Raw genomic sequence first — 72,089 nt, forward strand, 5'->3', positions numbered from 1 at the left:
AAATGTTGAAGAGGTTGGGCTGATGAGGAAGAGCTAAAATAAGGAGTTTGGCTTTAATCTTGAAATCGTGGGGTGACTTTAAGTGATTTTTAAGAATCTATGGGTAATTTTTAAAGATACTGATAGCAGGGAACAAAAGGCAGAGACATGGGATACATGTAGTAGTTCACGTAAGAAACTATGGTAGAAAAAATATCATGAGGTAATGAAGATCAATATAGAAACACATGTTCACCCCAACTAGTTACCTGGAAGACTTACTAAGTCGGTTTACACGTATAGTTAAGCTGTTGGCCTCCCAGAAAACTTTCACTGATAGTTGGCAACGCGAAACACATTGTTTTATGTAGCACATAATTCAGATTCCTGTTCACCCAAACATCCCAGTAAACAAACTTAATCCTTGTACTCTTCATGTAACCCAGGCAGCCGTTCTTGGCTTCTGTTCTTAAGGTCCACACTAGAACTCACCATGACATCTATGCTGGAGTAGTAAGTATTCTTCCACCATCATTGTTATTCTTCTTGTCCAATCGTTGGTTGGCACATTCCATCTCTCTGCTCCTCTTGAGCATGTGCACACCTCGCAACTGCCATCCCTGTAGCTACAGTCACTCTATCTATATTCCATTTCATCCTCTTTTAGCTGCCAATCCCCAGCCTCTAAAGTTCATTAGGGTGCATATCTTCCCTTCATTTGTCTAATTGACCTGCTAAGTTGACTAATGTTATCATTTTATAAGGTATTCATGTGGCAATATGCACATAAAATAAATTTTCTATTCTAGTTGAAATACCTTCTATACATCTACCTTCCAATGTTCAAAGGTTTATCTGATGGATCCATCCACAGAATTATAAATATTCCATGAGTTCATAGTGGCATAAGTCCTACTCAAGAGGACACTATTCGCACAAGCTAATTGCCTTCCCAGGGTCCTTATTGTCATCTCACCAGAGAATAGGAGTATTTGTGAATCTGGGACAAAAACATGCAAAATACAGTAAGAAACAATAGTGTCCTAGGTAGGCACATGCTTGTGTACATTCCAACTTATGACAACATAGATTTAGCAGTTTGAAATGTACATTTGGTTGTGACTTTGAATTTCCTGTTGTTGGTGATACATTATAAAAATAGATATGAGTTCTTTTTAACTAAAAGAGGCAGTTTCTTTCCTTGTGTTCTGTATAAATATTCCATCAGTGATTTATATTTGAAAAAAATCAAGTTGGCAAGAGTGATTTTATATCACCTGGGAATAGATAAAAGACACCTAGAAGTGAAAAATCAATCTATGTAAGACTTTGGTTGTTTTTCATATTTTATGTATATCTTCATATAGTTGAATATTTATGAGACTTGAGTTCTAAGAGATTAAGTTATTAGAATTAACAGCATCATGACTTAGAAAAAGATGAGACTCCACCTGGATCAGGGATATCTGTTAAGGAAATAAAGGAATGGGAGGAAGAGAGAGACATACCGAAGAAAGGATGATCATTGCACAGATCCGGAGCAACAGCAATAGAACTCAAGGGCCACAGAAGTTCCAGCCGATTTCATCTCCTGGTTTGAGAAAATGTCTGAACTTTTAACCAAGTGAAGAGCAAGGGACCTTACATCACTTGTGGGAGACCACCTGAGAGACTGGCTTCCACATTTTACCCCAGGGTACTCTTGGGGAGTGAGGAATGAGAGATTTAGATAGAAGGATAGAGGGGAGAAAAACAGATAGAAACACAGGATAGCCTTGGGAGGGTCTAGATCCTTATCCACCAGCCCCTCCTGTCTCTTCTAAAGGGCTATTTATAGGAATGCAAAGGGGTGGAGCAAAAGACCTCCCCCTAGCTCAGCCAAATGTAGACCCTTCCAATCACCTAGAAACCATGCACATGGTCAAACCATCCTCTAATGCAACTCTGCTGGGTAAAGCAAGCTCAGATCTCACCAGGAAATCTTTGTGGGCCTCCACAATCACAGTCTATACTGACATAACATCATGATAGTATTAAGCCTGCTATGGCTCATCCAAGCCTCTTGTCTTCTGAAGCTTGAGTTGTCCTGGTTAAGCTTTCATATTGCTGTGCTTACTCCATATAAAAGAATTCAACAGGTTCCAGGCTACTGAAGAAAGCTGCTTCAGAAGGGGTCTGACTCTGAATGATCTCATCACCACTGTCCTGCCTGCAGTAACTGGTTCAAAGGGCAAACATGTGACTCATGGACACTTTCTTTCTTAGCATTCAGCTTCCCTTCTGCCTGGGTTTATAGATAATCAAAAGTCATCATCCATACTATGTAAACATCCAAAACAAGAATAACAACCTTCCACCAAAATCCCAAAACAACAATTACAAAACTGTTACAGCAGAATAGAGCTTTTTATTTAGTGCTGAGCCACACCCCTAAATTTTGGTTTGTGGTTAATTCTTGAAATGTACAAGTTACTTGATTCATTTGCTAGTATCTAAACAAAAAATTAAATTATTCTCTTCCCAAGCTTAATGAGGTTTAGTTTTATGTTGTTTGCAGACTAATAGATTCTGGCTAATAAACACATGACTAGAAAAACAGGAAAATGTGGCTAAAAATAATGAGTCATAGCCAATTATTTGATGTGAGCATATAACTCTTTAAACGTTTCCCCTGCCCTATTTCCATGTATTCATTACGCTGAGAGAAATGCCCTACTGAGTTAAGTTGTAGCATTCTACACTCTATGTCTATTCATCTGTCAGTACTCTGCACGGATCTGGCAAGCCTGCTTGAGGATAAATGGTAATTGCCACATTTGGATAATAAAACCCAGCAGGTTTACGAGTTATCCCTGGCCTGTCTTTATAAGCGGGGCTGCTTTAGTGAAGTTAGCTACACAATGGGACACTCCTTTTGCCAAGCACAATTGTTCATTAGCAACATGCCCCAAAGAGCTAAATAACCCATTAGAATTGATGAAGTGGAGGGAAAGCCTGCAGATTTCTAGTCAACATTCTTGTAGGAGAGAAGGCCATGAGAATACTCAGAACCACACTTAGTCCAATGGGAGTCATTATGGCAGAAAGCAAAGTCTGCATTCTTTACCTTTCTGATCAATTTTTACAAAATAGCTGACAAACGCAATGGACCGGAGGAAGGACTCAGTCTGGCTACTCATTTGAGAGATTTGTGGCTGGTCATAGAGTCAAGGCAGGGCAGAGCAGCTCCATCCAAAATGGCGGCAAGCGTGGCTGTTGCTGTTACATCCTGGTGGAATCAGAGTCAGGCATAGCCTCAGAAGTCCCGTCTTTAGGAATCTGTCACCCGCTGGGTCACCTCCTAAAGGCTTCATGGCCTTTAAAATAGCAGCAGACCTGGGGTAGGGGTTTTTAAACTTCAGTCTATGGAAGACATTTGCTAACAGACCACAGCTGACCTCCTGTAGTCTGCATCTAATGATGGCTGGCCAACATGGAGCAACTTTGAAGGAGAGCTTCAGGGAAACTTGTGAGCTCTCAGGCATTTTCTTGTGACTAATAACCACCAACAGATGTGTACAGATGAACAGCCGCCTGGGAGGTTTCTCAAGCCGTCTTTCCCTCCAAATGTGTTGTTTACAGCCCCATTGTTCAGGAATGACCGTTGAAGATGGTGAGAAACATTACTGCCTGAGCAACTGGACACTGCTAATTTGATTCAGGAAAATAGTTCAAAGCATTTAATAAACTTTTTGGAGAAGCAAATGAACTTGTTTCAACCACCTTTTGTTAAATTCGATCTAGCTGAAATATATTTCATTGGGAAATATATTTCCCACAGAGACAAACAGAGATGAAAAACGCAGCATTTTGAAAACCTTTAACTGCATAGAAAAGGTGGTAGGAATGCGTAGTTTCGTGTTTACTCAAGTAGCAAATTCAGGAGCTCTGCATGGCTGGCTGCAATGTGTGGAAGAGGACTGCCTCCACACCCTTTGTCCGGTAAGAAGAGTGTGCAATAGAAACGGAGGCATGTGCGCGGACAGAGCATATGAGTGGGAAAGAAACATGGTCACTTGCCTTGAGACACATTCAAGAGATCAAGAGTGACTTAGGTCTGTGCAGAACACATCTCTGGAGACTTAACATGGAATTAGTTTAAAAATCACAAAGATGCAAAGCACCGTGATTAATGAGGGCAAAGGGCAGCCTCACAGAGAACCAAGGAAGGAGATTAGACAAGCTGGAGGTGTTAAGAACCTGACAGATCAATGGCTCTCTCAGGGGCCCTGATGAAAGGACAGAAGGAGCCTAGTGCTGTGTCCTTGCCCAGGAGCAGACTTTGGGGCCAGAGCCAGAGCTTCAAAGGAATTAAGCTTTCAGTTCCTGGGAACTTGGCCTTTCCCTGTGAAGAGGCTGGAGTCATCGTTCCCAAGGCTGCTGTGTACTTGATCTATAATGCTCTTGAGATAGCGTGTGTTGTCTTAGTTCAACACAGTTGGACAAGCCAACTGTGGACTGTCTCGTTGTATGGTAGCTGCTGCTGACTCTGTCCCGCCTCTCCCCTGGAAAGAGTACCTAAGATGCTGTACTTCTTAATGAATATGCTTGGCATAAGACAGCTTGTGCAAGGCCTCCTGATCTCAAGCATTTCTATCTTCTTACCTTTTGATCTGGTCTTCTCTCTCAGGACTTGTCACTGAAGAATGACCTGCTGGTCCAGGTCACAGAGATAAAAAGCCTTTGATGTTAATGGTACATAAGTGTACATTACTATCCCAGACTTTTCTACTAGGAAGAAGTAGAAATAGACAAAACACATTAAGTAGTAAAATCCAACATTTATCTACCAGAATAAGACAAATGAAAAATATACTTTTTTCTTTTATATCATCAGGTCAGTTGTTTCGCTGAAACAACTTTGTTTCAGTGTGTCCACATTGTCCACATGTGTCACGTGGACCCCGAAGATTCATGAAAATAGATGCATAGGGTGTCATAAAAATCACCAGTCGGGACTGGGGAGATGGCTCAGTGGTTCAGAGCACTGGCTGCTCCTCCAGAGGACTGGAGTTCAACTTCTAGCTTCCAACTTCCCCACGGCAGCTCACAACTGTCACATTCCAGGGGTTCTGACACCCTCATACAGATATACATGCAGGCAAAAACACCAATGCATATGAAATAAAAATAAATAAAATTTAAAAAATCACCAATCAAGGCATTCACTTTAAAATGTTATTTGTGTAAGATCAAACCAAACAGCTGTGCTCAATATGATGCAATTCTTGGAGACTGTAGCTGATTGAAGCTTTTGGTTTTGCTTAACTTGCCCACAGAAGTTGACTAACCTCTATATCCTCAGCAGCCGACCTTATTGGCTCAAAAAAGAGATGAGTTTGCATCTTACAAAACTGCTTCCTCCTTCAATCTTGATACCTCAAGACTGCTTCTCATTGGCAATTCTACACTGGTTCATAACCTCACATTTGCATGATACAAGTCTGTGATGCTTGTGGGGCACATCAATGCTGGAGCAAAGTCCTCCATGCTTCTGAAACAAAGTCATATAAATATGAAATGCTTCATAGTGTGTAATGGTTTTCAAAGTAGCACAAGAGTAAATGGATAACCCAGTAGAGAGTTTTTCCTGTTCAGATTCTACCCTTTTGACACAGCAGTGGCCTGTCCTGAGCCATGAGGATACCTCTTCCACCCACTGGATGACTTCTGTTGTCATAGTCTGGTCCTCTGTGCTCAAAGCATTACTTTTCAGTGCCACCATGTGACTAAAGAGCTCAAACTATGTGTATTCACATATAGCCATACTATATGTATTCAAATTTTGTTTCTTTTCTTTGCCAGTCTGGAAAAATGTCTCTGACAATTTCCTCTTCTCCAAACATAGAGAAAAATTGCACCTAACTTGAAGAATCTTCAGGGGGACTCATGCAAGGTGCTTGGCAAGTCCTGCACAATAAATGCCCAAAAGACATCGTCTCCTCAGTGTTGTGATGTTTGGGTTTCAGTGCAAATGTGAAATGGGCTGAGAGAAGACTGATGGATGGGGGTGGAGAGTCATACCAAATCTAGGTTTTGGGGCTCACTCACCCTAAAAAAGCAAAAACAACAACCAGACCCAAACCTTCAAGTGGTGTGTCAGGAGGCTGTAAATGCTGGGTGGCAGAAAATGAAGACCACATCGAGTGAATATCCAGAGAAGTCAGAGGAAATGAAATAGGATTTTTCTAGAACAAATGATGTAGGGACTTTGTAAAAAAAAAAAAAAAAAATCCAATAACTAGGCCCAGAATTGAAGATGTACCCTTTCTGAACTCACAGTGAGCAAAGGCATGTTAGCCTTTTTGGAAAACAAACAAACAAACAAACATTGAAATAGATTCTTTTCTCATATAATACAATCTGATGGCAGCCTTCCCTCCCTCCACTCTTCCCAGCTTCCCCCACCACCTCTTTTCTCCCCTAGATCCACTCTGAAGGGACACTAGCCTACAGAAGCATGGCTCTGGCAGGCCTTGCCCTTCTCCTCCATTCCCTCTGCCTTGCTAAAAACTGTTAGATTCCATTCCTGAAGCTGGCCACCAAAGTCTTTTCCCATACTTGGCCACTTCCTCCTCCTGAGGCTGACTACCAAGGTCCAGCTATCAAAGTGTTGAAGTCCAGCCATCAAAAGCCCCCTTTGGCTCACCTAATTAACATGCCCAATTAAGATTAAAGGTCTCATCCTAACACAGGGTTTCTCAATTTACCTTCACAAAGCATTTTCCTATGTGCCACATCTGTCTCCTCTCTATCCCTCTGGGACAAATAGCCCTTCCCCCTCTCTTGTTCCCTTCCTCCACTCTTTTGACTGGACAAGGCACCAATCGATGAACCTATGAATATATCAGGAATCATTTCATTGATTTATTTTTGTCAGTTGTGTTTGGTTCTACCCTACGTCTCTGGACTATCCATTCTCCAGTTCCTGGCCATTCAGGCAGTGTAGGGCATTGGGTTCCACTCATGATGTGGGTCTCAAAGTTAAATCAAACGTTGGTTGGCAACTCCCACAGGTTCTGCCCCACCATTGCCCCGGTATATCTTGCAGGCAGGACAAATTGTAGGTGGAGGGTTTTGTGGCTGGGTTGTTGTCCAGGTTTCTATTTCCATAGCCTGCAGAGTACCTCCTCACCCTAAAGAGACTAGAACATAGGGAATCCATGCCCACACCAGCCTGACTTCTCTATGTTCAATGAGCTGTGTAGATGTTGTCCTCAGCAATGGGGCCCCACTGTCAATTTTTGGAGAGTGACCTTCTGTCCTAGCATCAGCCTGTGTTGTTCGATGGTCTCCGTGGGACCTCCTCAGCCAAAAACTCAACCGAATGTAACCCATTCCCACCACTGGAAGCCTTGCCTGGCTATAAAAGATGACCAGGTCAGTCTCCATATCCTCCATTACTAGGAGTCCTTGCAAGGGTCACCCTCATAGATCCCAGGAAGTTTCTACTGCACTAGACTTCACACCACCTCTTCTTTGACACACAGTTGATGTCCTAGCTACTTTACGTTTTACTGAAGGGCATCTGTGACTCAAGCTCAGGAACAGTTAATTGATGCCATGTGTACCATGGCCCATTTCTTTCTACTCAGCCTATTGTACATTATGAGTAACTAGTTGGCTTTGTGCCTTTTGAGGAGAGTAACTTTCTAAATTTTAACAACTTAACACAGGTCCAGGGTTATAATAGTCTCACTACTGAAAATTCATGTTTATCCCATTGTGTAATGATCTTTCATATCACACAATAGTTTGAGAACTTTGAGCAACACTAATTTTATTCAATTTCCTTTATTGAGTACTTGTTAACAATAAAAAGATATAGAGTCCTATTCCAAATTCTAAACTCAATTTTTAACTTAAACCTTGAGTTTCCTAAATTACCCAGTCTGAAGTAATTCTCTTTATACCTGAAGAATGGTTTTATTGAAATGTTTGAGAGAAAACATGTGTATCACAAGAAGCATATGACAAACATCTCGAGAGTACAAATCAAATGTAAAAATACCAAAATTTAGCAGGAAATCCACATTGCATGAGAAATATGTAAAGCCACTGGTTGTAACATGGTTGGTTTGCTTGTTGTGTACTGAACACCCTTTGAGAGCCTAGCCTCCCATGGAGAGGTAATTGTATCTTTGGGTTTGTCCATGGACTACATTCAGCCCCCCTCTTCTCAAGGAGGTAAAGCTCACTGAGCAGAGACGTAGCTGTAATGGATCCGGCCACCAGGATGATCTTTGGTGGATTCCTAAGCTAATCAGAACTTTCCTCATTGAGATAATAAAAGCCCTGCATGGCCCTATATTTCTTTCAGTTCCTACCCCACAGGAGACTAACTACTGTTTTCCTTATGTTTCTCATTCAGAAACAAAAAAATCTGTGTTCAGACTTGCTTGAAGATTAGTTTCTGCTTGTTGGTATTTCAGATTCTGAAGTCAATGTGGCTCTTACAATTTCCCCTTAAAATCAGATTGTTGATTTAGGATTATAAAAAATACTCTGTTGTCTGGACTTTGGATTTTCACTGAGAACGGCCTTCCCTTGATCGTCTTCTAGATCCTGAGTAGAAGGAAATGACAGTGGTTAGATGTGAATATGACAAAACCTCATGGGTAAGAACGGGGTGCCCTGTGTACAAACCTATCTGTCAAAAGTGACCATTGCTCCTTGCAATAAGATTTATTTAGATCATGTTGGTCTGAGTACTATCTTCACTTTATGGTGAGAAAAACATTATGCCTTAATCAAAGGTGTATGAAAACATAAAACTCGATGATTTGAAGTCTCTGGAAAACTGAAGTATGCCCATAAAAATTCACGATAAATTTATAATTAAAAACATATGCAATTCAGAGGTGCAGGTGAGCCAGCCCTGAGGGTGTGAGAGCAGGAGAACTGACCCCTCTCCCCCATACTCCCTGCAGTGGTCAGAAGAGAGGGCACTGCACCTCACCTGAGCAAAACAGTAGAACTGGCCCTGGTAGTATGAGTGTGCATGGGTCAGATCTAGGGACCTGAGAAGAGGAGAACTGGCCCCACTCCTTTCTGCAGGCTGCATTGGGTGAGCTAGCTGAGGCAGTTCTGGAGAGCTCACTTAGGCAGTGATGATGAGGGAAATCTGGTGGGCTGACCAACCCAGCTACCACTCAGACCCAGAACCAGGGCTATGAGTTGGCCCATGCCAACATCCACCACATCTATGAACTGTTGCAGCATGTGAAAGGACTGGACCTGCGGATCCAAACCTGCAGGATCTCCATGACAATGGACAACAAGGGCATATCCAAGAGGAGCCCCAGTGAGCGCTCTTTAACAATAGTGTAGCAGAAGCCAGAGGCCTCCAACCAGACTCTTTTTTTTGTTGTTGTTGCTGTTGTTTGTTTGTTTGGTTTTGTTTTTTCTTTTAAATTTTTTTTTGTTTTGAGAAGGAGGTTGCATGGGCAGAGGGCAGAAGCCAGGGGAAGGGGAGATAAGTGGGATCCCAATGCATGATGTGAAATCCATAGAGAATCAATAAAAGTTGAGAAAAAATAGAAAACAAAAACATGAAATTATTTTGCAATTAATTACTTAGTGTCAACATTCTATATACTGAGTCAGCTTAAGGTCATATTTTCATATACTGTATTTATGAATCCTGTGAATTCATTTCATTATTAGTGTGTGATTATCATAATCATTAGAAACTTTCAATTCTATGTTTGTAAGCTCTACATAGGAAATCTTTGCTGTTTTAAAAATTGAAATGTTTACTAACATAGGAGAAGATATTAAAAAATAGACATAAATGGAAGAAATCATATTGTAAATGTTATATATATAAAATAGAAGATTAAATTATACAAGTACTTATATGAGCACTTATATCTCAACTACACCCACTCACACAAGTAATATTTACAAGAATTTGGGTCTACCTGTTCTCAGCTCTGATGGGAAAGGATTTTCTTTCTTTCTTTCTTTTTTTTTAAATATTCTTTGTTTAAATTTTATGTGTATGAGTGTTTGTGTATATGTCTGTGCACTGTGTGTGCAGTGCCCATAAAGGCCAGAAGAGGACACCAGATCCCCTTGAATTAGAGTTAACAGATGGTTGTGAGTCATCATATGGGTGATGGGAATCAAACCTAGGTCCTCTGCAAGAGCAGCCAGTGCTGTTACCTGCTGAGATGACATCACTCTAGTCCCAGCATTTCTTTCTGATTTAACTCAGCTGTTCAATACATTTAACTATTTACACAAGTCTATTTGCCATTCTTTTAAGATCTGTTTTACTTTCAAGTAAGAAAGAACATAGACAGTTATCATGACAAATTCATCAAAACTCACTAAATTTTCTGTTTGTTCAAAACCAAAATTCAATAAGCTACATTAAACACTTTCCTCTGTAAATTACATTGTAGCAAAATCTGTTAAACATGTGTTAGCATATTTGGTATACTTACCTTGAACCCTTTTGCTGCTTTGTATCTTTTTTGCAGGTGTGTCTAAAATGAAATATTTGTAGTTAGAAATGCTTTGAGATTTCAGGTAAAATCAGGAGGCCATTACCAAGGACAAAAGTATAAAGTGTAAGGAACCATTGCTTACATGTGTAGTTATTGTAGTAGTAAGCTTACTGGTCCTTAGGACTTCACGCTGATGGAGAAGTTACCTGCTTCCCCCATATCACAGTGAGTCTACACCAAAACACAGTGTTTTGTTGTGTCTTTTGGAGTCTCTTAATTTGTGCCATTTTTGCATGAAATAAATGGCTTTCATATTGCTGACTTCAAAAAAAAAATATAACACTATCTTCCAAGAAAGTTACTCATATTTTAGTTACTGTATGTCCTATGTACGACTCTGTAAAATTCTCACTAGAGACCAATAAGCAATTTAGAAGTGTGCCAAGCTGGGCACGATGGTGCACGCCTTTAATCCCAGCACCCAGGAGGCAGAGGTAGGCATATCTATGAGTTCAAGGCCAGCCTGATCTACAAGGTGAGTTCCAGGACAGCCAGGGCTACACAAAGAAACCCGGTCTCAAAAAAACAGAACAAAACGAACAAGAAAGAAAGAAAGAAAGAAAGAAAGAAAGAAAGAAAGAAAGAAAGAAAGAAAAGAAGGAAGGAAGAAAGGGAGAAAGAAAAAGTGCTAATGTTCATTTCCCATAATTCCACTGCCCATCCTTTGAAATCATTGACTGACAAATTAAAAAGCTATTGGTAAGAAAAAATTTCTTTTTTTCTTTAATTTTTCTTTTACTCTATGTATGGGGGTGTTTTACCCGCATGGATGTCTATGCACCACATGCATGCCTAGTGTCTGCTGAGCACAGCAGAGGGTGCAGAGCCTATTGAACTAGAGTTAGACTGTTGTGAGCTGCCATGTGGGTGCTTAAACTCAAGACCAGATCCTCTGGAAGAGCAGCCAGTGCTCTTAACCACTGAGCCATCTCTCTAGTCCTGACATTTTTCATATTTAAGAGTTACAAGTGTTCTTACGATTTGTGTTTCATAGTTAAAAAATAATTCTCTAATCATTTTAATATGTTAGTCCTGGTGTGACTATCTAGTAAGCCCAAGGTTACATTTTATCTTCCTTTTGAGGTTATTTGGGATTAAAGACTGATTGGTTCCTGTGGTGGTTTCATTTTTCTGATTGACTTCATTTTTTTTCTTTAAAAAATCTTATTCATTTTCTATGTATCATCAATATTCAGCAATAAAGCTGATTTTCTTTATTGGGATTTTTTAAAAATTTTTTACAAGCATCATGTAAGATGTATAACAACAAGCAAATGAAAAAAACCTACATTTTAAAGAATTTATGAGCTTTGTTGCAATCTTAGCACATTTCCAACACATCACTTGTCCATAAGGCATGTAACCATTTGCTGTATCATATTAGCACTGTAGTTAAACATAGAACCATAGAAAACCTTTTGAGATTGGATAGTAAGTGAGAAATGTCCTTGAATTATAAAGTCTAAGTAATTACATGTCAAATAGACATTTTCTTAACTACAGCTTTATTTGATAATGAAATAATGATTCACAAAGTATCATCACAATGAGATGGATGCAACCTTAAAAACTGAATAAAGATATGGTTTGTAGTGAGCTTATTAAGTTTTACCTAGTTGCAAAATTGATTTTGGGATCAAGAAGAATCTTCTAGGTTCCTCTCTTCAAGTGAACAACTGCTTTTAGGTTCCCTTACCCACATTTGGTAGCATCTGATGATGACATTTGTCAGTTACCATTATTCTACTATGACAGCATCCAAATTAGAAATGTTCAATGAGGCTCAGAAATATCTCAGAAGGAAATTATAGTAAAATTCAGAGCCTGGGTTTGCTCTCCAGGTTCTAAAAATGAAAGAGCTTTAGGAAGTGACTCTTGGAGAGGTGGATGTGAGAGAGGAAACAGACACCTGACATCTAGGGGATGTTTGTGACTCAGTGTCAACTTGATGTTTAGAGAGCTGGAAAAAGAACACTAACTTCTCCAGTTAAGGTCCATATACTAGTAATGATATTGCACATTATGAATCTTTAAAAAGATTAATGTATTTATTATTTATGTGTGTGTTCATGTGTGTGAGTTTATATGCATCACGTGTGTGCAGTGCCAGTGGAGACCAGAAGAGGGCATCAGAGCCCCTGGAACTGGAGTTACAGGCAGTTGAAGGCTGCTCTGTGGGTGCTGAGAACCAAATCCCAGTACTTTGAGGGAGCATTACATGTTCTTTACTTCGGAGTCACCTCCCCAGGTCCATGCCCTCCTTAAGAAAAGAGAAATCCCCAGAAATGTTTTGCTCAACCTTCTAAAGTGGCACTCTTGAAACTCATGCCTTATAGATCTATGGGCAGTTCACATCCAGAGAAACAAAAGGAACTCTGGGAGAAACAGAAATAGAAGTGGCTCTATCAGTTAAAGAGAAAACAACATTTTCTTGAAGTGTAGCACGTATATTCTGGGAGGAGGAACCAATTCTTTACTATTCAAGTGCCATCTCAAAGAAAACTTTCAGAGTCTTATTAATTAAAGGAGGAGGAACATACTTACCCACAGTTTCAGCCTATGGGAATGAAACAACATAAATCGGGGAAGGTTTTAAGTAATTCTCTAAAAAGCACTGCCATTCCACCAAGCTGCTGACTATGGCAAGGGTTAAGAAGAAAAACAAAGAATTCAATTTACACTTCACACTGTGTTCACTCTTGTTTCAGGGTCCTCTATGTTTTTATGGTGAAGAGTTATTTAGGGAGCCCTATACTGCATTGTTGAGGACTCATTGGGTTCATTTTGGCTTAAGAATATGCCATAGGCTCCCTGCCTTCTGGAAGGAAATCATGTGGTTTTCAGATATGTGTGAATACATACTGAAAAAAAAATACAGTGTTGGTTGAATAAAAAATTACTATTACAAATCCAGAGACATGATATAAGAGATGTTATCTATATTAAAATAAGCAAAAATGACTTCCAGAAATATACGAGATCTTAAGAGGAGTTATATTTTCTTAGACATAGTGATATAATTTTTAAAAAAATTATAAGCAGAAAGCCATCTGAGCTCGATTTTAAATTAACATCAAATTTTATGTGTCTATCTTGATTTGTAATATACTGTAAAAAGCATATTTGTTGTAAACTTCTATTTACTTGTACTCTGAATAATTTTAGTCTGATGTTTTATTGTTAGTAAATTGAACTAAAAATGCATTTATTTAGCTGTCAATGAGCCAAATGATTTTTAAAACATTTTCTAAAAAAAAAAAAAATTGTGAAAAAAAACATTTCCTATTTTTGTTTGTTTGAATAACGATCACTGAGAGTTTGCATATTTTGAATCCTTTCTTTTTCTTTTGAAAGTAAGTCCATCTAATGCCACAGACCAAGAACATTCCATACATCAAAGATTAATTTTATATGCTGAAAAATATATAATCCTGAGTACAGATTGTCACTCAAACAGTAAGCAGGAATGCATATTCATTTGTAAGAATGCAGTTTTGGAAATGCAAGTTGCTAAAAGCTATTTACGCTTAACTACGCACCTACGAACCCCCCAAACATGCCTGTCTTTGTCATGGGGACAGTGAATACGATTTTTGGAAATATGAAAAGCTTTTTCAAATTTTAGGCTTCTCTACCAGCTAGCAAAATCATTCCTCTTTTTCACATAGTCAAAATATCTGCCCAATTTTCTGTGTCAAGGCAAAAAAGTATTCATTGCTCCCCACTTTACACCATGAAACTTTTTAAAGACTGTTTAACCAGTGATCCCTTCGGGGAGCAACCACTTACACACGCCAGTCAATTTGCTGAAGACAGCTCACCACGCTGTCTTTTTAATCTAATTGAAGGAACAGCCTGCATGCCCAGTCTTTAAAAAGCTGAAGCCCTTCTCCACCGCCTGTTAAGGGGTTAGTTGTCAGTCTTTTACTAACCTCCCTGGAGCAGTCTTTTAATCTCCTCATCTTCAAATAAGTGACCATCGCCACCTTCAATGAACTTTGTGACCTTGGAGACCTCTGAGAGGACACATGTTCACAGCAGAAATTGGTTCACTCAATAGAAAGGAATTTGACATGATACATGCTGCCACCTGCTCAGTAAAGAGCTCCAGACCACCTCTCAGCTCCGTCTAAGTTTTGGTTGTTGACTTTTGGTACAGTGTTTCCATCAGCTGTTAAGCAGTAGACCAGGAAACAATCTGCGGGGCTACCACTACTGGCCTTGTCTCCAGTTTTAGAAGGACCCCATATGCTGGTGTGGAATCTGAACACTGGAACAAGGTGGCACAGATAGCATGTTCTAGGCCTTCAAGGGGACAGGTGGCTCAATGCCACACTCTTGCTTTTCTAGACGTACTGACCTTTTTGTAGAAATTTCTGCAGCGTCTCCCCTGTTCCTCCACCTCCTGTAGAAATCCTGGTGTATTTTATCTCAGGACCTAGGGAAAAACAAGGCTGCTCAAACTCTTCTTGTAAAGGCAGAAAAGAAAATGTTTTAGACTGTGTGGGCCACACGGTCTGTGCTGCAGCTGCTCAGCAACCTAGAGCAAGCATAGCCAGGGGTGCTATGTCAGTGATGGACATGGTTGTGCCCTAGTGAAGCTCATTGTAAAATATGAGGCGCGGACTATGTTTGCAGAATGTTTAAGTAAAATATATAAGATACTAAATTTAAAATTTTAGCTTAATTCATAGATGTGAGTCTCGTACAAAACTTATTGAATTTGTCAACTGGTTTAGATAGACTCATACATCTTGGTATGTAGATGTATAGATTTTAAAATTAATGGAACCCCAAAGCAAAGTCCTCTTAGTATTCAATAACTCAGTAACAAGCTATAAACTAAAGGCAGAATATCATAAAGCACATATATATACACAGAGTAACAATGCATGTTTACGGACATATCTACAAAAAAGTCTTTGAGTAAGAAATAGGTAACACAATTAGAATATTGTATTTTTTTTTTTGCAGAAAGAAAATGGGAAACAGAGTAACTTTACTAGTCTCTATTACAAAAACTAAATTTATGTAATACAATATTTTAGGGTTAGCATAACTTGTGTTTATAATGTGAGTAGCGCTCATGTATGGAATTAACAATTACCTGTAATGATCCGTTCTTCCCGGGTCTGTTTTTCAGTTATTTCAACAGGAACCCCATCTATGATTTTGGTGTACTTTTTAATGACTGGCTCTGAAGGCAGAGAAAGAAAACAACTTGTGATTTACCTACCCTCTTACAGTGTTTCTACCACCCAGAGCTGGAGATTTCAATCAAGGATGTGTTTCTTACAACACTCTTGTTTAAGAATCAATTGTAGCCATTGTTGGAACAGACTGTAAATATATTCTGACCAGCCTAGGCAACTCTTGGGTCTCAGGTGAGTGGGAGGGTTAGCTGGCAAGCTAAGTCTGCCATTGGAAAGGAAACCTTACAATAAAATCTAGTGCTGACTTGTTAGTGCAGGCCCTAAAACATTTATTACATTTTTGTTTTAGCATGTGCGTGTGTAAGCTATGGCGTGTCCATGTAGGTCAGAAGACAGTTGGATCCTTTCACCATGTGGGACTCAGGGATCGAGCTCAGATGTCAAAGTCAGGGGAAGCTGCCTTTCCCTACTCACCCATCTCACCAGCTGGTATCACCAGAGTCTCACACAACCACCAACCCCTTTCTGTTCTGAAAACAATGTGTCTTTTTGTGTATACATTATTGTAATCATTATACTTCATGGTTACTATTCACATATTCATAAGAAGTGGCCAGGGGGCTTAATTATTAAACTATGGCTGAGCCCACTTAAAAATAAGCTACACTCTATCCCTGACTAGCTAGCAAGAACTCAGACCTAGTAAAATGCCTGGGTAAAATGAAAATCAAGAGAAAATCAGCTGGTTGATCACTCTAAACCAACTCTACTTTAAAATGTCACGGGGACGCCATGTAGGCATAAGGAAAGGCACAAGGCGTACCTCCATGGATCACTTCTGTCACTGTTTCGCCTTCCTTAATCAGTCTGAAGTCAGGTTCACCTTCAATGTGGATCTTGGTCATGGCAGGTCCTGAGACATTAGTTTAGGAGACAGATTAGTGCTTTACCGCAGCCCCTTACATTGGCCCAAATAAGAAGTTTATTTCCACATTTCTTGTTGTTCAGATTTCAGTCTTTCTGGTTTTATGAAACCAGGTTTAACCATTTCCTGTTATCTTTAGGCTAGACATGATTTAAGACAACAAATGATTCGGCTGCATTTGTTTATGCTGCCGCCCCACCCACCCACCCACCCGCTTTAGCATTTACGGTGATGCACGAGCAAGCTGCACACACCAGCATCCCTGTTAGTGGGTGTAAGGTATGATCGCACCAAGTATTTTATGTGGCTTTCTCTGGGAAACAAAACAGCATTACGGATTGGAGTTGCTCAAGTGACAACTGGTTTAAATCACACTTTGCAGTAAGATAGCATCTGCCAATCCTTACTAAAAGATTTCCTTTAATTTTTTTTTTATCACTCATGACCTTATATTTTTACATAAGAACATATGACTGAACATTAAAAAATCTAATATACTTACCTTGAAGATGCTACATTTTAGGCTTTATAGAAAAGCTGACTTGAGCACTTACCTTGACTAAGAAAGGTATGCAAACAGCAGCACCAGCTCACTAACAGTTAGGCAGCCCTTCAAATGCACAGTGGGTTGCATTTGCCTTGCAAAATGATTTTGTTCCCAGAGAAAATCAGTTTGAATGTTAGAAAGCTTACTGCTACATTAGTCGATCAGGGATGTTTCATAGAGGAGTGAGAATGATTCAGTTCAGTACATTTAACTTGCACTTTTCAATAGCTGAATGGAGTTATAATTGATTATCTTTGAGAGGATTGATTTGTTTGTGGAGAAATCATCAAAGTACACCATTACCCAGAACTAAGTAACAAGTAATAAATAATGAGAGAGAGAGAACCATTCTTTCAAACCATAAGTATTTCAAGCCATAATATTTTATATGTGAGCCCAATATGATGGCTAACATAAAGGGTAGGAATAGTTTCTAACATGCAGTAATCCTCAAAAGGGAGTTTGCACAATGATTCAAGACAAGGAAATGAGTTAGTACTATGTCTAAGGATCTTTGTTCTTTAGAAAAGCCAAATTGAAATTCTGGAAGCACCTTTTGTTATTAGATATTACTACAAAAGAAGGAATTTTAGTAAACATTTCTTTTTTGTACATTTAAGATGATAACTTGGAAAAACATCTAGCACAGTGACTGTTCAATTTTAACTGACTTACTCTTAATTCCAAAGTTTGGTTTAGTGTCTTTTTGACAAAAAAATTCTAAAATTATGTCTTGGACTCTAATGCGTTTAGTAAAAACTCAAAAAGCATCAATGAATTCACAAACACTGAAAAGGGAATGAAGTAGTGAATCGAAACTGCGGATGTTTGCTGGGAGGGCTTTTGTTTCTTCTGCTGTGCTACACTGGAGTATCACTGTCCCATTTTACATTGAAGAATATTTACAGATGAGATGACCCCCAGCTCCACCCAGATCATAATGAGGAAGAACCCAGGTAGACTGGTGCTCAAGGCTGCTCCCAACTGAAGACAGAATGATGTATAGAACCCTGTTGACAAATGCTGGGAGGATGCACGAGTTAAACAAAGAAGCACGGAAGGAGAAGAGTCCTTGAAAACAGAAACACGGCACACGTGAATGACTTCAGTTTGGGAAGCTGTCTATCAGTTATAGTGACATTTTATTGACTATGATTTTTTTTTTTTTAAAAAACAATGTCTTTGGCTAAAATCGGTTGATCATTTTTCACTGGCATGATCAGTATATGATCAGCCAAACACTTTAAATTTAATTTCTACTTAAAATCTAAATTTCTCCTCATCAATGGGTAGAAAATAATGAGATGGTTGAAAATTATTTTTTTTTAAAAAAAGCTAAGCACAGATTTTGTTAAAGAATAACTCAACTGTAGGCCCAAGAATGAATGATATCCATAGCTAGCCAGGCAGAGAATTAACCTTGTGTTTTCAATGAGTTTAAGTTAGGGTTACTTTAAAGGGAAGAAACACATGTAATTTAAGTTACCATCTCATGCCACAGAATGAAAAACAAACCCAAACCCAAGAGTAATCAGAACAACAGTGTTCCGAAGATTCAATGAAAGGTGTAATCTGCCCCTCTTTTGAAAGACTGTTTTCATCTTTCTCATGGAAGAAAGACAACACAGGTGTGTTCTTTGTGGCAAATTACTGCCACAACATGCATAAACGTGGACACTGGTCCTTAGGTTTGGTCTAAGTGATAATAAAAACGTGTGAAGTCAAGGTAATATCCAAGAGGTTGACGTCAGCTAACATATGAAGTAGAGAGAGAAAAGTAACATTGGAAATATGAGAGGTATCTATTTACTATGTATGTATATAAATTATGTTCAGAGTTGAAATGTAGGTCCAGGGTTTAGCTCACTAAACAACACTGTTTCTTTTTCTGTTTTGGCAATCTAAATTTAAATGTATATCATGTCTGTTTGTAATTTTTAAGGTTTTCATTAATGTATACTTTCTATACCCTCTTAGGTTGCTCACTGGAAAAAATGCCTGTATAATTTTGAAAATTTTTTAATGGCATTAAAGAGATTGTGTGGTGGAAGTTGGAAATAAAGCTACACAAAGCATATATTTCCTGAAGGAATCTACAGCAAAACTGATTAAGATTAATTTGTTATGTGATTGTCTGGGTACTAGTGTTGACGCAACTTCAATTAAATGAAAATAAATACAAGCAAATGTACTGAAAATATTAGGAATGCACCATCTACTTTGATTTAAAAAATATTGCACTCCACAATCTGCAATTAAACAAGCATGCCATTGTAAAGAAATATTTAGCATGTTAGTTTCAAAAAGAATGTAGGTATATTCAGAGAAATGAGTTGATTACATGGTACTTTTTTTTTTTTCAGAGTGGAAGGAACCATGGAGAATATTGGTTTTTACCTTCAGTTTTGGTAATAGGCTGAAGACTGCCTTGAATGACTTTAATTTTTGGTTCCACGAGTTTGGTTATAATTTTAGTGGCTGAAAATATAGAAAGTGGAACATGAACGGAGTTTACATAGAAACAACTCAAAGTTGTCCCTTTTGGTCTTTCTATGGTGTTATCAGCTATGGTGCTAGGTTCAGGCAATCACAGGAAATATTCACAGCACATTAATGTCTTCTCGTGTCCAGATGCTGAATCCTGCAGGCCAGTGACTTGACTATGTTCCAGAGGGGGGAAGCGCTAACTGAATGACGCATCCTACCTAGAACTCTACCACTCTGAACCACATCACTAACGCTCTGACTTCCCTTTGTGCTTCTTGAAAAGACTGGCTGTGTGGCAACAGAAGACAAATAAACATGATTAATTCCATGCAATTCACAATCTCTCAAATTGCATCGTTGGATTCTTTCTCAGGTAAAAGACGGATATGGAAAGACAAAGACCCTTGGAATACTCCCATGCATTGGGTATAGAAAAGAAGATATGGAAAATAATTCACAAGTTTAGATGAGAATAAATTTCAGCCAGGAAGTAATGAGCTTTCTGCAACGAATATGATGTGGTCGCCATTTAATTTCTAGCCTCATTATGATAATTTTAAGGTAGTGTTCCACGTAAAGGTGAATGTACATCACCTCCTGAGTGAGATTACCATGGACTTCAGTTGTGCAGTTTTACTGGATGAGCCAGGTCATCAGAGCTACAGGCCTCTTGTCATTCCTTGTCAAGAATGAAGTTGTCAACTTCAATGCCAACACAAGTGTAACGAAAAGTCAGCAGCACAGCATGCGCTTCTGCTGGTCTCAGCCCTTGCTCACACATGCTAAGCTGTGTGGGACCCTTTGAATTGTGTGCTAGGCCTCTATGGGAACTATTTTCCAACCATAGGTCATCTCTTGAAAACTCAAATTATGAAACTCTAAAATGTATCAAATCTGTGTTTTTAATTCTTGATTCCACAAGTGGTTCTGTTGGCACAGGACTCTTCCCCTGGAGCACACAGCGATCTCTGTTGCTATTGCTCACATGGAATAATTAATCAATTTTAAAAGTGTAGTACGGTGCTGAGAAATTTGAATGTTAGGATCTTGAGTTGGTTGCTAGCTTTGCTTTTGCGAAGGCTTAAATCATTTGGACCACTGGTCTAAAGATTTCCTGATTTTTATTCTTCTCTACATAAAATATTTTGTGTTTAACAACTTAGAACAAAGTGTGCTCCCAGATAAAAATTTAAAATGTGTGGTATTTTGAGGGAACGAAAAAAATAAGCACCAAGAAAACCGAAGAAATATTAGAGACAAGAAAACAAATAAGCCTGATAGTGGAATCTTTGCTCTAATTGGCCTGCACCTCTGTTGCAACAGCCCACACAGGAATGTAAACCCCAGAGCTACTTATGGCTGCTGAGTGGGCTGGCAAGTTACTAGATTCACATAATTTTGCAAACATAATTCACGTAATACTATAACAGTATTCTGGTTCATTATAAGCAAAATACTGTTGCCAATAGTGGAACTGATATGGATAAAGTGGGAAAGAAAAACAATATTTTCATAAAGATTTATAGCATGGGGAGTCACATATCTGATGGATGGAGGCCATGGAGACTCCTCTCTTTGTTATAAGGTATGTTTTTCCGTGGCTGGAATTTAGAGCATGATAAATCATCATGATTCCAGTGGGATGGAATCCCTGAGACAATCTCTGGGGCCTGGCCCCGGGATTGCAGAAGTAACATCAGAGGGAGAAGCAGACATTTTGTTTTGCTCCAGAGATTGACGTTCTTCCTTTTTCATGTCTAGCATTAATTGTAAGGAAAATGTTCATAATTAGCTGAATGTCCATGATATAAAGTAGAATAAATTTCTAGTCGGAATAATGATGAGCAATGTTTTAGCATACTTGACTGCTTGGTGGAAGAGCCAAAACAAAATGAAAAGAACTTCAGCTTTAAAAGCTACAGTGAAAGAAAGGCGGAGGTGGCCCGGGGGGGAGGGTGTTCGGGGAGGGGGCCCGCAGGGTACCATTATGAAGAAGTTATTTGATGATTGACAGCAGCATTTATGATGAGCGCGAAATGCCTTTTGCCATTGTTAAGTAGTTAAACTTTGATCTTGATAATCTGGTAGTGTAGGGGATTAAAAACAATCACTTAGTAGGCTTGGGGTTCCTTTGTCCAGTTTGGGATGTGGTTGTTTTTGAACCAGCATTTTTCATAAGAATTAGGACTTGTCTGCACATCTTCCCATGCATAGCTTAGGCCCAGGGCAGGATGATTGACAGTCCTTTGCGAATGCTATCCTTGTGCCCACTCATTATCATCCCCAGATAGATAGCTCTGGAGTGTCTTCTAGCAGCCTGTCCTTTCGTATACCCTTTTCATTTATTTTCCTCATTCTAGTGCACACCACTCCTGTTTCCAATTAGAAGAGAAGTGATTCTACAGAATTGGAGGGTGTGACCAAGCCTGTGAGGCTTTGTCCAGATCTCAAGCCCTGTTTGAAGGACAATGAGTTTCATAGGATTTGGAATTCTAAATACCAGATTATCAGCAGTCTTTGTATCCACAAAGAGATGCTTTCCTTTTTTGTTTGCTCATCAGCCCCATTTGTAGCCCAAACTGTTCGTATACTTACTATAGACAGTCATGGGGATTTCTTTGAAGGTGCTGCCACGAACAAACTAAAAATAAATGTTTGTGTTTAGTAACATAAAATGTATTGCACGCCAAAGACACTGTAATTCTAGCTAAAGTAAGAACAGCTACAGTGACTCAATAGAGATGAAGTCTGGTCAGGTGCTACAAAACCATCAGGTTTGTTACTAATTATTTTAAGATTATAAAATAATTAATCCACTCCTAAGTATATGTGTTATGCTGTATTTTTCCTGTTTTCTACATCATACTAAAGCTATGCTGATACTCTGCTGTACTAATTTCTAGTTTTTTATATTCACTCTACAACACCTGCTCAGCATACTAGAAAAGACCCAACAGCATTCTGTACCTTGATTTGGATGTATTTTATCAGTTTGTTCAGTATTTCCAAGAGCTGATCATTTCCAACTGGAATGTCTGTGGAGATAAATATTCAATGGATATGGTAAGAAAACGGGTGATAAAAACTAAGTCTACGTGGAGCAGCCCTAGTCCATCAACACATTCAATCAGTACAGACCTGCTGGATAGAGGAGTTTGTCCACGACGTGAATGACTCCGTTTGTTGTCATGATGTCAGATTCTTTGGACTTCAACTCATTCACCAGTAGCGTCTCATTTACCTTTCAAAATAAGGGGTGATGTTAAGGAGAAACTATACGGAAACCACTTAATAACGACAAGCACTTTATAAACCCCTTGTGGTAACTTACTCCTTTCACGTAGATTTTGCTTCCCTGTGTGGTCTTCAGGATGTTAGTGACTCCAGGTTCAAAGCCCTTTCCAATATAAACCCCTGGCGTCAGGTGATAAAGAATGATGTTTTGGAGAGCATTTTTATTTCCTGCAGGAAAAAACAGATGTTTATTTAATAATATGTTGCTTTTCTGACATTTTGATATAAGACTGAGAAATAAAACATTTTGTTTTCTGTTTTTCCAGTTCTCTGTCTTCTCACAATGTCGAAGTTTTCTCCAGTCGATGCCAATGCTTTATCAAAACATTAGTCATTTCAATCAATCCAAACTATACCAATTAGTCTTGAAATTATGACAGTTCCCTTTTATACCATGCAATTGTGTGTCTTTCAATAAATTATGACAGTAAGCAGTTTATGAATAAACATTAATGAATGACTTTCCTCATATCCGAAGCAGGTTAAAGGAAACCAAAGCTGGTTAAGTGAACCAGGGGTGTAGGGGTGGGGCTTTCTTTTCTTTTCTTAAATACGGGTAGAAAAGCTGGAGAACAAGGTTCTTAATTTAGGTGTCAGTGTCTGCCACCTGCCACTACTCACCAATAAGAATCTCCCTTTCTTCATTTGTCATCCCCTTGAAGGCCTCGTTGGTCGGTGCAAACAGTGTCCAGTCTCCGGGCTGTGACAGGAGATCTTTCAAATCTGCAGCTTCCAGGAGGCTGAGGAAAATGCTGAGCACAGAGAACAGGCATTGAATTTACTGTGTGTTAGATGTAGGTTCACTCAACCACACTGTACAGAGCAGGGTGGAATCCACGTGTTGTGGAAACTGAGAGACCATCTTACACATTTTCATGTGTTTTAAATGTAATCTCCCTGTAAAGTAAGATTTCTAACAGGGGAAGTGATTGGAATAATTTATAAATTTCTCCACCTCTGTTTTTCTTACAAAATTATTGAAGTCACATTTTATGTGACACAAAACTTTTGTTTCACTTGATATTTTATTGAAGAGGTTTTTTTTTATGTTGTCATTTTTAAAGAAACAATTATAAGAAAAATCTCAGGAGTAAATCAGACTATTAGACTTTTTCCAACCACCAAATCATACTATGATTCCCCAGGAACACACCAAATAGCTCTGAAAACATGTATTGATTTTAAAACATTTGCATGTATTTTTTCACTTTAATTTTTTAGATTCCTTTTGGAATTTCATCCCCAAGAACTGTATTTACATCATTTTTACCTGTCCATCTCCCCACTCTAACACCTCTTGTGTTACTGCCTCCATTGGCTCTTCAAACTCCTGTTCCTTAATTATACACACACACACACACACACACACACACACACACGTGTATATATATATACAGCCTGGTGAGTCCGGTTAGTGTGGCTGATATGTACACATGTTTAGGCCTGGAATGGGGTTAGACACCCTGTTATGTGGCTCCTCAGTGCAGAAGGTTGATTCCCTCTCTCCCCAGCCATTAATTGCCTGTACTTCCCAGTCTAGGGATGCAGCCTTGTCAAAAGTTCTGTCCTTCATGCTGATGTGTCACCTGGTACTGTCATTGTGAAGGTCTTATTTAAGTGAGCACACTTTTGTTATGAGTGAGCATCCCTGTCATACACAGAAGACACTGTCTCACAGCAGACATCCCGGTCCTCTGGCTCCCACAATCCTTCCTTCTTCCATCATCTTCCTCCAGCCTGTCTGTCAGGGTTGTTTTGCTGATGTATCATTGAAGTTAGCAATGCTATAAACTGGAGGCTTCTCAGGATAGCACCAACACGGCTCATTCTTTTGCACAGGGGCAGCCGGTAGACTTACCTAAAGCGCTTATCCTGCCTCAGTTTTTCATGCAGGGATTTCTCTGCTGGTTGGATGATCTCTCGGAATATGTGAATGGCGCCATTCCTTCCCTGCTTGCTTCCTCTCACCATGCATGAGTTCTCAATGCAGATGGCCTAGTGGGGGAAGAAAGACCCATGATGCCTTTTTGTGTGCTTAATTTGAGCTAGCCCTTCCAAGAGGTCAGCAGATGACGAGGCCAGAGAAAACAGCTTCTCTCTTGTGTGTGATGTCTTGTGACTTCACTGTGCCCTTCTCATCCAGTCCTACCACAAGCCAAGCCACCTTATGCATCAGACCTGTGCACTCTGTCAGCATGCTGAAGACTTTGCACACAATTCTACTCCTGTTTTCTTTTGGTCATCCTGTTTCATGGTTAGCTGCTCTGCACATTCTTTATGTTCGTATTAGCTATAAATATTCTAAAATTCAGTGCTTCTTGTAATCCTCACATTTACTACATTTTCTTGACAGTCAGACCAGTTATGTGTCTAGTTCTTAATTTATTTCCAGCTTAAAAAAAATTAATAAATGTATGTGCTTAATTTAATATATGTGCATATATAATTTAATGTATGCAGAACTATAATTTAATGTATATGTGTATGTATAATTTACTATATGCATATGTATGCTTCAATGTGTGTATATGTGTAATTTAATATATGTACATGTATAATTGAGAAGTTAATTGACTGAGTTATTTAAAATGTGTGCCTTGCCATCATGAAACCTTAGTGAAGGGCCACCATGGGCCACTTTGGTCTCTAGGTAATGCTTCCCTACCCAGGAAGCCTTTTGGCTACACTGTAATTCTGACAGACATTGTTTCCAGGAAATCCACTGCAGGATATAGTACGTTCAATTCATTTAATAGGATCCAGAAATCCGTATGATCCTTTTACAAATTAATCTTGAAAATCATTCAAATGAAATTCCGTTATTAAATGGAGAGATACCACAATAGGGGATACACTACACCTTTGACTCATCATGAAATCTGTCTTACAAACTACAGAGTATTCTACAAGGCAAATGCCTTGTCAGGAATCTTGGAGAATTTAAATGAGTGTTTCAGAACATAGCTACTTGTTAACTGAAACAAAGGCTAATTAGCTCATACATAGCACATTGGTACACCCTCCTAACCATCTTTCTCTGAGCTGTCCTCATCTCTGATCATATGAACATTAAATTTTATAATCACATTTATAAAAGTCTGAGGAACATTCATATGGCTCTTTGACCAGTACATGCCGTGTGACATTCAGGCCAGTGTAGATACACGTTCGGTCCCAGCCCGACCCACTTACCGTGCGATACACGAAGACTCGGAGTTGTTTGCCCCCAATGGTCTCCAGTATCTGTCCATTGTAGAGGTCGCTAAGGCCGACCTTAACTTTCAATATGTGATTTTGTAGAATTAGCTTAAGGAGGCGCTGATCCATGCTCAGAGTGTCATCTGTGAATAAATTCATTAGGAGGAAACTTTATTGTGTATGGATAACATGGCTGGAAGAGAAACTGGAGAGTGGGCAGTCTCTAATGCTGTTCATGCACACCCCTCATTCACATCATAAAGGTGTCAGCTGTGTACCCAATGCCAGCAAGGCCATCTGCCAGTACAAACTGACCTATCACCCCAAACGATCTCCATGAAGTTCTTATTGGGCAAACAATGGCTCCATCTACATAGGGACTATTTACTTCCATGATGGTCATCGGCAAAATCTAAATCTTTATAGTGGCCAAAGTTTTTTTTGTTTGTTTATTTCTTTCTTTTTTCCTGACAATTAAGTGTCCATCAGTCACATGAGTGACTGTTGATGAGTCATTTATAAGTTCATGCTTATTGCTGGTCAAGGGATCAAAACACACAGACTCCAAAATGTGGCTTAGTGCCAGAGCATAGGTACATTACTAATCTAAGGGAGATACAGTATTTCTAGAAACTCTAATATCTCTAATTAATAATTTCATATATTCCAACTTGGTATTTTAAAAAAACATTAACGTTTGATTTTTGTTCACTAAACTTTTTCTCACAACTTATATATTTCCCTGTGAAATAAGTGTTTAGAACAGATCTCAGCATGTGTTCTAAATATTGTCAGTGGGTAGCAATAACTGCATGAAAAACGCACTTCCCATCATGATCCGGAAGTAATCGTCTCTGGTTTTTATGCATTTATAATTTGACACCTATGTTTTCCAGACAGCAAAATCTAACCAACATTTTCTAAAATATCTGTTCTTTCTTACTGAGTACAAACACTGTATAGAAAGTCAGTCCCCCAGGGAGGAAGCAGGAACAGAACCCGGCACATACCAGAGAAGGCGTTGTTCACAGGTGCTAACAAAGTGTACTCCCCATCTGGCTTCAGAGAGGACGCCAAGCCCAACTGGGCCACCAGGTCCGTGAAAGTGGTTTGCTGTTTCCCAGCCAGCTCAATGACTTGTTTGGCTGTAAAATAAACCATTGCCATCTCAACAATGTTGTCATTGTTATGATCCTCATCCCAGCATTCGTAAGTCAGTGCCTGGCTCTTTCCTACTCTTGTAAGCTATTTACTTGAGCGTCAATCTAGTCAAACATCCTACCCTGCCTTAGTATGAAGGTTCGAGTTTCCAGCACAAATAATTTTCGAAGGAATTTTTCTCTCTGTCTTCCTAGTGTAGTTTTCTTTAATCCTCTATTACTCACCTTTCAGCTCTTTCTGCACTGTGGATGACATACTCTTTCTTTTACCCAAAGTCTACCATCACTCTCTCTCTTTGTTGCCAAGAAACACACTAGCAGTGAGGAAACCTTGTATAAAGACTAGGAACCGGGCCAAGGTCCTGCGCGGGCTGCCTAAGACTGCACAGGCCTTGGAGTCAGCATTCAGGGAGCACAAAGCCAGTCTGCTGTTTGTGCTCTTTCAGATTGCTCATTAGGTCTTCATGGACTTACTCTCCAAATACCTCAACTGGGTATTTGGGGACCCTGCTCACCAGAATCAGGGATGAGGACTTCGTCAATCAGGTGGATGACACCATTCTTAGTCACAATGTCTTTCTTGTTCACCATCTTAATTCCATTAATGGAGATGCTGTCCCCTTCGCATCCTATCTCAATTGTGTTTCCTTCCATGGTCTCGAACACGGCTCCTCCTGTAATAGCCTCAGAACACTGGAGGGTATTTAGGATGTGGTACTTCAAGAGAGCTGGGGAGAGAAGAGGGGAGCGGAGTCAACTTCTGGTCAAGGGAAATAACATTTGACCCTTAAATTATGCATTTCATCATGGAACTAAATTCACCGAAGAAATATGACAGAAATGTAAGACTTGAGATATTAAAATCTTAACTATACATGTTCTAGGAAGGTGGGTGGGTGTTTTAAATCATTGCTGCAAAACAAACAGATTAGCTGATTAGAAAGGAGGGAGAGATAATTTGAGCTTTCAAAATTATTTTTGCAGCAGCAGGAAAACAAAAGAAAAAAGAGACCAAGTCTTTTAGCTGGTTTTTTGAAGTTATTTGTTAGCCAAGTCTGTTCTAAAACACTCAAACAGAATGCTGCATTAGCCACTTTCAAAAGACCGTTCATGATTTGCAAACTTGTTCTGAAACCTAAGGGCAAGGTAAGCCATTTCCTCAAGACAACACCTAGAAAATACAGACACCTAGCCACCATTCCCTCAAGACAACATCTAAAAAATACATCTAGAAGGATTTGCCCCTTGACTCTATTATATCGAGACTTACATACTCAAAGTTTGTCAGCTGTAGTTGGATAAACATATTTGGAGACTGAGTATATAAAATTTGTTATCACAATGCAAAACCTATTTGGCTGTTGAAAGGGAGGCTGGAAAGGGCCCAAATACATTTGTGAGTCAATGTGTGGTAGCCAAGGAGAACTATATAACTTTCTCTGTTCAGTTATACCTTGTAGCATACATTTAGAGTCAAAAGTATTGTATAATATGAATTGCATATTAAAATCAAACCTAATATTACTCTCCCACACTTGATTAATCTTTCTTTTTAATTTTAAAAACGATTATTTATTTTGTTGTATTAGTATGAGTGCTTCCTGCATGTATATTCATGCACCACATGCATGCCTGGTGCCTACAGAGGCCAGAAGAGGGAGTCATTTCCTCTGGATTCGTGTGGGTACTGGGAGTCGACCACAGGTCCTCCTCAAGAGCAGCCAGTGCTCTTAACTGCTGAGCCATCTCTCCAGCCCCTTATTAACCTTTCACAGCCTCTAGAGCTTATTTGCTTGGAAACAACACCAAAGGCTACAACCTTGCAGCTGTTTCTATTGAGAATAATACCTAGTTGTTCTTTAAATCTTTTAAATGATGTTTTCTAGAGCACCTCACATTAAACACTTCTGGTCTTTTCTTTCACAACTGCCATTATTGGCAGTAACTGGTCTTGTTTCATTGCCTTCGTCCTAGGTCTCTTGGAGAGGAAGATATTTTTTTCCTACCTTCAGAAGCCACTTTGTCTCCCATGATCCTTTCTAGGACTCCCCGTGGGAGTTTCTCAAATGCTTCATTGGTGGGAGCAAAGAGTGTGAAGTGACCGTCTCTTCCAAGGGACTCCAATAGGTCGGAGGTGATGGCAGCAGCCTGAAACACAAATGGCTTTCAGAGGATCTGCATCGCAAAGCCTAAGGAAACTTGTCACACACTTGGCCTAGGTATCAGGAGGGAGTTGACAGCTTCACCAGAGACATTTGCTCACGTTAGACTGTTAAACTATTGCATTTTGGCCCAACCAATGAAGTCATTCCCAGTTTTTCTCAAACTGTTGGCTAGACAGGAAAGTCTGCCAGTGTTTTTCCGACTACAGCAAAACCAGCAACATGTACAGCCACTGAATTGACATGTGCTAAAGACACCAAACACACTGTCATCACACACCCAGCTTTCCTTTATCACCATGTCCAAATATGTATTATTATTTTATACAGGGTGGCATCTCCTTTGTAGAAAGGAGTTATTTTATGGAAAGTATTATAGAAAGTATTATAGCATATCTAGAAGTAGAAATGGTTATTTTATGGAATGTATTATAGCAGTTTGCCAGATTTGTTGAATAGCACTTTCGCATTCTGCAGATCTGGCCAGGGAAGGAAGGTTTTCAGTGACTCAGGGGAATCTGCCCTGGTTCTTACTCTGAATGATGACAGGTCGTCTTCTGCTTCGAGAAAGTCTTGGATGGAGGTACCTATTTGCGTCAGGACTCGATCAATGACGTGGACAACACCATTTGTGGCAATCTGGTTCCCGTGGATGACTCGAGCGCAGTTTACAGTGACAACCTGCAATCATTAGAAAAAAATCAGAGCCAGTGTTAATTGCTAGGACAGTAAGGCGATTTCCACATTCCCATTGTACTATTAGGTATGATGGAAAGAGCCTACATGCTGAGTGCTGATGCTGGGGACCTAGTAGGTGTAGCATAAAGAGCCTACACGCCTATACACTAAGTGCTGATGCTATCTGTGGATTAAGACCGGAGTATTGTCAAAGAGAAAGCAGTACCATTTAGAACCCCAGTCAATCAGGAGCATCTCTGGAGATTCAAGACAAAGAATTTCCTTCATTTGAGTTACTGATTTTATTTTTATCCTTTAATATTAATAGCTATAAACTGTTTCTAATATTGGTCAAAGAATTGTGTAAAGAATTCTGATTAGCTCTGAAATGAATTCTGAGAGAGGGATGAAAAATCACCATTGCCTGTCATGAAGTCTACTGAATAATAAATAGTATTGCCTCATCACTGGAATGTTTTTTTCTCTTCTGGAAATTTGAATGTTGGAAAAGACCTTGAGACCCTATTGTCAGTTTCCCATAGTCAGCATAGTGTCCAGAGAGTGACCACAGGGCAGTCACCACACTCTTTAGTGTTCATTTCACTATTTGTAAGAAACCCTTTAATACACAGTGACTCCTAACTGCCAATCATGCAGTCGTTAGGAGGAACCAATTGGATTGAAGTTTTACAAGGCCAAGTTTGTTTTAAATCATAATACAAGCATTGGTGTTACACTGACAAACATTTTATCATTTCTGTGAACATCCTAACAAGGAAATAAAATTCAGGAAAATATGACTTGGAAATGTAAATTTTAAAAATGAAACTTACCCCATTGGGATAGTGGTTAATAAAAAGCCCCAGATTGTTGTACATTGAAGGAATCACCATGCCATGCTTCAGGTCCTTGGTTAACATTCTCTTATTAACCATGTGGCTATGTAAAGCATTCAGTAACTCAACATTGACATTGTTCTCTAGTCCTCTGCGAATCTCCTAGGAAGAATTCAACAAAAGTTCATTGGTTTTGATTTGCTATTGAGGTTCTCTCCCCCACCCATTTAAAAATGATTGTTTACGTGTTATATGCTTTTGGGAACAAAATTTTAAAAATATATTGATGAAGAGACAATCTTCGTATAGGTTAATAACCAGGAATGTGACATCGTCAGACACTTACAATACAACAAGTAGGTTGTGATGTCAGCTACTCAACATGCTATTTCATTTGCATACTACACTTGAGGGATTTTGTGTTCTTCATGCTTGTCTTTTGGAGACAGTGTCTCATCATCAGCCCAGCTTAGCCTCAAACTCACGGCAACGCTCCTAACTGGGCTTCCCGAATGCTAGAGTTAATTACAGGCCTGTACCACCACCCTTGGCTATCACTTGAGATTTAGCTAGGATTTTATACTTGTTCCTAAACCAGTCTAAGCATCCATCATCCTGTACCTTCCCAATGCTGTGCCTCACATCTTGTACTAATGCTACCGTGCAATGACGAAAAGGAGAACTTCCGGGTACTTGTCATGGCACAGTAGATAATGGACAGATATGGAGAGGACAGAAGGACAACAGGCTTTAAGGGGCCCAATGATGGATGCAGCTGTTTTATTACAGTGGTTTGGAGGCACGTGTGCAGAAACAGGTAAGACTGACATGGGTGGGGACAGTGTGACAGCATTCTGCATGTCGGCATAGTAACTGTTGGGCAAGCAACTCACAACAACTCCATTATGGCATAGTGTTCAAAACATGTTCTGAAAGGCACAATGCTGTGAAAACTGAGTAAGGAGTAAAATAAACCAGCAATAAAACTGAAGGGCGTGAGGGGCTGGGACTCCGTGATCAGGCTAGGCTACTGGAAAGCCAATCAAGGGGTAAGATTATTCAGAAATGAGAACACAGGGAGCATTACCACAGCTAACCATGATAGTATGATGATTAGCTAATGTTTAAGGAATTGAGATGGGGGAGCCAGGGTCACTTACAGTTTTTAAGTCTGAATGTGGACACTGATTCTGCCTATTATGGGGGAAAGGGTTAGAGAAAAGCAAATATTTATGGAGATAAGAAATGGCTTACATTTTCTGTATCCTTTATTTATGTAGCCACATTATATTTGGAGAAGAAATAATGTGGAGATAGAATCCCTGGGGTTCCGAGGGAAATCGGTACAAACCCCACGGATTTCATGGCTGCACACACTAGAGTGAAAGGCAATGTCACTAAGATGCTGTTCCTGGAGAAGATCTCTAACTTTTTCTACCTAGCAGAGGATGCCAAGGTGTGATCTGAAGGAGCCAGGAGGAGGCTGAGGCGTAGGGGAAGACAAGAGCCCACAACCCAACATTAACATAGCAGAGCCACAAGATGCTCTGCCTGAAGCTGCATGGAGTCACTCTATAAATTTCAATTCACCTTCACAGAAATGGGAAGTAGGAACATGGTTCTCTACTAGTTGTATAAAATTGAAAATTGAGGAATATTTTATGAATTAATCTGTCATGACTTAGTCTGTTTTCAAGATCGAATATTGTTTATAACACTTGGTTTAAATATCCATACATATTTACTAACCTGATAGTCTTGGAATAGCCGTCTATACGGCATGTAGTTATGCATACATAAACAAATGCAAGCTATTTATATAGCTTTTCACTCAAGTATCGCTCTGCTATTTATAAACTATAATAAAACACAGCTATGTAATGTAATATAGCTTATAATAGATTTTTAAGTATAGCTAGGCATTTTAACTTACCTTTCTAATAGATATGTTATCTGAATTCGCATGTATTTTCCCACAACCAAGAAAGTAAGAGGAGAGAAATAAAATGTAATAATAATAAGCACTCTTTCAGCCCCTTCTGTGTCCCTTTAAAAGGGCTGTCTCCTGGGGAGTTCCACTACTGAAGTGTGAACATACCCCATAGTCCCAATAGCATGTATATGATAGAAAGATATAACATGTTCTTGGGTTATACGTAAGTTGACCAATTAAAATGAAAATGGCAGTATCCCACAGTGAATGTTTCAGATAATGAAAAGGATTAATTACAGAATCCAGGTTCTCCCAAGCCTCGTTACTCGGGGCAAAGTAGGTGTATGACCCCTTTCCTTCAATCTCTTCTCTCAGTTTTGAGACATCGGAATAGTGCTGAGTGGTAGTGGCTCCCACAATGCCCAGCGTGCCATAAACATGGTCAATAGGCATCACTGAAATAGTCAAGAAATGAGCAAATGATTAGGACTTGATTTCCAGAATATTCTTCTACAATCATTTCAACTTTTCACTATTCCCCCAATATATCCCACTAATCGATTTAAGCAATAACATCCTATGAATCACCTACTTTACACAAAAGTTGCATTTTTTGAGCAGTATTAATAAAGTACCACTCAAGCTATTATTTCTTATATTCTTGGTGTTAAGAAAGTGAGGTTTAAAATATCAAACTGAAGTAACATTTAGTAAATCCTGTGGCATCAATAACAGTTCAATCAGAATTTCCAGAAAATATATCCGATTATTTTATCTGAAGACAAGCTGCTCCTTGCTGCTCATTGAGACTAGCAAGGTTAACATGTCCTGCAACGCAGGCCTGAGTCCCTAAGCAGTGTATTATGTTTACATCTATAATTTTTGGGATTATTGGTCCCTAAAGCAGTGTATGGACTCAGTCCTTTACATTTGAATTTAAGGAAAACATATCTAATACTTTCTCTTGGTCTGAAAGTCAACCTGAAAGGTATGTCCAGCCTTCTGCAGACCACTTGTTTTTCTGACCCTGTTGACTTGAAAATTGGTGTCATTTGGAAATAGTCATAAAGTAAATGACTACTTTAGTGAATTCCCTGAGACAATTACTAAATTAAATCATAAATTCTGCAAAAGAACTCTCAATATGACAAAATTGGGTAAAAGTAAAAAGAGTTCCATTTAATAGGGTTTCATGTCTAGATTGAGCAAAACACATCCTACACCAATACCAGCTCAACAGTTTCCATGTGAGAAAACCTGTAACATAATTAATTGCTTACAGATGTGATATGAGTTAGTCACATAACATTGTCACCAACAGCATTAACCAAACCCAGAGTCTCAGCAACTGAGGTTTCTGACAGTCTCTCAGCTGCTCAGAACCGAGTGCTTTGGAGACTCCAGCCTAGCACCTCATTCGGAACACAGTATTACGCCAAGGACTGTCTATGGGTTGGTGACCATGAGAGTCAGTGCTCTGGAGTCAACACCTGATTGTTGACCTGTGCCCCAGGAAGAGACCGTTGTATTGAGGAATGGGAGCCTGCGGAAAGGTGATGATTGGTATTGCATATCCAGAGGAAATGAAAAGCATCTCCTTTTTTTGTTGGCAGAATTATGGGCGACCACATTTCAAAATGAGCACATTTCAAAGCAAGAGCCATTCCAAGCTCAGAGCTGGTCAGCTATAGATGTTGCCTTCCTAACGTAGGCGCCATGCTTCTAGTCAAGTTCAAAGATGGGGACTTTTGCAGGGTGGGAGCTGAGCTACTTCTGATTAGGCTTCTCATTTAGCACCCAGTGCGTGAGAAGGGAGGCCTACTATTTCAGACTTAGGGCAAGCATGTGTGATTAACACAGAAACGTGGAGAAGTTGCTTGTGATAGTGCTAAGTATGCTCACGCACACACCTGTACACCTACGCGCGCACACACACACACTGTTGGCTTCCCCACAGGCTGTCTAACTCATTCCTCACGAAGGAAGTGCTCCCCATTTAGTGCTGAAACGTAGATTTTACCTGCTGGGCAGCCTTTCATCCCTTCCATTCTCATATAGCCAGGACAGCATTCATATATCACAGTGCTACACAGAGGGGAAAATCTCAGTATTAAAACAGAGAACCGCAAAAGATGCACCTCTACATCAACTTAACGGAACATATCACTCATTCCCATGATTTGCTAAGATTGTAGAAGCCAGTTGTTATTTCTGCCCTTCAGATACCAGATATTTATGTAAGTTTGGAAAGGTTCCTGGGTCTTGATCCTGAAGAATAGAGTTTTTTTAAGCAGGTTCACTGTGCAGTAGACAGATGCCCTTAAACAAGTCACTTGATATATCAGAATTCAGTCTGCTCAATAGTTTAACACGAAAAGAGTAGTGATAATACCAAAATACAAATAGTTGTGAATCTCAAAAGAGTGTTTTTAGAATAATTTTGTAGCAAAAAAAGTAGCAAAAAAATATACTCATTAAAATATGCTACCTTGAAACAATAGAAATACATTGACTTCTTCTAATTTATAAAATTCTATCTCCCGTACAATTCTTAGAATGAATTAATTATACACAATAAAAGACTTCTTTGATGTTTTCATACACATACATGACATACTTTGATCAATTTTTGCTCATTTTTACCCTCTCTTGTCTTATCATTTCATCCACCCCCCCATGAGATAATATCTCAGGCACCCAGGTTGACCTTGAACTGCCTCTGAAGTTGAGGATGTCTCCAAACTGATCCTCTCGTGTTCATCCCATCGCGGCAGTTTTATGTAGTGTTGGGGATCGAATCCAGGGCTTTGTGCATTCAAGGCAAGCAGCCAACCAAGTGAACTGCCTTCCTAACTAAGACACAGTTACTTTTGTTTTAAATTGTCAGTAGTAGTTATTATTCATTAATTCATTTATTGTTATCATTATTAATTTAACTGTGCTATACAAGCTTAAATTTTCCTTTCTCAGTTTAACTTTCTCTGCAGTTTCAAGAGTTGGCTGCACCTGAAACAAGGGCACTTGCATTTGACCCCAGTGCAAATCTTAATTTTCCCCTTGATGACAATTTTACTTACACAGATCTCCACAGAAATAAATAGACAATATAGCAATTAAGTAAATGTCCTCATGAATTTGATTTATGTACATTATAAACAGCAAAATGAGGTCTGTCTAGTGATAGTTAATCTAGAGGCTAGAAGATAAATAGTAATGAGAACGGGACATTGTCATTATGAGACAAATGTCTATCACACACACTAATATAACCTGAGGCTCAACTCTAAAGTGGAAAAGGCATGCAGCAGAGGGGGTGAGTTTATAGAACAGTGGTCTGTGATCACAACTGATAAGTGGACAATGTGTTTAACTGAGTTGGTGCTTCAAATACAACTGAAGTGTTTTATTCTCAGAGAGCATATATTCTACACAAAAATCCATTTTCCTGTATGGCCAAGAAGTTGAATAAAGCAAGAAGAAGGCACAATCTTTGCTCTGCACAGCTTGGAACATGGAGAATTTATCTTCACTATCTGAGTAGTAACAAAAATGTCATCGGAAGCCAGCTGAAAACATCCCTGGCATCATACAGGGAGCCTCAGAATGCTTTGTGAAAGGGGTTCTACATTATTCAAGACAATACCTTAACTTTAAGGCCCAGGGGTACTTGTGCTTTTCTTTAGACCTGGCCTGTTTCCTTCCAGTAAATTCCCAAAGTAGCTGTTGAACCAGAAGCCAAGTTGAAAACTGACATTACCCAGAAGGCACTGGCAACTTGAGCAGAAGGGAGAGGAGGGCAGGCCAGGCTTCCTCCCTATCAGTAGTACTGGTTTCTTCGATTATTCGAGCTCAGCATTTGCATTTATTTCAGTGAGGAGATGCAAATGTGATTTGAAACGGAAGCTGTTGGAGGAAAATTTGCTAAGGGGACATTGTTACAGTTTTGGTAAAAAGTCTGGCTACAAGCAGGACTTTTGTTTAATGGAAAACAAGAGTCTTCTGTTGTGGGACAACTTTGGCTTCTCTAATACAATTACATAGTGGAAATAAGACTCCCTTAACTTCCAGGAAGAACATTAACAACATTTTCCCTGTACACTCAGCATGGGAAGATCACTGACTTCCCCAGGTTAAATAGTTCTGTGTTGAGTGTTTGTACCAGTAGCACAAGAATAGAAATAAGCTATTTATTTATTTATTTATTTATTTATTTATTTATTTATTTATTTATTTATTTATTTATGGTTTTGAGAGTGTCTCACTTTGGAGCTCAAACTATCCTAGAATTTGGGGTAATCTTCCTGCCTCAGCCTTCTGGGTGATGAGATTATAGGCATGAGCCACTATGCCGGGCTGAAATAAGTTTTCAACCAATATTTCCACTGTTTGGAGGGTACCTGAAGTTCATCATGGTGTACAAGCAGATCTTCAGATCCTTTCGTCATCAAGGTTACCCCTTAGAGGATGCAGTTCAGATTGATGGCAGCGAAGAGCCCTTCCCAATGTCTTCATCACCAGGAAAGACATGGAACCCCTTTTTTTGACTTACTAAGCTACCCCGCCTTTGAGACAGCGCCCTCCTTGTAAAATGATGAATTGGCACAAGTGATTCTTACCCTTCATAGATCCAGGGTTTTATTTTTTTCTACCAATAGTTATAGTAAAATAAACCAATAAGCTTGTCTAATACATAGGCAGTAATGTCTAGCAGCTTTAGGTTGATCAGTCAAAGACACAACCAAGCCATGTTGTATCACTAAGCTAGAAGAAATCGTCCTTTTAGCCATTGGGATATTTGACAGAGTGACGGGCTTCTGCTGTCACCTCCATGGTTCCTGGGGATCAGGCAGGTTGTAAAAGGCATCAAGGGTTAAGAAGAAATGGAAAATGCAATTTCTTCCTAAATTTATTCCTCAGTGAAAACTCAGGGGTGACATGGAATCTTCCCCATAACTTCTAAATGACTGGAGAAATATTAATTTGGGCTTTTAATCCTTACATTTCAGATCAATTTGTTGTCCTTAATCCGTGTGTGTGTGTGTGTGTGTGTGTGTGTGTGTGTGTGTGTGTGTAGATGTAAGAAGGGCAAATGAAACACAGAGTTTAACTGACTCTCTTAGGACAAAGGAAGACCAAACAACAAAGAATGTAAAACAAGTAGAAACCATGTTTGTTCACACTGACTCAGACCATATCACACTGTCATGGCTGGCTTTGGCCCCTCCAGCTGATAGACTCAGAGAGAAATCCTCCCTTGTGACTGTGGAGACAAGAGGGGGTTTCTCTGCCTGTGTGGAGGAGCCTCTCTCTTAAAACTCACGAGTTTGGATAGTATTTTCAGACTGGGCTATGTACCCGAGAGGCTAGTGACATACATCCCTGTGGGTCATGAGACTGTCAATGAAGAAAAGGGTGTGTGTGACTCACGTTTTCTTTCCACAGATGGCACCTTGGTACCAGTTCTTACACGAGCTGAAGTATTTCTTTTTGGTGCCCAGAATCTGCTGGAGGGCACAGACGTTTGGGCTGGAGAGTAAAGGAAAGGCGAAAAGAGTTAATCCATATGGCTAGCATCTCTGCTGTTTCAGGTCAGGCGGCTGAAAAGAGAGGTTAGGGTGCAGATTTGACATTCCAAGACGGGATTTTAACTTTGTGCAAATCTAACTCCTGATTCAGTCCCACTGAGTTCCTGGAAAAGCAGAAGGCTAAGGGAGATAGGGAGTGAGGGAGGAGAAGAGGAATGGAGGGGGGAGAAGGGAGAGGAGGGGGGAGAAGGAAGAAGGATGAAGGGGAAAGGAGGGGTTAAAGGAGGGAAGACACTTCGTATATTTGAGACTAATCCCAGTATTTCAAAAAGTTAACCTGATAGGACTATTCAAACTGAATTAGATTTAGCACAGCTTGGATTTAATGTACACACTGCTGTTAATAGTGAGCCCCTCGCCTCTACTTGTTTTAAAACTAAGCATGCACTCACTAGATGGGAGACTTCAGGATTCCCCTGAACAGTGGGAGACTAACAGCAAAGGACTCCCATCTTATTACCCACTCTGCTCTGTGGTTCCCTCGGTACTTGGGGAAGCAGATTAGTGTTAAAAGTAACTTTTAAACAATGCCTTCACATAAAGGAAACTTGTTTCTTTTACGAGGACAAATAAACATGTCCTTGACTGCAATTTCAAGTTTGCTTTCTCTTAAAGGGATGGGAATTCTGCTCCACTGTGGGGAAGAGCGCTCTGAGAATGAAGAGGACCCTCCAACGCTTTGGAATGATGCCAAGAGTCACATGTAAAAAGTACAGAAGTTTGCTCAAGTTACTAAGTTGTTTCTAATAACTTTTTAAAATCCTACATTTATCCTAAAAGAAAAAAATACTTCAAAGAATTCAGAGGACCAGTTATTCAAACCAGAGTTTAATTTTCATATATAAATCAAATAACATTTTCACTGAGATCCCATGAGGCATTTCAAAGCCTGTAACATGATACCATCTAACAGCAGATTCTTTGATTTTGAAAACCATATTCTGCAGGTTTGGAAGGAAGTTAAAAACTCAAGTAAACTGAATTATAAAGGATTACCCTATTGTATTTTGTTAATTACATTAAAATTAATAATCCACATAAAGTAATAATAATTATGTTGATATCAAGTCTTATGCATTTAAGACATAAATGTCATAGTAACCATAGATATATAACCATAGATATATACATACACACACATATATATTTACAGAAGACTTACTTTTTGTTTTCCTGTCAACTTGCAATAAGTAAAATAGCAACAAAAACCCAACAACTACTCTGAGGTGCACTTGTAAGGAGCTTCATACATATTTTAGAACAAGCTAAGTGGGAAAAGTACAACAAAACCAGCCAAGGACTCACCCCTGATCCCGACCCCTGATGCGGCTGTGAGCCAGGACCTTGTCATAGTAATTGTTGGCATTTGCAGGGTTAAGATCGCACAGGAGCAGCAGCAGCAGAGCCAGTAAGGACAGGAGAGGAACCATCTTCAGCCCTGGGCTCCGTCCAGGAAGAGAACTGGCCTGTGCTCTGAAGAGCTGAATTTATATAGCTCTGGGCGGTGGGAGGGAGCACAGGGCTGTAGGAGGGGGCGATGGAGCAACCTGAGACTTCCAGATGCTGTCCAGAAGCACCAACAGCTCAGGCTGGCTGCCAGTGAAAGTCTACTGGGTTCTGAGCAGACTGAACTTCTCCTATTTGTTTTCAATCATAGAACGCCTGGCTTTCGCTTGTATAGGTTTTTGTTTATGAAAACAGCTGTATTTGAGTTTGGGGGCCGGAGGGAGTGGGACGGGGGGACTCTGCCATCTGCCTCTGCCACCCTATGTCTCTGAGCTCAGTTACTTTACTGGTGTGATTTTATCACACTTAATCAGTCCACAACAGAACACTGAGGTTATTTTTCACCAGAAAAGAAATCACAAAGGGAATTTCACACAAATCCCGGATAGATTTACATACATATAAAGTATGATTTCCACTACTAATATGGAAGAGGCACACATTCCTTGCAGTCCTGTGAAACTTGAGCTATGTCATTTCAGTTCTTAAGGAGCATAGAGGGTTAATTAACAAAGATCTGCTTTGGGAGAATTTCCCTAACTTTTGAAATACACATCCACACCCAACCACACCCATCCCCCCCCCCCCGTATGTATTTATGTATGCACATAATAAAATGCTGCTTTTTCATTACACACAGGCTGCATATCCCGATGAGTCCTGGAAACAAGTATTACTAATCCAGAAATAATGTGGTAATTAAATGCATATTAAGAAACAGGGCTGCCGCCGAGAATTTCCTGATTTTTAAAAGAATAGCTACACTCTCTTGGTGTGGGACTTCAGCATCCCCAGCCGAGGGAAGGCACACTTTTTTACCTCTTCACACAGGTCCTGTCAGATGTGGAGAATCCTTTTGACGGAGAAGCTGTGAAGATCAGAAGGGACATTAGACTGGGAAGGATACCTGTCGCTAGTCTCTGTGAACGCAAACATTTTAAAGCCACCTCGAGAGAAGATGGCAGTGTTTTCTGGGCTGTGACATTTCCCCTCTGTTACGGATATCAGTATTGTTTTCCCACTGGCAAGGCAGAGAGAGACACCATGCCTGGACTCTTTATGTTTTACGGTTGGATCAGTTTAAGGGGAGGGAGTGCACATTAGGCCAGAGAGAATTCCTCATCTGGAGAGATAGGTGTAAGCTTCCTGTGGGAATCGCCTTTGAGTGTTAAAATAATTCTGTGACAAGCAGCAGATTTATTAAGTAAGTGCATGACCAAACATCACAGTTTGAATATGAGTCAGAAGCCCCTGTCACTTCTGGAATCTTGGTATTAAGGGATTGAAAATGTACAAACAATCCCTGGAGAGCTGGGAGAGAAGATATCATGAAAATTAAACTTTGTTCCTTCCAGGATACTTGTGCGATAAATAATACTAATCTTTTATTTATATTTATCTAAATGAGATGATTCTAACTTTATCTGCTTTCTTTCTTGTTTGCTTTTAAGATAGCTTTTTGTTACTCTTAGATTGTACAAGCAGTGGGCTGTTGAAAACTGCTCATGTCAATGAATAGACAGACCTATATCATACATATACGATATACCTAATATAAACCAACTGGCTATTAGAAAGTTTTTGTTAACATTTAAGAGATGACTGTGCTGTACATAAGTAGTACACATTTTCCGTCTTACACAAGGCAAAGCATATTCTCATATAACAAAAAGCCTTTCTAAAGTCCGTTTTATAGTTTCCAACAATAGGAATCTGAAATCTTTCCACCCAGAGCATCATATTTGAAACTTTCAAAACTCCCATGAAAGTCAACAAATGCCAGCCCTCCACAAATATTTACAATTTGGATCAGTAATGACACAGGGAGGGTCTTGCAAACGAGATCCAGAGGACACAAACCACCGGCAAATCCAGAGAACAAGGAGAGCGAAACTGAGGCCAGGCCAGAAAAGTGATGCTGTATTTAACTAGTGGGAGAAAGTCCAAGGCTAAAGACTGGACTGAGTCACTGCTGACAGTTTAAGGATGGTTGTCCGGGGACATTGTGGAAAAGACTGGGAAAATCTCCGTGGAAGGGCACATTCTCCTCCAGGGTCCTCATCAAACGCTCTCCACACAGGGCCCTTTCTCCTCTGCTTCATGAAAGGACCCTGACCCTAGTGGACCTTGCACTTTTCCTAGCAGTTGGGAAGATGACGGAAACCATAAAAATGATGTCTGACTTTCCAGGGATACAAAGTCTGACTTAGAGATGTAAGTCATTAGTGAGGAAGAATGGTTTATTATGTAACTGAAGAGAGATAGTGTGTCTGAGAGACAGGGCCATTTGTCTCTAGCACGGGATGCAGCTTTATAGGCAGTTCTCTGTTATCTCGCCTCTGGAGACCATGAGGTCATCACACTGCCATGCTTACTCACCAGTGTGTAACCAACCTCAAACTCCTGCACTCCCCGGGACTCCTCACGGACTATGCACTCAGCAAACCTGTGTATTCAAACCGAGAGCAGAATGGCAGTGGTCTTGCTTGTATCATGTGCATTTTTAAACACTTCCTCTTCAATACATGGCTCATGGCTTGTCATAACACGAGCCCCAAGTGTCTTGCATGTATATTACATAGCACAACCCACTCTTAAAGCCCAGCCAAGCCTTGCAGTTAACCTGCACCTTGTCAGGGAAAGCTCTTCTGAGCACTTAGGCACCTAGGCTATGAGGACTACTAGCCTTATCTAGTACCTGAACTATAGCCTTGCAAATGGAAATTCTTGGCAAGACTCTGTGGTCTTTGGCTTCTTTGATGAAGACCAAAAATTTTTATTGAAATTATTAGGTTGAAAGAATTTAAATTAAGCTAGACCCTTATATTGATTTCCCATCTTTAAAATACGTATATAAATGAAATAAAATTGAGCATCAGCCACCAGCCAAAAGAGGTCAAGAAGACTAGCTTTAGGTTTGGATATTCACATTGACACGTTGTAGAGTCTACCTACGTGAAATAAGGCTTCTAAAGCCTTCTTTGCAGTGTGGCATTTCCATAGATTTCCACAAAGCGCCCAAACACAATCTGTTGTAACACAGGGAAGACAATAGAACAATATTCAGCCTTGGGACTCACTGCACACCAAAGAAAGAACCACGGGTTCTTAACTGTTGACTCTTTGGGGCAGAAGCCTTTGGGGATAATGGGAGATGGGGTGCTGTCTTCTTGCCCACCTCTGTAGACTCTTGAAAGCCCTTCACATGGTGGATCTACTCCCCTATGAGGTCGTCAGTCATGTCAGCTTCACCCTTCCCAAGCTGGATGCATTTGTGCATTTAACACTGAATGTAGTTTGTATCAGCACTATCTACTTTGTATTTCTCTGGAGACATCTAGTGGAGAAAGTACACCACACAAATGTGTCTAGAAACACTGGTAATTTCTATTCGGTTTTGATTAAACTGATAAATTGAAATTCATAGAAAACAACCTAATTCCAAAATGCCAACCAAGGAGAAATTAATAACTCCTTCCAAGAAATCTTTTAAGGCTGATGCAAGCTAAGGCTGATGCAAGAAGGGACCAGTAAGTGACATCAAGTCTGGATGAAGAGCAGAAATGTAGTTAATGGTTGAAAATAAATTGCTTCACTTTTGGGGTTGTTTTTTCTACACCGACTGACACGTGAAAAAGAAGCATATCTATATGTGTGCACACATACATGCTGATACACATGTGTGTGCCTGCCCATGGAAGCCAAGGGTTGACATTGAGTGTCTTCTTCTAGCACTCTCCACCTTATTTTATTCTTTGAGAATTCACACACACACATACAATGCATTTTGATCATATCCCAACTATCCCTCATCTCTTCCCAGACTATCCCATTCCCCTTCTCATCTTCATGTCCTTCCATTCATCCATCCATCCACTTGTTTGTTTGTTTGTTTATTTTAAACCACTGAGTCCCAAATTAGTGCTACCTAACTGTGCATGTGTGTGAATCTATCCATGGGAACATGGACAGCTATTGCTTCCATAGGCATTTCTTGCCAGGTCAATTATTACTATAGCTCATAGGGTTGATAGTTGGATAAGCCTGTTGGTGTCTTTTCTCCCCCAGCAGCCTGCAGAGCACCTTCCTGTACTATGAAGGCAGTGAGGATGCTTCTACACAGATACCAGCTTGTTTTCTTCATGTCCGATGACTGAAGTATGTGTTGTCTTCATCAATAGGCTCCTACTATCAAGCTCTGGTTGGAACAAGAGGAAAGGGAAAAGCCCGTATTGTTTGGGGTGGGGTGAGCCCTGACCAACAACTCAAAGGGATGTATTCCACACCTGTCAATGGGTCTCTCTGAAGAGAGAGAGAGAGAGAGAGAGAGAGAGAGAGAGAGAGAGAGAGAGAGAGAGAGAGAGAGAGAGAGTGAGTGTACACACACACACACATGTAATTTTTAGGACACTTATACAATAGTATAGATATAGATATAGATATGTGTGTGTGTGTGTGTGTTTGTGTGTGTGTATATACACATGATACAAATACACAGTAGCATGTTTCTATATGGCTTTTTTAGACATCCTTGGTGTTATTTATCCCTCCCCAGTCCCTTCTCTACATTATCCTTCAATCCTCCACCCATTTGAACCTACCTGCTTATTATTATCTTCCCTCCCTTTTAATATTTGCTATTTCCCTCCCAGAATTCCCCCACCATGGCCCCTCTCTAGTTTTCTGCCATCTGCAGGCATTCACAGTTAAACACACAGATCCAAAGAGTTAAAACTGGGGCCCACAGAAGAGAGGGACCTGCAATGTTTGTCTTTCTGGCTCTGGGTTACTTTGTTCAGCAAAAGAATTTCTAGTTTCACCCACCTTATTCTCGGGGATAAGAGTTCTCCCTGAGCTCAGAGCACACTGGTTAGCTATTCTGGCTGCCAGTGGGTTCTGTGAACTGTCCACTAGGGTTATAGATGTGCATTGCCATGCCAGGTCCCTGACGTTATTTTGGAGTTCAAACTCAGGTTCTCACACTTACACAGCAAGTGCTTGATCCACTGAATGTCTCGGTTTTCATCAAACAAGCCTGATTCACACATTGCTTGACTCCCACATTCACAATCCTGGTCCTCTTTGGCACTCTTGACAGGGCCCACATCAAACCTTCTGTCTTCAAAGACATGACACTAAGCGTCTTAATCATCTGCTCCACTCCACAAATGACTTCCAGTGTTCCTTCAGCCAGACTCTAAGATAAAGGAAGAATGCTTGCTACAATAAAAAGAACTTACTAGAACACCAACCTCTGTTTTGGCACATTTGGCCTACTCAAATCTTGGTCAGAATTAAGGTAAACCCATAGTGTGGGTTATCTTTCCCTGTTCCTTGGGAACTTTCTCCCTCACACAGGAATATTCTAGAGTCCCATCCCACATGTCTACCTCTGTACACATACTTCTTCTGTATTCATCTGTTCAAAAATTAATGCCAGTCATGTACTTGTGATACCTGCCAATAATGTATATGTGACCCATACCACCCAGATGTGAAAGAAAACATGATTTTAAGCTGCCTGAATTTGGATTATTATGGGAAACAATGTATAAATCATATATATTATTGGGAACAATATGTATGTTGTATAGATTATTGTGTGGAACAATATGTAAATTGTATAGATTATGGGGAACAATATATATGCTGTATAGATAGTTGTGTGGAACAATATGCATGTTGTGTAGATTATTGTGTGGGACAATATGTATTGTATGGAACAACCTCCAGTTACATTGATTTTCCTATGAATTGTGTAATTTCACCTTTTTTATGACTAAATAAAACCCCACTGTGTATACACCCATGTCCTGTGACTTGTTTATCCACCTCTTTAGAGTTATTTAAATACAAGGTGATGTCACCTAGAATTAGGGGCAATTTTATCACTTCTTCCTTTTCTCCCAGTGTCTCACTGTATTGAATAATACTGTGATGCATGTAGATCTTGATAGAGATCTATCTGTGGTCTCAGATCCTAATGATTTAATTTTGATCGTCCGTATTTATCATTCTAAGTATCTCTCTTTTTGTGGTTAGTTAGGCTAAGGGCTTGCCCATCCTGTTTTGTTTTTCACAGACTTATCTTTGTTTTATTTATTCTTGTGTTCATAATTAGTTAGTCTCCAGTTCTACCTTGATCCTTAGAATTTGATTTTGTCAGCTGTGTCCGAGGCTGGCTTGCTCTTTTCTTTCTAAGAACTAAAGAGGATTATTAATAAAATCATTTGACAACTCTTGGACTTTTTAACACAAGAACTAATAGGTATAGTACAAGCAATCTTAGCATTGCCTTTGCTGGATCCCAAGGGCTCTGAGAAGTCCCCTTTATGTTTTCATTTGACTCCAAGAACCTTTTTGTGTCCTCCTAATTCCTTCAGTGACCCTCAAGAGCATATTGTTCAATATCCTTGCATTTATACAGCATCTCTAGCCATTAATTTGGCTATTTTCTAATTTTATCCCACTATGATCTGATAAACTAGCTCTAAGAAATTGTTTTATTTTTGCATTTTAAAAGACTTATCAATGGCATAAAGTATTTTAGAGAAAGTTCCGTAGGCTTCTGAGAAGACCATCTGTTCCTCGGGTGTTGGATGGGTTACACTTTGGATATCTATAGTCCAGTTTGACTCTGAAATTTCTTTGTTGGTTTCTATTGAGGTGGTTTCTATACTGATGAGAGTGGATACTAAAGTCATATATAATTATTGTCATTGACCTTTTTGCCCCTTTATGTCCAGTAGCATTTCCTTTGTGAAGCTGGGTGTCAAATGTTCAGTATTTTTAAGATTGAGAAGGGACGTTCATTCAGTTGAAGCTGGAATCTCTTGGTTCTCTTATCTTTTAGGTTGCTGTTGAAAACGGAACAGTGGAGCATCAGAGGTCTTCCAGAACCATTGGTTCTGGAGTTTTCTTTCCTTTCATGCCAGCACCCTCTGCTGGCCACACTCAGCTCTTCAGTCTATGGGCTAAAGTTGGATCCTCCAGCTCCTTGCTTACAGACTTTCCATTTTGTACAACTTGGTAAGGCAACTGTTCTAGCCAAAGGCAGTCTCTCGGGTGTCTTAGTAAGTGAGGTAAGCAAATGGAGAATGCTCTGAAGTTAACATTATTTAGGATAAAACTGCAAATAGCAAGTTAAATAAAGGAAAAGGGTGGAGGAGTAGAAAAAGATAGAGTTAAATAAAGACACAGTCCAAACAGGAGGAACAGTCTGTGTTTTAAAACTCACTCAGCATTAAACACCACGCTGGAGAGACAGGAAGCCACGGTCTCTGCTGGGGTGCCAGAGTTCCCAGTTCCTTTGGCAGGGAACCTTGAGTCGGTATATGTCTCCAGGGGTTGATCTTTCTATTGAGATCAGGCTTGAGTTAGCTGACACCACAGTTATTCTTACGTGATAGGCTCAGTTATGGGTCATAGAAGATAAGGAAACCAACCACCTACTTGTAATTGTCCCCATCAAGCCTCCCGCCACCTGAACACCACAGGGTACCCATGTCTCTTCTGCCACCCCTTCTTGACTGACTCCATGCAGTCCAGTGTGGTGACATTGTGTTCTCCAATATATCATGCACCCTAATAAATTTATCTGGGATCAGAGAAGGGAACAGCCACTAGATAGACATAGAGGCCAGAAAATGGTGGCACTCACACCTTTAATCCTAGCCCTTCTGGAGGCAGAGATCCATGCGGATCTCTGTGAGATCAATGCCACACTGGAAACAGCCAGGCATGATGACTCATTCCTTTAATCACAGGAATTAATGGCAGGAAGCAGAAAGGCATATAAGGCATGAAAATCAGGAACTAGCCTGGTTAAGCTTTTAGGCTTTGAGCAGCAGTTTAGCTGAGATACATTCTGGATGAGGACTCAGAGGTTTCCAGTCTGAGGAAACAGGATCAGCTGAGGAATAGGCAAGGTGAGGTGGCTGTGGCCTGTTCTGCTTCTCTGATCTTCCAGCATTCACCCCAATACCTGGTTCCCAAGTTTGTTTTCATTAATAAGATCTTTTAAGATTCATGCTACAGTCCAGGTTTCAAAGTTGTGGCAAGTTACACATATTCTCTGGCTTGTGATTATCCTGTGTTTCAGGCTTCGAAGATGGCTCAGTCTTAAGTAATAGGCTCCTTATCAGAAAGGTCTCTAACCACAGCCCTTGCTCCCCAACACAGGGAGGGTAACAGAATGTCCCTGAAGTGTCAATTGTTCATGGCCTAGGATCAACTAGAAGGGGAGTCTCAATTGAGGAACTGTCTACATCTGCTTGGCCTGTAAGCATTTCTGGGTGGGATGGTCTTGACTGTTGATTGATGGGGCAAAACCAAATCCACTGTGGGAGGCACCATTCCCTGGGCAGGTAGTCCTGGACTCTATAAGTAAAGAAAGCTAGCCAAGCTTATGCATCCTTGCAAGTAAGCAGCATAGGTGCATCTGTTTCTCTCTGCTCTTGACTGTGGATCTTATGTGACTAAGCTGTTTTGAGTTCCCACCTTGAGTTTCCTGAAATGATGTAGTGTAACCTGGGATTGTAAGCCAAGGAAACCCTCTCCTGCCCTAAGTTGCCTTTGGTCAGGATGTCCTTTCACAGCAACTGAAATTACTGTCTTACTCATAACCCCATTGGATTTGAGCCTTCTGAAACTGTGAGCTTATTCTATTCTGTGGAAAGGACTGTCAGTCTCTGCTTACTGGGGAAACTTTGGTTACCAACTTTTTTGATGACTGGAATTCTATTATACAGAGAAGTTGCCTTTTTAAAGAATTTCACCAAAAGTCCACTTCTATAATTGAATATGGAATGTCCCCTACCGGCTGATGAAAGGCTTGACCCTACTGTAACGCTAGTGAGAGATGGTAGAATCTTTGAGAATGGAGCCTAATGGGAGGCATTTGGCCTCTGGGGTCATCCTCTACTCTTTGGTTCCCGGCCATCAGATGAGCTGTCTGCGAACTCACATGTTTTGCACTGTTACCATCTGGCACACCTGCCAGAGGATTCTTAAGTATTGAGCTTGTTTCACCCCAGGCTGAAGTCTCTTTAAGACCGAGCCAAAAGCAAACGGACGTTTATCTCAGGGTTTTGTTATAGTGATGGGGAACTGGCTTAGCACACACACACACACACACATCTTTCTGGAATACCATGGGTAACAGTTGAATCTTTTCAGCTAGATTTTTCTTTTTCCTTCTGTGCTGAAGATTAAATCCAGGGCTGTGCAGAATTTCAAGGTGTTCTTTTCTATTTGAGCTTAGAGTCCGCTAGCGTAGCTCAGGGTAAATCCTATGTAAATCTTATCACAAAAAGATTAGCACCTTGTCTCTCCCCAAACAAAGATCATTTTCTCTACCTCTTTTCTTTCTCAAAAGCATACACATTAATTTAAGACTGAAGGAGGTATCTGAATACTAATAGAAGCTAAAAGCTTTAGAACAAACAAATTAAAACCAAGAACCTGAGGTCATGGAAAAGATGGCGTTATATACTTGAAAGAGGCTGTGGTTTTGGAAGTCAGTGACCTGGGCTGACCCCTAAATTTTCCAGCCATTAGCTGAGTGTTCATCAGGACAATAACTCATCCCTCTGCCTCAATTTCTTAAGCTAAATAATCAGCTAATAGTATCTTCTCCTTCAACTCCTTAAAGGTTCTTTGAGTTATTTCCAAAGCAGGAGACAGGTTTTAAGTCAATTTCCAAATAATTCTTGTGTACTGTTGAGTTTTACAGAAGATGCCATCATTCTCAAAACTGTCGGCCATGAACTCCCATCAGGTGGAACCCCAGTGGTGACTGGATAATGTCTGCTTTTCAGCTTTGTCAGGCATGGTGGTTGACCCAAAGCAGCCATCACTTGAAAGTACCAAAAATAACAGTAAAAGTATCTCAAGTTATTTCTTGTTAAAGATGGAGTGAGCTGTGTATAAAAGCATGTCTTAAACTGGGAAACAGAGAGATAATGGTTGAGCTATTGGGTTAGAGCAGCTGCATGGAGAGGAAAGAAATAGAGAGGTACTGCCAAAACCATCCCAGAACATTGTTCTAGAATGGTTCCGAAAACTCAGTGTTGTAGAGGAGAAAAGGCAGGTTGCATGAGAGAAGAGACAAAATGCTTGCTAAATAATTTTGCTCAAAGGATTGTCTGCTAGATTATTTTACTGCATCTTATTTAAGAGAAAAAGACCTATATGCTGATGTGAATATTGCACAAATGTATCAAGACACTAGGCAGTAATGTACCTAGTGTATTTATAAATACATGAAAATTAAAATTTTAGGGGCTGGAGAGATGGCTCAGTGGTTAAGAGCACTGACTGCTCTTGCAGAGGATCTGAATTTGGTTCCCAGCTCCCATATTAGGTGGTTCACAACTGCCTCCAGGGCATCCAACACCCTTTCTAGCCTCTGTGGGCATACACACACACACACACACACACACACACACACACACACACACACACACACATATGCACGTACAAAAAAGTTAATCATACAATTTTTAAAACTTTTCTAGTATTTTTCTCTACAAGGTGTTAGATATTGATATTTTATTGTTTATTTTTATTTGTTTATTTTTCAATGTTGTATGTTTAGCTAACACAAGACTTATGTATGTGCTCCCCACTTAAAAGAACAAGTCTTTTCTTCTGGGTGTCCCGAAAAGCAGCTGTACCTTATCAAGGGGGAAAAGAAAGACAGCAGAATCTGATCTCTTTGCCTGATGACTTTCCAGGTTAAGCGTCACACAGCCTCATGATGAGTTCTTGCCAAACCCTGGTGAGATTTTCCCCTTAAAGTCTTTGCAGGTCTTGTCTGTTTGCCATGTTGGCTGATCAAGAAGGAACCTGGGTCAACATCAGTGTTGCTATTTTTGTTGATCATGTTGCCATAGTAACACATCTCCTGTGGTTTAGAAAAGCCTTCATTTTTCTCAAGTGCTGTTTTTGCTTTATTCAAAAATCAAGCCGAGATAAAAGCACAGTATTTACAGGTTTAATGATAACGTCAGACAGAAGGACTGAGATAACCAGTACACGTCATCTTTTAGCATCTTTTCTATACACTGGATCCTCAGGATTGCAGTGCTGTTAGAACAGTCAAGGGAGGAAATGAGTGTCTCCATCTGTTTTCTTTCCAATCTGTCATTATCTATGGGAGGAGGAGGCTGCATAAACTTCACTCCTCAATATTTGGTTTGATGCCAAGACTTATGAAGCCACACACACCTCAAGAAAGATAGAAATGTATGGCTGATACATCATGGCTTCTCTGGAGAGCTGAGAGGCTTCCAGGGATCTCCAACAGTAGCTTGGGAGAGTGGGACCATAGGGGTTGACTTGGCTCTTGTTGGAGGCATTAGAGTTGTGGACCACCGTGCATACTCTTGCAGGAGGTGTGGCTATGCATGGTTTAAGCCTTTCAAGCTTTCTGATGGGCTGGTCCAGAGATGAGGCAGCAGGAGCAATGAGAGGCTTGGTGTGTGAAGTAAAATTCTATATATCTGTGATATGTGTGTGTGTGTGTGTGTGTGTGTGTGTGTGTGTGTGTGTACTTGGATACTTACATTAATCAAAGTAAAAGGTGTTTTGCGTGTGCTAATGCCTGAATTATGGGGATAGTTATTGTGCAGTTACAAAACCGTATTCCTCGTCCCACTGAAGACTAAAGAGTCTATTCCAGGAGCATTTCCTCCCTTTCCACCTGTCTCTGTTTCACTGTTCTGCCTTCTTTTTAATTATTTCCCCTCATGGGACTTGTGGATTAAAAGTAATGATACTTCTTAGCCCACAGGATAACCAACAAAAGGAAGATTAAATCTCCCTCCATGTCCTGTGCTATTAATTTCTCTTTTTAAAACTCACCCAACATAGCCATGCTCTTCTCATGCAAACTCATTTAATTGTAAATATAATGTATGTGGCTGAAAACACATAGTGCTTTGTGAGAGCACATTACGAATTTACACAGGTAGCATTTTGGTTTTGACACACATGTACGCTCAACATCAGTCTTAAAATCCAGCCAGGTAGCTATACATAGATTCTGTCCATCACTTCTGAGTACTGCCTAACAGTCAACCTTAATCTTGTGGGCACAGAACACTGTAGACTCTGTCAGTCACAAAAGGCTAGAGATTTCTTCTTGGGTCTACTTTCTTTTCAGGCATGTTAGTCAGGGTTTTCTAGAGCATAACTGATAGACTGAATATACCTTACAGGGGTTTTTATTAGATTGTCTTAATGTGAAAGAAAGGCCATGCAAAGACAATGGAGCCAAGAGTGAGGCTTTCTCCCTTGGCCTTACTATCTGGCTGCCACCAGAAGGCGCTGTGCACACTGAGGGCAAGTCAGCCCTCTCCAAATAACCAGATTAAGAAAAGTCACTTACGGGTGCATCCGGAGGTGTATCTCTCAGTTGATTTCAGATCCAAGTTGACAATTAAGCTTGACTATCATAAATGTCCTTTGCTACCATTGTGCTCCCAAATCCTTGGGTTAATGCAAAATGTTTTCTTTCCTATATGTCCATGAGTACACCTGTAATTTAAAGACAGTCTACAGCATGTCTATTGAACATACTGTTTGCCTCTCAAAGTCCTTCTAAACACTAATTGCGGTCTACTCTCATAATTCAGTGAGCCAAATGTTATGACTGCCTTCATTTTCTAGCTTAGCAATTAAAATCTTGGTAAAGACAAATTAGATTAAGTCCTAAATGGTAGATTATAGAACAATACTGAAGTTTTATGAATGTTTACATTAGCCTGGGTTAGTTAAAGAAAAGACTTATGATAAATCCACACGAGTCTATTAAATGGGTAACAGAATTTATTAAGATATAAATTGAGGAAATACACTCACAATTACAGAACAGAATAGACAGTAGAAGTCATCCTCTGATCTGACCAGGAGTGCATCCACCTTGCAGCCAGAAGCCAAGAGAAGGGGTTTCTGTCCCTTCTCCAGCTCCTTATCAGAGGTCACATACCCTGGCAAGAAACACCTCCTTCTTTGGGTTATATAGCCCAGGGTCATGGGCGGAGCAAATACCACTACAAAAGACCTATCAAAAAGTTGTGATTAATGGACCAAAGAATTGTGGCAAGTGTCTAGTGTAGTTAATGGAGCTTAATGTTACTCAGACCAAGTGGAGACAGAGAGTCACCCACTGCTGCAGCGTGGTCCTGAGTTTGACTTCGTGTGAGTACTGACCCTGTCTCGTTCCCTGCAGTCTATGAGTCTCTGTACAACTTGGATCAGATATAGGAACATCAGGTCTGAACAATCCTAAGCAGATCACCTGTCACATGACATGTAAATCTCAGAAATACACCGTTCGTTATCAGAGTCCCATGAGACTGGCCTTGAAGATGGAACTTAGGTTGGGAATCTAAAAAATTCTATTCCTGTGTTCCTTCTATTTTTTCTTTGATGGATAATTTTACCTATGTAACTTTATTTTTCTAACTTGCAGCAGTTGAATTTAAAGCATTGAAATAGATGAATTTGAGATCCTTTCCAATCTGAAATTCTCGAACTACAGTATGCTGTATGGGATGATAACTCTCGAATAAGTAAGATTTTAAAAGTCTATATCTTCATTTGCATTGGTACAAGTCAGAAATAACAATGATTATCTATTGGTGCCTAATGCTTTGGCAAATATTCTTTATAAATAGTAATGCCTTTGGGTTAATTTATACCGATCAAAGTATCATTGTACAATATATACAAGTAGTAGGTAAGATGCTCATTTTAGAGATGACAAATTGCCTTCATTAGTTAAGGAAACATTTTCAGTGGTCACTGGATGGCATACACAACTGTTCAAGGTGAGGGGAGTAAGCGGCATCGAACGTTCAGCCTTAAATGGGATATGTATGATGTATGTATGTATGTATGTATGTATGTATGTATGTATGTATATCACTTCCTCCTCCCAAGGCTCAGGGATCATTATGGAAGTGGGGTTGGAAAGACTGTAAGAGCCAGAAGTGGTAGATGGCTACAAGGAAATAGTGTCTTCCAGATGCAGCAGAGCAATTGCACATAGTCAGTTGTGACGTCATGAGAAGCCCTGACAAATGCTCAAGCCAGACCAAATCCCAGCATGGAGATGGGAAGTGGACACAAAGTCCCACCCGGAGCTGAGGTGCTGTTGGCAGCAGATAGCTGCTGGGAGAGGGAGAGTCAATTTTCTCTAGGAGTGTAGCTCCTGCTAAGTCAACCACGTTTTAGTGGAAGACCATACATCTAAGAATACGTGGGCAGCACACACTGAACTTTATGGGTTTTATTTTTAAAGACACAAAGTTGAGTGAATAGAAAAGGGGATTGGATATGGGAGGAGCTGGGGGAAAGGTGAATATGATCAAAATACATTGTACAAAATTCTCAGAGAACTAATAAAAATTTGCATGGTCAATGAAAACTTTACAATTAAAAAAAAAAAACACCTCGAAACTCACAGTAGCTATGCTGCTTTGCAGAAATCTCCATGGTAGAGAGGGACAGTGATGACTGATACTGACTTTGCTGATAAATGTTGAGTGATACTCTTGAGTAAATCTGAGGATCAGAAAAGAGTCTCTATGGAATTTGCAGAGGAAGAGGGATCATGTGCAAACTGTTTACGGGATTTGCAATTCATTGTATTGACATTACTGTACCATTTAAACTCTAGATTCACATGGCCAAACATGAACAGAAGAGGGAAGGACTGGAGATGAGAGAGTGTGCAGTCTCTTAAAGGAAATGACAGAGTTTATTATTCATATACCAGAGGATGTGATATTCCAGGTATTCAGAATCTATTGATTTTTAATGTTGTCCATCTTCTCACTAAAACTAGGGTAAGTTCCCCATAAGGAATTTCATGGTCAGCATAAATAGAAAGCGGAGAAAACTCTTAATTCCACTGTAATACATCTATATCAGCAAATAAGTTTACTGTAGTTGACAGGTTTTCTCCAGTGAGAACTTCCTGAGAAGAGTCAGTGTCGATGTGACAAGTGTCTGAAATAGGCTGCATTTTCTCCCAGCTACGACAGGCACATGCCTAAACCTGTGTACAGACTATGCAGAGAGATGTTTTCAAAGGTTGGAGTCAGTGTGAAGATGTCCCCAGGGTTTTCTGTTCCCTACTGACATGTGGGGGACCCACCTCCACCTTTTTCCGCAGGGTACTCTTGAGGAGTGAGGGATAAGAGATTTAGATAGAAGGATAGAGGGGAGAGAAACAGATAGAAACTCAGGATAGCCTTGGGAGGGCCTGGATTCTTATCCACCGGCCCCTTCTGTCTCTTCTAAAGGATTTTTTAAAGGAATACCAAGGGGGTGGGGCAAAAGACCTCCCCTCACCGCACATCCAAGCACAGACCCTTCCAAACACCTGGTAATCACGCACGTGGTCAAGCCATCCTCTAACGCAGCCCTGCGGGTAAAGCAAGCTCAGATCTTACTAGGAGGCTTTGTGGGCCTCCACACTGAGGATCACAATTCACCCTCCCTTTCTCATACACAGAGGGTTTGGGAATTAGTCTTGTCACAATTTTCATGCCTCCTGGTCTCATCTATAGAACAATTTCCACACAGATGCCAGTTGCCACATCACAGAAAATGAAAGGTTGGAAGACATGACCAGGGGCACAGTTTTTGCTGGAATAGTGAGTATTGTCGTCATATTTCTGTTGGAGTCAAGTCAAGGAGCATTCTGGGAAGAAAAAATGCTACCATTATTCCATGGAACTAGTGGCCTAAATTGAAAAGTGGAAAGAAGACACTAACAGAGGGAAATTGACAAAGAACAAGTATGTCCTTTTTTGTTCTTGCTCTGATGAGCCAATTCCGTTCAATAACTGATATGATTAGAATACAACCATCACCATATCTCAGACAGATGAAAACTGTATATCAAAAACTTCATGACAGAAGTCCTCTAAAATGTGATACTCTAAAAGATCACTTAAGTTTGCTGTCATGAAACGTCTTCAGTTAACCTCTGTAAACTCTCATGTTATGACAGCAGAATACACTTTGACTCTACATGGCTACAATCTCTCCCCCCACATTTTGTTTCTCCCTCCCACTGCCTCTCACTAACCCTCTCCCTCCTTCTCTCTACTTCTCTCTGTTATTCTGCACAAAAAAACTAATTTCGGTTGCTGTAGCTTTTGGCTTCCATTTGCTTCAATTATATGCATCACTAACCCAATAATAAAATGATAGAAATCTTTATCCTTGTCTGCAATGATTACTGTTGGTAGTGACATGAATCAGGGGGTCACAGATGCGAACAGTGTCAGTAAGCACAGACCGTTAAAATCATTTTCCTATAATTAAGTGAAAATACAAGAATTCAATGAGTCATAAATGAAAAATGCACTCATTGTCACAGTATCCAGTGCACAGACACTCTCGGGTGGTGCAGGGTGATTTCTTTAGGGCTTAGTGGCTATTCTACATTATGTGTTCTGTGGAGACCAAAAGCCAGGGGATGTGGTATTCCTTTTAATTTGTATGTATAGCTTGAACTTTTATCAGGCACTGGGATGTGAGAGGAAATAGTTATCTGCAGTTGTATGTTATGTGAGACTAGCTTCGTGCTCACAGCTTCCTTATAATTTTATTTTATTATAATATCAGTATGTAGATGAAAACAGAGCAACTCCAGCTTTATTTTTCCTGCCTTCTTCCTCTTCCCTTATCACTCACCTCCTTCTGTTCTTCCTTATGCTTCTTTGAGGTATGATGCATGTGTTAAAACACACCGTATTCCATAACCATGCCAATGGACATTGGGCACAGTGACAATTTCTTCAGTTCCTTTATTCTTCACTGATGATGAAATACACAAGCTCTAGCAGCAGTTGAGTTATACACATGTTACTATTCCTAGTGTTTTGACTTGTTAGAGGAACATTGACTATGGCACATGGCAGGTAGAATGAAGAAGCATTTCCAGTACTTATCAGACATTTTGTAAAACCCATGTCCTCCTGGCTTCTGCAGGGAAGAGGGGACACTGTAGGAACACGGCAGGGAAGAGGAAACAGACTCTGTGGAAACATGAGCAAAAGTAACAGAAGAACAACTTATGGGCAAGTCTCCAGGTAGGGGGAGATGTGCTTTTAGACAATCGTGATCTTTGAAAACCATCCCCAAAATTGAGAGCTAGAAATGAAATTATTTCATCCAAATGGCTATAAAAATTAAGCTGAGTCAGTTTTTCTCTCCACGTTATTTATTGTCATGATGGGAGTTTTCATTGGTTTTGAGTTTTAATTAAAAATATTGCATGCTGGTGACAGACAGAACCCAGTTCTTTGGTTGTGTCAGGCAAGTGGCATATTGCTGGGTGGTACCCTAGCCTCTCTGTCCCCTTATTGAACAAAGTTACAAATTCTTTTCTAATCAACCTTATTTATTCTCTCTTTCCTTTTCTTCAGCAATAATTCTCCAGAAACCAGGGATTTCAGGTTTTACTTCCAATTAAAAAAAATACCCAAATCTACTGCAGTCTAGGGCATCCTAGACTTAGAATAACAATCTGTAATTAACCTGTACCATGCCTGCCCACCTGGGCAAGGATTCCCACAGAAACACGAGTAATCAAGAAAGAGGCCGGCTCTTTTTGTCAGACAGGAGAGTAATACAGGTAATGTTCCAGTGCCTACAAAGTCCACAAGGATCTTGGGAAAGTAATCATCTTAGGAAGTCTTGCCACATACCAGAACCAATCTGTTTTGTATCTTTGTTATATAACTATCCTCGATGTTACTTTTGTAGTCATTGCTGTGTATGTGTGTGTGTGTGTGTGTGTGTGTGTGTGTGTGTGTATGTGTGTATGTGTGGTGTGTGTATCTCTGTGTGTGGTGTGTGTGTGTGTGGTGTGTGTGCATCTCTGTGTGTATGTGTGTGTGTGGTGTGTGTGTGTATCTTTCTGTGTGTGTATATCTGTGTGTGTGTGTGTGTGTGTGTGTGTGTGTGTGTGTGTGTCCACTTGTGCATGGGCATGTTCACAGGAAGGCATGCCTGTGCAGGTACATGTGAGGCCAGAGGTTGTCCCATGGATGTCTTCCTCTATCACTTCTCCATTCTTTTGAGCCAGGCTCACAGCGAACCTGGGGTTTGCAGACTTGGCTGAACTGGCTGCCCAGTGAGTCCCTGACGTCTGCCTGTGTCTGTCCCCTACACTTGAACTCAGGTCCCCAGGCTTGCACAGCAACACAGCCCTCGGAGCCGTGTCTACATCCACAGTCATCCTGTCTTCCCTGAGAGTTCTTCCATAAATACACGCATTTTGAAAGCTGAAATAATTATCTTCTTGCTCATTTTTTATGGTAAAGAACTTATGTTTAAAAACTACATTTGGGGTTCAGTCCTAAGAGCACCAGCTGCTCTTCCACAGGACCTGAGTTGAAGTCCTAGCACCCTCATGGTGGCTCACATCTGTAACTCCAGGACATCTTCTGGTTTCTCTAGGCACCGTATGCATGTGGTATACACACATGCAGGCAAAATACTCATACAGATAAAATAAAAATTAAAACTAAAAAAGGAAACACACTCTACTTCAAGAATAATCTCAACAACTCCCCATTTCTGACTTTCTGTTTCCTATAGTTTGTTCTCCATGGGCACATACCTCAAAAGCAATTCTTTCTTTCTTTCTTTTTTTAAAATCTGGAGCAGGCATTATTTTTATCTTTATATTTCATTTTATTTTCTACCCTTTTATTGAAAATGGCTTTTTTTTCTCACATGATATATTCTCATTACAGTTTCCTCTCCCTCTCCTCTGTCCAGTTCCTCCCCACCTCCCCTGCCATCCAGATCTACTGCCTTTCTGTCTCTCGTTAGAAAACAAACAGGCTTCTAAGGAATAATAATAGAATAGAGTAGAATAAGATAAAAAAAAAATCTAGCCCGTTGAATTGGATAAAACAAACAAATGGAGAAAATGTCATAAAAAGGCACAAGAAACAGATATAAATACAGAGACCCAATCATTCTCACCCTTGGGAATCCCATAAAAACACTAACTTGGAAGTCATAATACAAATGCAGAGGGCCTTGTGCAGACCTGTGCAGGCCCTGTGCTTGCTGCCTCAGTCTCTGTGAGTTCATGGGAGCTTTGCTCATGTTGATTTAGAGGGCCTTGTTTTCTTGGTGTCCTCCATACCCTCTGCCACTTACATTCTTTATTTCTCCTCTTCTGTGGGTTTCCCTGAGCCCTGAAGGGAGGGATTTGATGGAGACATCCCGTTTAGGGCTGAGTGTTCCAAGGTCTCTCACTCTGCATAATGTCCAGCTGTGGGTCTCTGTATTTGTTCCCATCTGCTGCAGGAAGAAGCTTCTCTGATGATGGCTGAGCAAGGCACTGATCTGTGAGTAAATCAGGATGTCTTAGGAGTGATTTCATTGCTACCTTTTTTTTTTTTTTTTTAAAGAACAGTAATATTTGGTTTTACCCTAGATCCCTGGGATATCTAGTCTCAGGTCCGTGGTCACCCAAGCAGTGTTGAGTGAGGATTCTATCCCGTGGAGTGGGTCAGATCAGTTATTGATTGGTTACTTTCACAAGCTTTGTACCACTCTTGCACTAGCACATCTTACAGGCAGGAAAGCATTGTAGATCAGAGTTTGTGGCTGGCTGTGTGTTTACATTTCTCTTTTGGCAGCCTGCAGAGTACCTTCTTGTACCGAAGACGATAGATCGTAGGGATAAAGGCTCTACTTAGGCACCAGCTTGACTTCTCCATGTTCAGTGAGTTCTGTAGGTGTCTTCAACAATGGGGCCTTGTCATCAGTTTGTGGAGAGCAACATATAGTCTTGGCAACAGCCTGGGTTCTTTAGGGATTTCCATAGGATCCCGTGGCCAACAACTCAATTAGATGCAGCATAATACTAGTATAGGAAGCTTCATTTGTTGACAAGAAATGTCCAGTTGGGGCTCTGTTTTCCCTGTTATTTGGTGATTTCATTTAGATCACTTGATATATGTAAATATATTACAGACTTTCTACTGTATTAGGTTTTCATACTATCCCTCAAGCAGTCCTCAATTTTAGCTGTCTCTCCCCATATTCCCTCCCTTGTCTCCCTCTTCCTTCCCCCTCCCTACTTGAACCTCCCATTCCAGTTGCACTCCCATTCATCTACAACTATCTCTATTCCATTTCCCTTTTCTAGGGAAATGTATCTGTCCTAATCCCTTGGTCTATACCTACCCTCTGTGGTTCTATAGATTGTAGTTTGGTCATTAACTTAACAGCTAATATCCATGTATAAGCAAACACATATCATATTTGTCTTTCTGGGTCTGGGTTACCTCACTCAGGATGATTTTTTTTTAGTTCCATCCATTTACCTGAGAATTTCATGATTTCATTTTTTTAATGGCTGAGTAATATTCCTTTGTGGAAATGTACCACATATTTTTTATTCATTCATCTGTTGAGGGACATTTAGGTTGCTTCCAATTTCTAGTTATTATGAATAGAGTAGCAATGAACATGGTTCAAATGTCTCTGTGGTAGGAGAAAGCATCTTTGAGGTATATGTCCAAGAATGGTATAGCCAGATCTTGAGGTAGGCCATTTCCCATCTTCCTCAATAAATGTCATACTGATTTCCACAATGGCTGTAAAAGTTTGCACTCCCACTAGCGATGAATGAGTATCATTCCACATCCTTGCCAGCATGAGCTGTCACTTGTTTCACTGATTTTAGTGTACGAAAAATCTCAAAGTAGGTTTGATTTGCATTTCCTTGATGACTAAGGATGTCTAACATTTTGATAAGTGTTTCTCAGCCATTTGAGTTTCCTTATTTGAACAGCCTCTGTTTAGATATGTACCTGATTTTTAAATTGAGTTATTTGTCTTCTTGATATCCAGGTTTTTTGAGTTCTTTATATATTTTGGATATTAGCCCTCTATCAGATGTGTAGTTGGTAAAAATCTCCTTTCCTATTCTGTAAGCTGCCGTAAAGTAGGGATTTCTGAAGCCAGGTCTGTTCAGTTTACATTGTGCTTTTGGAATACATCTTTTCCACTCCGTGAGTCTCAAGTTACTGCTCATCCACTTATCCAGCCTGGATAAAGATCTAAGAATCCTTGAAGTATCTGTTCTTCCCAACTACCTTCTTGAGTTGGTATTTAAAATTATCTGTAAGTTTTATTAGCATATATACTTTGCTTTAATTCTGTAGATTTCAGAACCCAACCTGAGCCCAAGTACATGGTATTTATAATCTGTTTTACTTGCTGTGTTGAGCAGGTGTGAGATGTGTTGTGGCTAGAGAGTTGGCTTGGCGATTAACATCCTTACTGCTCTGGCAGAGGGCCAAGATGTGGTATCCAGCGACCACACTGTGGCTCAAAACTGTCTAACTCCAGTACAAAGGTATTCAATGCCCTCTTCTGGCCACCAGAGGTAGTATATGCATGTATATACTTCATGTAGGCAAATATTCATACACATAATAAAGGAAGAAATTGTCTTTAAAAATGTGATTTGACAGCGACAACTAGTATTTGAAGAGTAAAGATACCTGTGTCCTTCAGGAAAGCCACCTGGTTGTCTTCTATGAGACCATACAGGCTCCTTCTGCTGACCTAAGGTGACTTACAGTTTCATTTTATTCAAGTTGTACTAGGAGAAGGAAATTACATACCACTTAGTCTTAGTTATTGGATTTTTCTCATTCTTACCCTCAGGCTGGCTCACGTGGATAAATGGGTCTTAACATAAAATATATTTTTGCATGTAGACTCTGAAATCTAACTTTGTCAACACATGCAGCATGTTTCCATCCTTGTACATAGCTCAGTTCAGAAGTTTTAATCTTCCATCAAGATGCTTTCTTCCTGTTTCCATGGTTACGGCCATCATACAAACACCAGTTTGATTCAACACCCCTAGTACCTGCGTTTGATGAATAAAACTATGGAAGTCACTCGATTTAGACTATGTTTAATAGAGGACCGAGTGTATCTGCCTTCATTCATTTATCCACACAGTAGGTCGGCTCTGTCTATAGGAGCAAATGATCAGAGTCCAGCCAGTAAAAATCCTTCTCCCTCCAGGAAGAATGAGAATGGTCAGCCCTTCTAAATCTCTTCCCTTTGTCTGCTGATGTTTCTCTAGACTCTGGCTGTCACTTCATTTTGACAGACACGTTCTTTTCTATCTAGATTAATACAGTAGATCAGTTTGAGCCTGTGGCTCATTCTGCTTTCTTAGGGTGAATTACAGTTTTATTTGATTCAAGTTGTATGAGAGAGAGAGCTTATTTCATACTTAATTCTTATTTCTTTGGACTTTCTCGTTTTTCTCCTCAAATCATGGGGGAAAATAAATGCTTCTGTTGAACTTTTCCATCTTAGGCATGCTGACACCTGCGTGACTTGGTCCAGAGCACTGTAATCAATGAGACGGTAATGTGTTAGTATAAAACTATAAATTGAATTGTTTACTTCCAAGTCTAATAGCCAAAGAAGAAAATTCTAACATAAATTTTAGATGAATATGTTTAATTATTATCATCCACTAAACATGATTATAATCTGATTATAATAAACATCAGCTTAGTAATCTCAAATTAGTAATGTGAAATCAGGAATGCTGGTTTACAGCATGGTCATCAGCCTGGAAACAGGAAATAAGCATCTAGCCCATACTAGGTACTGAGCTTCTGAACTTAACTGACTTGAATCTGTGATTGCATAGCGATGTACTACAGATACTGAGAGAGTTAAATTCAAGTGTGTTTGCGTTTATGATTAATCGGTCTGATTTCCCCAATGACAACTGAAAATTGTTTTGTCTTTAAATTGCTGCAGATATGGTCCAGAAAGTGCAAATTAGTGAGACACTGTCAGTGGGCTTAATCACGTCTACCTCTGAGGGCCATGTACCACTGACTTGTCACCATTGCCCCTCTTATTTTGTTTTCTCTAATTCACAGTGGTCACTTCATTGTCAGATGTCATGGACCCCATGTTTGCAGACAGCCCACCCACCTTTTCCTTTTAATATCATGTTTTTGGCTAAAATACCTAATTAGTCAGACGATAACCTTTTCTAAAGAAGTAATTTGAACACTAATCCTCCAAAATGACAAGATTTCTCCTTTTCCTGTCCAATATAATAAGCTGGAATAATTTAATTCTGAAAGCTGGTAAATTCACAAATTACCCACAGGCATACTTCCCATATCAGTTAAAAGCCCATTACTAGAGTAAAATTTAAAGTGTGAAAATTGCAATCAGCATTTGAAACCACTTGTCTGTCCCTTGCTCCTCGCTGAACAGTAAGACTATAATTTAATGTTCATGTGAAGTGCCATATGGGGTTACGTAATATACATTAACATTAAAAGGCTGTAGAGTGTCCATAAAAATGCACAAATTGAAAATTCCTTCTGCAAAAGGAATCCTGAGGGCTTTGTGTTTAGAGATGGTGTGAGGTTGGCAGTGTTGGCTTCTCTTGTAAATGTCAACTTCATATTAATACTCAATCACAGATCCAAAATCACAATTTTAGACTGACAAGGTTTATTCAAATACTATATGAGGTAACTGATTTGAATAACAAATTTGAACCTGTTAGTTAGAAACCTGAAAAGAGGGCTGAATAGATCTCAGGAGATAAAGGTGTTTGTGGCCAAAACTTCTCCAAAATTACACAGTGAAAAGGAAGAACCAACCCTAATAATTGTCCTCAGGTGACCATAAGTACACATGGCACCTATGTGCCCACACATACACACATACACATGCAATAAATAAATGCAAGGTAATAAATGAAAAAATGCATTTTATCTAATATAATAATAGTATTGGTATATATTTGTACAATGTAGAACTTTGAGTACTCTTAAAGTATAATTGCTATAATTCCATTCACAATATCATGAAAATGATAAAATTTACAAAGATCCAAATAAACAGGAAAGGCCATGTTTGTAGACTAGAAGTTAGTATACTGTTCCTAAAAAGATGATTTTTATTTCATATATGGATGTTTGTGCATGTATGAATGTGCACCACATGCATGTAGTGCCCTTGGAGGCAAAAAGAGGGCATGGTACACCCTCTGGAGCTGAAGTCACAGATGATTGTGAGCTGCCATGTGTGTGCTGGGAACCGACCCTGAGTCCTCTACACTCGCGTGTAATGTAGTTCCTACAGGTCTGATTCCTTCTTCTGACTTCCATGGGTTACCTGCATGGTACACATATATACCCTTGGGCATAAACACCACACACACACACACACACACACACACACACACACACACACACACACTTAAAACAAAGTCCTATTCTTTTAAATAAACAGTACGTTGTCACCAAAATCAACATTTGCAGGGATTTCTTGAATTCATTCTTCCTGACTGATGTTTCATGCCATTTGACAGGATCAACTGACTTTTGAGAAGCATGCCAAGACCACTCACTAGGTAAGTAACAGTCTTTATAAAAATGGTGCTGAGACAACTAGAGAGCACACACAAAATATTGAGCCTCACTCTTCCTGTGAAGTGTACTGAAGGATTACCTGGATTCAGGTAAAAGACCTAAATGTAAGAGCAAACACTATTAAACCATAAAAATTTAAGGAAGAAAATATTCAGGTAAATATGTTCATGACTTTGGCAGCATATGAGCAACAGTGTTAAAATGGGAAAATTGAACTCTGTAAATATTTTTTTAAAGTTTCTGAGCTTCACAAGTGTGGTGGTTTGAATGAAAATGGCCCCCATGGGCTCATGGGGAGTGACACTATTAGGAGGTGTCACCTTGTTGGAGTAAGTATGGTATTCTTGGACAAAATGTGTCCTTGGAGCAGGGCTTTGGGGTTCCAAAGCTCATGCCTGGCCTGGTGTCTCTCTTTCTTCTCACTGCCTGCAGATCCAGATGTAGAACTCTAGGCTTCTTCTCCAGCACCATGTCTGCCTGTGCGCTGCTATGCTTCCCACCACGATGATAATGGACTAAACCTCTGAAACTGTGAGCATCCTCCAATTAAATGTTTTCCTTTATAAAAGTCGCTATGGTCATGGTGTCTCTTCAAGGCAATAGGACACTGACTAAGACAACAGGGCACCATCAAGAAATTCCAAAGTCAATATGTATTCCATATAGCTGGAACACTTCACTGGTGGTCTCTCAGAATGGATGTGGCTCTGCGATATATAGGAAACTCTTAAAATTCAATAATAAAAGTTTATGATTATGGTTCTTTAATATAGGATCTGAAAATTTATCTTTATAGGGAAATTATACAAATGGCCAATGAAAAAATGCTTGATATTATTGGCTATCAAGGAAATGTCAATCAAAGGTATGTTAGCTGTCACTTCACACCCACTAGGATGACTAGTGGGCAACCAAGAGCACTGGCAATAGCCTGTACTGTTTTAGGGTGAGGGTCTCTGGGATATGTGTGACCAATATCTTGAGGGGAGGTTTGATGGTTTGAATAAGAATAGTCCCCATAGGCTCATATATTTGAATTCTTAGTCAGTAGTGGTAGTACTATTTGAAAGGATTAGAAGGATTCAGAGATGTAGCCTTGTGGAGGAAGTATGTCACTGGGGGTGTGCTTTAAAGTTTCAAAAGCCTATGCCAAGCCCAGAGTCATCTCTCTCTCTCTCTCTCTCTCTCTCTCTCTCTCTCTCTCTCTCTCTCTCTCTCTCTGTGTGTGTGTGTGTGTGTGTGTGTGTGTGTGTGTGTTCCCACAGATCAGGATGTAGCTCTCAGCTACTTCTTCAACTACTACTCCAATGCCATGCCCTCAGCCATGATGACAGTGGACTAAATCTCTGAAACTGTAAGCCCCCAAATAAATGCTTTCTTTTAAAAGAGATACTTTGGTCATACTGTCTCTTCCTAGCAATAGAACAGTGACTAATACAGGAGGTATCCTACACCTGACACTGGCTTTTATTTGGCAATTTATAGGTTCTAGGTCGAGCATTATCTCCTGTGTAGGGTAACTATGATCCAGCTATACCATTTGTGAACATATTCCCAAATGACTCTATACCCAACTGTAGAGACACTTGCTCATTCATGGTCACTGCTGCTCTATTCACAATGGCTAGGACATGGAAATGGTCAAATGTCCATCAACTAACAGATGGATAGTGAAAATGTGGTACTTATACACAACGGAATTTTATTAAGCTCCTTAGAAAATAAAATCATAAATATGCAGGTCAATTGATGGAACTGGAAATATTATACCAAGTAAGGAAATACAAATGCAGAGGGAACAGCATCAATGTTCTCACTAGTGTGGACCCTACATCTCCAGATTTGTGTGTTTAACGTGGGGAAGCTGAAGGAGCCAGGAAACTAGAACAGGGGTCATGGGAGTGGGAGAAAGAGATTAAGGGCAGGGGGAGATCATACAACATATCATGCTCCAAGGCTGAAGGGGGGACAATGGAAATGGAGATTTAAATAGAGAGCTGGGAGGGTGGGAGAGAGGAAAGAGGATAGCGGAGGAGTAACTAACATCAAGGGTGTTTGAAAAGGACATATGGAAACCTATTTCATAAACATCCTAAATATTTATATATCCATGTGTATATTCATGTAAAAGAGTCTCAGAGTCAAAAGAACTACCTTCTAACTTCGTATATCAATACGAAGACCATTTCTCTGTCTCCTTCTTTCTGGTCTTTCAGTGGGTTTTGTCATGACAAATTCCTACATAAGATTCTTTAATGACAGAGCTTATATCTGGGGTAAAGATCAACTTCTGAGTAACTGTTTCTCAGCGTTTAAACTCAATCCACAGGACTTTAGCCTCTTATCTAATCCTGGGCTGGGTTCCCCTCCTATTTTCTCCCCAGGGACAGCTTGCTTGTGACGCAAAACTGCAACTATTACCTAGAGATTATTAACCTCATTTTAAGATCAATGAACTTATTTTATTCTCAACATGTATTACAATGCCTGTCAAAAGTGCATGTGTAGGGCTGGTGAGGTTGCTCAGTGGTTAAGGGACTTGCCTGGAGACGGGATAATCTGAGTCCCACCTCTGGTAGTTATATGGTAGAAGGGGACAACTGACTCCACATGTCCTCTGAACTCCACACATGGGACATAGCGCTTGCTCCACAAACACAAAGTAAACAAATGTAAGAAAAAATTTGTAAGCACATACTTAGTCAATGTTTGTGAGTAAACATTTGAGGAAATAAAAATATGATACCTCATTTAACAAAATATTCTCTTTTTACATGACTTGGTATGTAGTGAAGAAAATGGAGTCACTCTTCATACTCTATTAAGCCCCAGCTGTATGAAGAATAACACCACAATTATAATCTGCTCCAGTACACGTGGGATTTTTTCCAGATTTGACCTTGTGACCTCCTGAGAAAGAATTCTTCCACCTTCTCTCTCAACAGTACCACACAGCATATACTAATTCAAGGATGTTGTACGACTTTCTCTGGGGGCATGTGAAAAATGCCTGTTTGCCCCAGACCGTACATGACAGATCAAGGAACTGATTCTGCACAAGTCTTGGTGAACCCATGAGTTTATTGGACTGACTTACAGGAGCATGGGTGACTCAGAACAGCTGTAAAATTGAAAATCCTATCATCAGGATGTATAATGATACCGCAGATGCTGCCCATGGAGTCCCACCTTCTGCCAATCTTCTGTCTGTTGTCTACATCTCCCAGGAACATGTGTTGCTCAGGGGAGGGTGAGCAGGAGAGGAGTAAAGGTTGGAATTTCATGTGACAATCTTGAGACTTTCCCTCCTTTTCTTAGCAAAAGATTTTAATAATCTCATAGCTCAAGCCATCACTATTGTGTTTTACTTTTTTGTTGCCATGACTACAGACCATGGTTATCTATACTTCAGGATGGCAAAGGATTATATGGCCATGCTGTGCCCTGAGTAAAAGGTTATGTTGCTACAGAGAGAGTGTGGGATGACACAAAGTTAAAGAAAAATTAGAGATCAAGAACATCCTTACAAATCAACTTATTAGTTACAACCTTGTACTTTGGAAAGCTTAACAAATTTACTTTTAGAGAACTCCATCCATATGTCTATCGGAGTAATAAAATATTGTGATACAATGTCTCTAAATGAACCGCCCCAAGTCCTAGTCTATATTTTACAGATGTGGAAGATGGTTCTTTTTGCTAATGACAGTTCAGAAGTGGTCCAGATGAACATGAGAACTTTATATACTTTCGTGGTGCAGTTAAATTTTTATTCTGCACTAAATTGTTTTGTTTGACGATTCATTTATATTATGATTATAATCCTATTATTCTAGTTTGATCAAGTTTATATCAACAAACTACACTGGTGTTCTTTTTTATTCTTTTAAGTTTGTATGCTGTCAAAGCTGAAGAGAGTATTTTTAAACAAACGATTGGTCATTTCCAGGACACCCATGCATGAGCTTCAAAGCCAGAGGTGTGACTAAAAATGCAGGGGCCATGCATGTGATATTTCAGGAATTCAGGAGCTTTCAAAATGCCAACTGAATTTCATCAAGAGGATTGTTGTGGTAGCTAGCTTTCCCTGGCTGTAACAAAATACCTGAGACCACTTTACAGGAAATCAGGTTTTGGCTCACGGTTTCATTCTATGCTCAGGAGGCTTCGCTCTTTGGGGGCCTGTGGTGAGACAGGGGTGCATGGCAGGGGCACGCGGTAGAGGCGGCTGCCCACCTCAAGAGGTGCAGAAAACAGAGAGGACGGGGCTTGGGTCCCACTTCAGGAGCACACACCCAAATAACCCGACTCTTCTCTAGCCCTACTTCCAATCGCTACAGGCTAGCAGGCAATCCTGTAAGACCTGAGGCCTTTAGGTGACATGCAAGATTTAAATTATAACAGTTGCATTTGAGATGTACATCTATTTTTATTCTTTGGTTTCCAGTCTCATGGGATTGGTTTTCCTCACTTTTATTGACTCTATGCTTCATGAAGAACCAGGATGGAACTGACAATCATTTGAGATTTTCCATTTTGTAATTTCACCAAAGTCTGACTGTACTTGGTAATTGGGTCAGTTTTAGCTCATTAGAATGATTTCCTTTTTCTTGTCACCCAACATCACTACTGTCAGATTTGCTTGCCAACACTCTTATTATTTCTCTCATGTGTACGATACTCTCCCCAAAGCCAAGTTTTCTTCTACTAATCTGTTTATATGCTACTTAAAGCATTCAGGAAAAAAGAAGCAATAGAATATGATGAACTATAAAGTCTAAAAGTCAAGCCTTACAGAGAAAAACAATTGCAGTGGAAAGGCTTGTCATCGAGGCCCAGACAGGGTTCTCTGAGTTCCCAGCTGAGATGGCTCAGCTGGGAAAGGGCTTGCTGCACGAGCCCTATGACCTGCGTTTGATCTCCAGAAGTTACACAGGTGAAAGGAAAGAATTGACTCCATAAAGTGTCCCTTGATGTCCACATGCACACTGTGGCACGCATACACCCATATCATACAAGCACACACACAAAGATAATAATACATTTAAGAAACTTTTTCAAGATTTATTTTTCTGTGTGTGCATGTGAGTGCAGGTGCTCTCAGAGGCCAGAAGAGGGCGACAGATCCCCTGGAGCTGGAGTTACCGGTGTGAGCTGCTCGATGTGCGAGCTGTGAACTTAACATTGGTCCTCAGACAGAGGAACAAATGCGCTAACTTAGTCGTCTCTCCAGATCCAATAATAAATATTTTTAAGAGTAAAAAAATTAGACAAATAAAATTTAACCATATTGCCTTGTGAAAGAGGATGAAAAGAAAAGGTATGACCTGGATGATGTTTGGAATCCACATACATAGCAACCATCATCTGGAAAATAACTCTCAAAAGCTGGTGTTTAAAGTAAACACATGAAAAGTCTAATAAAAATACCCAAATACATGGTGAGACATTTCCTCATGAAGCGTGTAGATTATGAGCAGCCTCAGAACTGGTGTTTAAGTCACTATCCACCAGAAACACATAAACTGATTCTCAAATGGGTTGTCATCACGTCACTATCATAGTGGCTAAAATAACACCAGAGACGAACAGAAAGCAGGGAAGCTGAGTCACTCACATGTGGTATGTAAAATGATGGATCATACCAGAATATTAGAATACATATTGATCAGCCCCCAAAATTAAAAACATGCAAGTATTCAATTAACATACTACCTAGCTATTGTAGTACTGGGTGTTTTCCTTGGAGAAATAGATCTCACACTCACCTGTTCATGCATGTGCAGGGCAGATTCATTAGCAATTGCCACAAGCTGAGAAAGTTCTGGATCTTATGGTAGGTAAAGAGTCAAATTATATTATGCCCAAACTATGGAATGAGACTATAGCAAACAGCAAATGATTGAGGTGTATGTGATGACTTGGTTGATTCCAGCGAGTTTTCTGAAGTGAGAAACACTAATCTATAAGGACTCTCTACCGTAACTCCACTAACACAGTGTTGGGAATTATTTTCTCTTGAAATGACTAAATAATAAACACAGAGGACAGGTTAGTGGTTAAGTGGGGGAGAGATTGGGGATTTTTTTTTAAAAAGATGTGAATATTACTAGGAAATCTTGATGAGAGAAAATTTTCTGCCTCTTGCCTGCAGTTCCGCATTCACGGGAATACACGTTATCCAATGTACAGAATCCAACACTTTCCACTCTACATCCCAGCATGAGTAAAGATGGGGCAACCAAGTAAGAAAGGACTACTGTGATTTTACATTAACGAGGTATCTCCATAAGAAGAAATAGGTAAAGGCTACATAAAATGGTTCTGACTTATTTTTGTTGCACGTGGATGCATAGCAAGCTCAAGTTTCAGAATGTTTAATTAGCGGCTCCGTGGAAGAAATGCCTTACGGTGTTTTCTCTTCACTTATCTGATCAGTTGGTGCTGCCAACTTTGGATGCTGCTGATTTGCTCTAGTTCCGTGTTGTGGAGGTAGACGGGACATATCCAGGCAGAAAATTTAAATACCAGCCATTGAGGTCTAAAGACATGAAGCGCCCTGCTTGTGGCTGTGCAGAGCTTCCCGCCTTCCCCTGGTGCTTAGGGCGATCTGCATTCTCAATGCTGAGTCAACGCAGCACGCTATTTCCTGGGAGAAAATGAAATCTCTCAGAGGACACTGGTGCCCTCAAAGCACCTCAGTGCAGAATGCCTTATTCCCAGGAAGTGGGGAAACTTTCATTATTGGCAGGCCCAGATAATCTCCAAGGAAAAATAAAACGTTTAAAACAATTGGGCCTAAAGGAGAATATAAAATAAGTCCGTTACAGTGATTAAATTACTAACCAGAGAAAAATTTAAATGCAACATTGGGATAGCACTTTTACTCAAGGCTAGAGGGGTGGTTTGAAGATGATGGGGAAAGAACAATACGAAGTTTAAAGCAGCTAAAAAGAATTTGAGAATTGCCAAAGTTTAGCGGGAGAGAGAAGGATGCTCATACCACAGTCAGGCCACTCGGGGGGAGTTGACATTCACCACTGGGAGGTGGGGACGCCTGTGAGATGTAAACCTGGGACAGAAATGAACACATTGGCCTTTCAGAAGTGCCTGACATCCGTCTTCTCCTTACCAAGGAGACGCTCCCCCAGAGTGGTGTCAGAAACTGTATGTGGACATGTTGCAGTAGGAAAAACAGAGAATGGATTCAAATTCTCTGCCATACCATAGGGAACTACAGATGGTTTCAGTACTACTGTTAGATGAAAGAAAGCTACTAAGTTGTGAGTGTAGGAGTAACTCATTCTTAAAGCAATGACCATGAGCAACATATGCATACCACTACAGAGACATACATTTTTATGTATTTGCACTTTTGAAAAGCCAGAGCAGAGACTTTTGGAAAACTACAAAAATCCCCACTTTCCCCAAAAGATTAGGAATCCAGAAACTTCAGATTTCAATTGACCACACTGATTTTTTTTTTTTTTTTGAGTCATTCAAATATATAAACTTCACTCTTGGGATGCAGGGTGATGGGATTGAGGTGAATGGAGTAAAGAAACACAAATGTACTGTTACATACGCTTGCCATGGATGCAT

At 40.0% G+C, this 72,089-nt stretch overlaps 1 protein-coding gene across 3 annotated transcripts; it reads right to left on the bottom strand.

Annotated features, from left to right (window-relative positions):
- Positions 1 to 7,781: 7,781 nt before the first annotated feature.
- On the bottom strand, positions 7,782 to 39,967 carry Postn (periostin). Of its 3 annotated transcripts, XM_059265138.1 has the most exons (23): positions 39,796 to 39,967; positions 38,333 to 38,431; positions 34,926 to 34,990; positions 33,203 to 33,360; positions 30,970 to 31,134; positions 29,993 to 30,139; positions 29,303 to 29,444; positions 27,812 to 28,024; positions 27,147 to 27,281; positions 26,131 to 26,279; positions 24,797 to 24,933; positions 23,560 to 23,690; positions 22,976 to 23,106; positions 22,783 to 22,885; positions 22,612 to 22,679; positions 22,240 to 22,285; positions 19,555 to 19,635; positions 16,509 to 16,598; positions 15,640 to 15,729; positions 14,893 to 14,970; positions 14,465 to 14,548; positions 10,470 to 10,511; positions 7,782 to 8,583 (listed from the first exon to the last, which is right to left on the bottom strand). In XM_059265138.1, exons 1-23 carry the CDS (start codon positions 39,918 to 39,920, stop codon positions 8,546 to 8,548), a joined length of 2,517 nt encoding a protein of 838 aa, XP_059121121.1. In that variant the 5' UTR covers positions 39,921 to 39,967; the 3' UTR covers positions 7,782 to 8,545. The 3 variants fall into 3 exon arrangements, with proteins under 3 accessions (XP_059121121.1, XP_059121122.1, XP_059121120.1); XM_059265139.1 differs by lacking the exon at positions 19,555 to 19,635; XM_059265137.1 differs by lacking the exons at positions 7,782 to 8,583; positions 10,470 to 10,511; positions 14,465 to 14,548; positions 19,555 to 19,635 and having other exon boundaries at positions 14,864 to 14,970.
- Between the last annotated feature and the right edge of the window lie 32,122 nt (positions 39,968 to 72,089).

This window comes from Peromyscus eremicus, chromosome 6 (assembly GCF_949786415.1).
Source record: "Peromyscus eremicus chromosome 6, PerEre_H2_v1, whole genome shotgun sequence".
Classification (NCBI taxonomy): Eukaryota; Metazoa; Chordata; class Mammalia; order Rodentia; family Cricetidae; genus Peromyscus; species Peromyscus eremicus.

Coding starts and splice junctions, on each gene's coding strand:
- Postn (XM_059265138.1), bottom strand. CDS start 39,920: ATGGTTCCTCTCCTGTCCTTACTGGCTCTGCTGCTGCTGCTCCTGTGC. Junction 22,886..22,975: donor GCAAAATCTACGTGAAAGGA/GTAAGTTACCAC, acceptor TTATTTTGAAAG/GTAAATGAGACGCTACTGGT. Junction 22,680..22,782: donor CAAACTCCTCTATCCAGCAG/GTCTGTACTGAT, acceptor TTATCTCCACAG/ACATTCCAGTTGGAAATGAT.